This window comes from Nicotiana tabacum, chromosome 16 (assembly GCF_000715075.1).
Source record: "Nicotiana tabacum cultivar K326 chromosome 16, ASM71507v2, whole genome shotgun sequence".
NCBI lineage: Eukaryota > Viridiplantae > Streptophyta > Magnoliopsida > Solanales > Solanaceae > Nicotiana > Nicotiana tabacum.
Window position 1 is genome coordinate 2,189 of NC_134095.1, and position 72,089 is coordinate 74,277.

At 37.4% G+C, this 72,089-nt stretch overlaps 3 protein-coding genes across 8 annotated transcripts; 2 read left to right on the forward strand and 1 right to left on the reverse strand.

The window, feature by feature from the left end:
- Window positions 1–7,128: 7,128 nt before the first annotated feature.
- Window positions 7,129–25,770, forward strand: LOC107802636 (uncharacterized). Of its 6 annotated transcripts, XR_001651857.2 has the most exons (7): window positions 7,129–7,284; window positions 8,101–8,203; window positions 12,402–12,987; window positions 13,056–13,181; window positions 13,252–13,523; window positions 23,291–25,093; window positions 25,169–25,770. XR_001651857.2 is itself a non-coding variant. In XM_075232521.1 (6 exons), the coding sequence occupies exons 5-6, from the start codon at window positions 25,031–25,033 to the stop codon at window positions 25,649–25,651; spliced, it is 546 nt and encodes a 181-aa protein (XP_075088622.1). In that variant the 5' UTR covers window positions 7,132–7,284; window positions 8,101–8,203; window positions 12,402–12,987; window positions 13,056–13,523; window positions 23,291–25,030; the 3' UTR covers window positions 25,652–25,770. The 6 variants fall into 6 exon arrangements, 3 of the variants coding, with proteins under 3 accessions (XP_075088622.1, XP_075088625.1, XP_075088624.1); XM_075232521.1 differs by having other exon boundaries at window positions 7,132–7,284; window positions 13,056–13,523; XM_075232524.1 differs by having other exon boundaries at window positions 7,132–7,284; window positions 13,056–13,523; window positions 24,999–25,093.
- A 28,535-nt stretch (window positions 25,771–54,305) lies between these two features.
- LOC107799051 (S-type anion channel SLAH4-like) lies at window positions 54,306–57,131 on the reverse strand. The gene is made up of 2 exons (XM_016622121.2): window positions 56,119–57,131; window positions 54,306–54,949 (listed from the first exon to the last, which is right to left on the reverse strand). Exons 1-2 carry the CDS (start codon window positions 57,058–57,060, stop codon window positions 54,668–54,670), a joined length of 1,224 nt encoding a protein of 407 aa, XP_016477607.1. The 5' UTR covers window positions 57,061–57,131; the 3' UTR covers window positions 54,306–54,667.
- Window positions 57,132–57,455: 324 nt separating this feature from the next.
- Window positions 57,456–61,001, forward strand: LOC107799052 (uncharacterized). The gene is made up of 6 exons (XM_075232501.1): window positions 57,456–57,477; window positions 58,820–58,963; window positions 59,112–59,397; window positions 59,494–60,079; window positions 60,294–60,830; window positions 60,957–61,001. Exons 1-6 carry the CDS (start codon window positions 57,456–57,458, stop codon window positions 60,999–61,001), a joined length of 1,620 nt encoding a protein of 539 aa, XP_075088602.1.
- The last annotated feature ends 11,088 nt before the right edge of the window (window positions 61,002–72,089 follow it).

Sequence of the window (72,089 nt, forward strand, 5' to 3'; positions counted from 1 at the left end):
ATCAGGAATACCAAGTACCAAGAGGGTTTGAAGGTTTAGAAGCTAAACAAATTGAAGAAAATAAGTTTCGTAGAAAGTCGATAAGTTGGGAATGTTATAACATGTACTTTTGGGGTGATAATAGGGTGTTTAAAATTATAAGGAGATTATGTTATGAGTTATTTTGGTCGTATGATAGACGTGTGTTATGATTTGAAGTCAAGCGAGTTGAGAAACAAAAGTTGGAAAAGGTCATCACAAGTTATATTCATAAATGTGAAACTGAGGTCAAATGTAGCTGAGCTTTTCTCCCAATATACTTGGAAATAGGGTATGATACACCTACCAAATTGAATATCTACGAGTCTATTTTCTAACCACATTAAACTTTTCATCGATACGAAATAGGAGTAGAGAGAAATTTGTTGTTTTGCGAGACTGCGCAGACTGCATAGGTGACAAGTAGGTGTGTCACTAAAGCTTTTTTAGCAATACATTTCGTGTGATATATGAGGTTTTTTGGGACATATTATATACCAAATTGAATGTCTTAGAATTTAGTTTCCATCGCTCTTAACCGTTCATTCATACGATATCCGAATAAAAAGATATAAGCATCTGAAGATGGGCCAATGAGAGGGTGCCAAGCTAGCACCTTCTTGACTTTACAAAAGTTGGTATATAATCCCTATCTCGTTTTTTCTCTTCATTTATTCATTGAACACGACCAGAGAACACCCCTAAACTTAACTTAAGCTCTCTTCAAGGTTTTCAAAGAGGATTAGCATCCCGGGTACAAAATCAAGAAGTGATAATACTAGAACGATCCCTACGACGTAAGTATCATTATACTGCCTCTCTTTTTTCTTTGTAGTTTGAGTTTTGGAAGGTACTTTAAAGTTAATAAACGTCTAATATCTGTATTTAAGTATTTACATATCAAGGAATGTTAATAAATATGTTTCCTAATAGTTAGAACTCACGGGTCGGTGATCGGAAGCTATGAGTTCGAGTTATTTGACTTGTAGTGAATTATTTGTGGGTTGTTTCGTGTTGGCCTCTTGTGCTGAAGTTTTATGGTGTTTTGGAGGAGAAACTGTGTGGGGGTACAACACATAATAACGTAATGGTAGGTTGGTTGTTCGTCGTTATTTGTTTTTGTTGTTTGGCACTACTTTGGTTGTCGTTTTATGTATGAAGTGATTAGGGGTGTAGGCTATTTTGAGGTATATTGTGATGGAGATAAGGTTGGAACATGATGAATACATGTTGGTATTGTTGTGTTGTTGTTGTTGTTGTTGGTAAATGGTTTTGGAGGAGGGCCTTGTTACAGGGGAGATGCTGCCAAAATTTACGTAAACGAGGTACTAGTTTAAGTTCCGAACTTAGCCTTTACTCAACACTGATTTTGAATCTCCTTATGTTGTGGTAAATTGAGTTGAGTTGTGTGAAGAATTGCTTGGAAGGTATCAAGGACTCAACAGAGTTAAGGTATGTTAAGGCTAATCCTTTGCTTCATTTTGGCATGATCTAGTAACTACATGTGTTTGATAATGAGACATAAAGAGAAGTTCATATTCCTGAACATATCTACATTTTCCTAGTCTCATAAGTTACAATATTCTCCCTTATCGGGACTTCATATTCAGTTTAGTTTTGTATTCTTTCTTTCAAGAGAGCAGAGAGTCTATATATATACAGTATTACAATATTTTCACTACCATCGAGCTATAATCGATGGGTAGGCCCCTATTGGGAAACCTATGATCAGATGGTGAGTTATATACCGAGCCTCCTGTGGCCGAGCGCCTATGAGCGACCTATAATGGCCGAGATACGGAGCCTAGTATGGTCGAGCACCTATGAGTGAGCCTACTGTGGGAGAGCAGTTACACACACCAAGCCTTATAAGGTCAGACAACTATTTTACTTACTATATTGAGAGAGTTGACTCAGTATCAGCAAGTAAGAATATCTTCAGATTATCTTTGACTTCGAGCTACTTTCAGTTATTATATTATCAGTTTAGTTTCAGCTTTCAATTATTATGTTGCCTTACATACTTGGTATATTATTTCGTACTTACATCCCTTTTGCTGGGGATGCTGCATTTCATGCCTACAAGACCTAATTGACAGTTGGACAGACCCTCCCCGCAGATAGAGTCAAATATCAGCTTGGTTGGTAAGCTCCACTTCCTCGGAGTTACCATGTCTAAAACGTAGAGTCCATTTTATATATACTGGTTTTATGGGTAGGTCGAGGCCTTGTCCTGACCATGGTACAACTCAGTTATTTCTAGAGGCTTGTAGATGAGTCCTGTATATTTTTTATATTAGTAGATGTTCATGGCGGCTTCATCAGCCTGCACAGTTATATATATCAGCTTTTGGGCATGTTTACCCCACTGATAAGAGAGACATTATTTTGAAACGATTCAGAATATGGCTTTATTAGCATAAGTTGAGGGTTACCCCTCCAGAATTCACAATTACAGAGTGGTACGCTCAGTCCGAGTATGACACCGGGTGCCGGCCATGCCACCCAAGTTTGGGGCGTTACACCTCCTTGGCCCTATGTGGTCTGTCGAAACCATTCTGGCTCATGAGTCCCCGAATATTGTGGCCCCGATCATTCCTTTTTTCACTCCTCGCAGAGTTGCATCCAGATCCATTACCCATTCGATCTCCGTTATAGGGTTGATATCGATCTCTGTTCTATCTTGGTTTATGATCAAAAGGTCTTTTAGATCTGTCACTAGTTCTGACCGGTTATACGGATCCGGAAGGGGTCTCGAGTCGTCCTCGACTCTGATTTTCGACTGGTATCTGTTGTGGACGTCGGCCCAAGTTACTACCGGGTATTCTACCAAGTTTTATTTCAGCTGCTGCGAAGCCAAGGAGCTTCGAGGGTTAAGTCCCTGAGTGAATGGCTGAATGGACCAATCGTCCACGACCGAAGGCAGATCCATCCGTTCCATTTGAAACCTCGACACGAACTCCTTATGTATTTCATTATCTCTTTGCTTTACTTTGAAAATGTTGACTTTCGGGTCTCGTCCTTGATGGTCCCGGCGTTCGCCTTTACAAAGGCATCTGCAAGCATAGCAAATGAATCAATAGAATTAGGGGGTAAGTTGTGATACCATATCATAGCTCCTTTTGACAAGATTTCTGCGAACTTTTTTAGCAAAAACTGATTCGATTTCGTCATCTTCTAAGTCGTTCTCCTTGATAGCACACGTGTAGGATGTCACATATTTATTTGGATCAGTTTTTCCATTGTAGTTCGGAATTTCGGGCATACGGAACTTCTTAGGAATTGATTTCGGAGCTGCGCTTGGAGGGAAAGGCTTTTGGACCAATTTTTTGGAATTCAGGCCTTTCAATATCGGGGGTGCCCTTGGGATCTGATCAACCCTGGAGTTATAGGACTCCACTTTTTTATCGTTGGCTTTGATCTTTTTTTCCCCCGATTCCACTCACTTCGTCAGTTCCTTGAGCATCTTTATTATTTTCAGGTTGGCCCCAACTTCAGCTTTATCTAGCCTTTTCGGGTTCGTTCATTGATCCCACCGTCTTCACCATCGTGCGTCCCCCTAACTACCGACCTGGCTCCTCCACGAATATTATTTTCTTGGTCGGTGGGCAAGTTAGCATCGATGGCCACATGTTGGCATCGATTGGGTCTACAACGGGGGCTCCGTTGGGGTCAGTAGGGGGAACCTCGTTGATGGGCACTATATTGTTGTTCTCGCCATGGTGGCCAAGCTCAGCATCAACGCTCAAGTGAGCAGATTGAGAGTTTGACATTCTTAAATTTACCTGAAATTAAAATCTCAAATAACAAGAGTAAAAAAGAGTGTGTTATGGAAATTTGTATCAAATTGACACTATTATCATTAATTAGCCCCACGGTGGGCACCATACTGTTTGCCCTAAAAAAGGATAACAATTGAATTTATATATGGTTTTACTGATATGCAGATTAATTCAATACAAATAATTAATGGCGTTAGGTTAAATAAATAAAAGACGTAATAAATTGCCAAACCAATAATGGGAGTGATCCCGGACTCAATAATGGTTTAATGAAGTGTCTGCCTTCGATCCCGGGCTCACATTAATGGAGAACTGATGAGCAAAAGTAAGAACAGAGGAAAATAATAGTATATTACCTTGATATAAGTGTTACATTGTGTCCAATGAAAAGTTAGTTTCCCCTTTATATAGTAGGGGAGTTTTACCCTAAGTACAATTCTAAAAAAGGATAATCTTCTTCATGTTAATCACTGATTCATTGCTGATACAAGTTAAGATTTGTGTCGTGATATCCGGCTGGGCACGGATGCTATGGCCCTTCATTAGTCGTGTGCAGTCATTTGATAATGTTCTCCAAAGTCTCGAAATTTGAACCGGTCCCGGAGGACGTGGTTGTGGTGCCCCCGAGGAAAGGTGTCTTGCTCGAACCCCGATACGAGAGGCTCTCCGCCCAGATTCCGATTCCTAATGATCATATTCTTGCTCCGTTTGTCTTACCGGAAAACCAAAATGTTCAACGGACTCGATTTTACCCGTATATAACTTGTTTATGTTTTAACGAGTTGCAGGTTCGACAAGTTTGGATTTATGGATCAGTGGCGTCGATTGTGATACTGGATGCACAATGTGGGTGAAGACTTTTTCAAGGAAGGTCTCTTGGCGATCAATCTGGAGAGGCTGGATTTATAATGCTTGAAACGAAAGTTTAGAGAAAGACCCCCTACTGCTGATTATTAATTCTATAGATTATAGATGATCTTAGTTTAATATAAAGAAAATTTATATTTGCTGAGAACGATTATATATTTATTGTTACATTATTATGTATTGTTACGTTGCTCACAATATAATATCTTGATAATTACAGTTTGTAGTTATTCACAAAAGATTGCAAAAGTGACTAGTTGTTTCATATTTGTGGTGTGTGGTTTCTGAAGTATCAAATGGTTTTTTATCATGAAAATCTTTAAAAATTCATTATTCTTTTAATATGAAAAACCAAAAATAGAAAACTATTAACAAAATGCAATTTCCGACATTTCTGTTTTGTGTCGCAAACAAAATAAGTTGAAGGTAGAGCTTACTGACATTTGATAAAATGTTGTAAAACAATGTCACTAGATTTTCATCGATACTAATTTAAATATCGAAAAATTTCCGATATTGAAATTTCCGACACTCGTTTTAAATGTAAATTAAATATCGGTTGATGGTTTTGCGATATTTATGTGACCTATAACGACATTTATAAAATGTCGTCATCGCCTTATTTTCTTGTAGTGAATTAGGACTCGTTTGGCCATAGATTTTGTCAAAATTTATTTGGATTTTTTGGGCAAATTTTCAAAACCCAAGAGCTGGTTTTGGCCCAAAATATTACTATTATATTTTTTTAAAATTGTCCCAAACTTATGTATTTTATAAAAGAGCCCACCATTTATTATTTTGTAACAATGCTCCTTCGTCTTCTCGGTTATCTGATAGTGTATTATGTAGTTTATTATAAAAATAATAATTTTGTACCAAATTTATTTATGTTCAGGACAATGGTTTGTGATAATATAATAGATTTTATTGATGAAGGTATTGTTGGGTATTTGTGATAGTTTTTAGAACTTGTGGATATAAGTCATGTTTCATATTTTTTCAAAAAAAAAGTGAATATATTTTGAAAACTGATGTACCAACACATTTTCATCTTCAAATCAAAACTTCATTCAAATTAAATATTTCAAAACAAAATTGGGAATCTATGGCGAAACGCTAGAACTATTCTAATGACAAACCAATTTTACAAACATGGACATTTAATAAAACTGGTCTCACAATAAAATTACTCGGATTGACCATGAAAGCATCGCAAAGACGATTAGATAACTAAAAGGGGCAGAACACGAACCAACGGTTTAACAATAATCCCTAAAAAGTTACACTACTAAAGCCTAGAACTGTGTCTACTACAAGGAATTTGGAAATATTAACGTTGTTCATGTCCTTTCGAGTGGCCATGAAAAGACCATTCTCATATTCTTTTGCCACCTATTTTGGTAGGCACTCCATTAGATTCATTTGGTTTAGGAGATTTTGCCTGAACCCATGGGGTCTCTATTGACTAGTGGATCATTGTTTCCTTCTTCTTCTTTTAATTCTTTTCTGAATTAACGTAAAGTTTCAAGATGTGCAACTCTTTTGTAAAACGAGTACATGTCTCGTCGTAAATTCTTGTTACCAAAATTTTGATTAAATCATGAAATTGCTTACTATCATAACTCATAAGATTGTTAAATAAGTTATCAAAAGGTCAAAAAGAAAAAGAAAAGTTCTAATCCAATTTCATACCACCGTTTACTTCGCTAATTACATAATGCAGGTTTCTATTAAGTTTGAGTTTAATTTCTGCACATTAATATTTTAATTTTTTTTATACTATTAGGCCAACTAAAATATAATTACATGTAAGTCAAAAAGTGAGATTAGTAATATAAAAAATTAGACAAATTACTTGTACAACAAATAATATTATTGACAATGCATAATAGATTTTACATCATTAATTATTAATGTATATAAATTTAATGACGTGTGTTTATGCTTTTACCCTCTGGCTAATGCTAGGCCTTGTGGTTTTTTTGTGAATCAAAGAGGAACAACCGCATTGAGCAACGAGTTATGTAATTATGTTTTGGCCACCCGTCCCGATGCTAACGGCTAGAAAACTGCAAATTTTCCAGGGAAATTTCCCACAGATATATTATATTATCAGTGGCAGTTCCCACTGAAATATAAAAAAATCCAGTGGGAAATAAAAAAAATTTCTTTTACCTTTTTCTTAAAACGTTCTCACAAATTATAGGTGGGAACTAGTTAGCGCAAAAAAACACGTAATTTGTTTCCCACCGAATCAGTGAGAATGTCATTAAAAATAAATTTATTAAAATCTACCAGTGAAATAGTGGGAACCTAAAATAAAAAGTAATTTTAATATTCCCACTAATGCAGTGGGAAGCTCAAAATTTCGAGCTGTTGTATTTGGTTCAAAAACCCGCGAGCTTAAAATTATTTCACCAAAAAAATTGAATTTATAGAAGACAATTCCCACAAATTTCTCAGTGAATCAGTAGAAAAGTATTTTCTATTACATTAGGTATACCCTTTTTTTCTACTCTTTTTCAATTTCATTCTTCTCTTTCTCTCCATTCTCTTGGCATACTGATTTCCCCCCATTTTTAGAAATCAGAGCTTTCACTAAGCTCATGCAAAATCGGTAAGACCCTCCCCCTCTCTCGCTCCCCCCCCCCCTTCTTTCTCCCTTTTCTGATTTTACCTTAATTTGGATTTCTTTTAAGGGTGGTAGAGGCAGAAGCAAAGTCTCATTTTTTTTCTTCTTGTTTTGAGTTTTTAGTGAAGATTACATTGGAGTTTTTTTACAGTTAATGTTAGTGTGAACTGTGAAGTGCAGGAACACGGAGGAAAGAGTTGAGAAAAATTGTGTTATTTTCATTTTTGGATTCTTAAACATCATATGCTTTTTTCTATTCTTCTTGAATGTAATTAGGTCAACAGAGTCATAGACATGAATAAAAATGAGAACATTTATTTTATCTTCGACATTTTGTCTATTTAATTCGTCATCAGTGTATCTTATTATCAAGTTGTTCAACAAACACCTCTCCCTCACAATTAATTGATTAATTGAAGAACGAAAAGGAAAATAAAGCCGATGGAAAAGGGGGTGGGGGCGGACAACTACCTCTCCCTCACAAATTAATCTAGGGTTCCTCCATGCCTAGTAATAAATGTTTGTAATCTTTTCTAATTGATGTAATTTATGTTTTGGTTGCTAGATTTTGTTTTCCAGTTGCTCTTTTGATACGGACTAAAGTTTTTCGAAATTTTTCTTTAGTTTCTGTTTTTAGTTTTGAGTTGGTGGATGGATTGTTGATGATCTTTTTGAGTTCCCTCCACTGGAATAAGGAAATCAGATCTTTGATTGAAACTTCTCAGTTTATTATAGATGATTTATAATGGGATTGTCTCTTTATCCTTCTCCACTTAAATAATAGGTTGTTGTCTGTGGTAGGGTTTGAACCTATGGTGCGCATTTGATCTACTGAAAATCAAAGTCCTGGAGTCTACGGTGAAGCCATTTTTTCAGCTTCTCAAATCAGGTTATAAGTCTTGAGGTAACTTCATTTGCTAATCTCTAAGTTGGTTTCAGTTGTTAAATGTAAGTTAAGTTGTTAAATTGCTAGAACAACTACATAAATTTATATTGCTTTTACCTTGATATAAAAAATTCTTTATTGTGAATATTATATCTATCCTCCAAGTTTAAATTTATTTATGGATGATAACGAATGTGTTAGAATCTTGGTTTGACTTTTTAAACTGATTTCAAGAACTTAATTGGAGCATTTCTATGAAAAAGTACTTTTCATTCATAGTAACTTGATCTAGAACCATAGTTTTTTCTTGACTTATAAAAAGACGAATAAAAATTAGTTCTTTAAGGTATACATAATTAATTGTAAACTAAGTGAGTTCTTTAAGGTATACTATTCAAGATTAATTGTAAACTAACTTGAAACAAATAAATTGTTCTAAGTCTATTCATTTATTTGTGTGTATTTGTGTACTAGATGGAATGTGAACATCGTAGTTGGATGTACGATAAGAATCATCCTAATCGTTGTGGATTAAAGGAAGAATTTGTTGAAGGTGTTAAAGGATTTATTGCTCATGCAAAAATGCTGAATTTCGTAACGAAGGAATAATTAGGTGTCCTTGTGTGAAATGCAAGTGTAAAAAATTATTGCAACCGGAAAATGTTAAAGTTCATCTTTATAGCAAGGGGTTTAGGGAAAATTATTATGTGTGGATTGTTCATGGAGAGAACTATTGTAGTATTGGTGATGTTCATTTTCAAAATCTAGTTAGTGGTGGGAGAAGTACACAAATGGAGAATAATGTTGAGAATTCTCGATTACATGAAATGGTGTCAGATGCTTTTGGTTTTTACCCAAGGGTTCAATCCCAACAAAATATTGCTGAGCCTTCCAATGATGAGGCAAAGCACTTCTATGAATCATTAGAGTCGGCTAGTCGTCCACTCTATAAAGACTCAATGCACTCTGAGTTATCTGTTGCAGTTAGATTACTAACTATTAAATCAGATTGGAATATTTCTCAAGCGGGCATGAATGCTATAATTGGGCTCATGCGTGAAGTTAATCCGAGCATTAACTTACCCAATGATTACTATAAAGCAAAGAAATTGGTTGTCAAGTTAGGACTTTCCTCAATAAAAATTGATTGTTGTGAAAATGGTTGTATGTTATATTATAAAAATGATGCGGCTCTAGAAGCGTGCAAATTTTGTGTACTATCTCATTTTAAGGAAGTCACAAATGCCAAAGATAAGAAACTTGCAGTTAAGAAGATGCATTACTTACCAATTATACCTAAATTAAAGAGGATGTATGCATCAATGAGTTATGCTCCTCATATGAGATGGCACCATGAAAATAGAAGGCCGCCGGGTATTTTGTGTCATCCTTCGGATGGAGAAGCGTGGAAGCATTTTGATAGGATGTTTCCAGACTTCGCTAATGAACCAAGAAATGTTAGGTTGGGTTTGTGTGCAGATGGATTCACTCCATTTTCTGTCTCTGCTACACCATATTCATGTTGACCAGTCTTTGTTATGCCATATAATCTCCCACCTGAAATATGTATGACAAGTCCATATTTGTTCCTAACTTGCATAGTTCTGGGTCCAAGTAATCCAAAAGGTTTAACTGATGTATATTTGCAGTCGTTGATTGATGATCTAAAATTTTTGTGGCATGAAGGTGTTGAAACATACAACATATCAACTAAACAAAACTTTAGATTGCATGCTGCTTTGATATGGACTATTAATAATTTTCCTGCGTATGGAATGTTGTCTGGGTGGTCGACTACTGGAAAGTTAGCTTGCCCCTACTGTATGGAAGATACAAAAGCATTCACTTTGAGACATGGAGGTAAGAACACATGGTTTGACTGTCACCGGCCATTCTTGCCAATGGATCATGAGTTCAGGAAAAATACTAGTGTGTTTATGAAGAATCAAACAGATTATGATGAGCCACCACTAACCTTGTCAGGTGAGAAAAATTGGGAGAGATCTACCTAAGGTAACAGAGTCTCCATCTGCTAGAATACCTGGTTATGGCGTTGAGCATAATTGGACTAAACAAAGCATATTTTGGGAGTTACCTTATTGGAAGCATAATCTTCTTTGACATAATTTAGATGTCATGCATATTGAAAAGAATTTTTTTGATAACCTATTTAATATTGTTATAGATGACAAGAACAAGACAAAAGATAACTTGAAGGCCAGGATGGATTTACAGGAATACTGCAGGCGAAGAGAATTAGAACTAAAAGAAGGAAATAACATGATGGTGAAGCCTAAGGCTAGTTATACATACACTTTAGATGATAAACGAAAGATCTGTGACTGGGTTAGGAATTTAGAGATGCACGATGGGTATGCGTCAAACTTATCCAGGTGTGTTGACATGAAAGAAGGAAAGTTGATGTATATGAAAAGCCACGATTGTCACATTTTCTTGGAATCATCACTATTGAAACCCATCACAGAGATAAGCTTGTTTTTAAGGACTTGTGTTCCAACACATTAAGGGATGAAAACCTAATTTTCATGGAAAGTAATATTACTTTAATCATAAATAAACTAGGGAAAATTTTTCCATGTGGTTTCTTCAGTGTAATGGAATATCTCCTAATTCACCTTGCACAAGAGACACGACTTGGAGGACCGGTTCAATATAGATGGATGTATCCCTTCGAGAGGTAATGACCATTAACTATTTTCTATTTATGTATTTTGGTAAAAAGAATTATTATCTAAAAGTGTGCTATGCAGGATTATTGGCAAATGTAAACAGACCGTGAAACAAAAGGCCAAGATTGAGGGATCAATATGTGAAGCGTATCTAGTTAGAGAAACCTCTCATTTTTATTCGTATTATTTTGAGAATCATGTTCCATATATGAGAAATAGACCGAATCAGCATGATGAAGGTGATAATGATCCTTTGGAACTTCCTATATCCATATTCAATCAATTGGGTAGAGGTCCGAGAAAAAGTCAAAAAAGAAGTTGGACTGATAAGAAAAAAAAATCGGTTATAACACATGTATTACTGAATTGCCCCGAAGTTCAATAATTTTACAAGTAAGTTTGGAATTATATTATTAACCTAGTCTATTCTTCTTTTAACTAATAAACATTGTAAAATGCCTGACAATTACTTTGTGAGTCAGTCCGGCCATGCTAATGTTTATCTTAGATTTTCAGAGTGGTTTAGAGACTATATAAGTGTTAATTAATATGTAACAAATTTTTTATTATTTACACACTATATGATTTTCTAACTTCTCGATTTTCTTCAACTCTATATAGGTTCATAATCCAAAAAATGGTATATGTGATCCTTTTTTGCGTGATATAGCTTGGGGACCTACCCCACAAGTCAAAACCATGTCTATGTATTTTGTCAATGGATACAAGTTTCATACGGAAGAATGGTCTAAGAATAAAAAAATTATTAATAGCAGGGTATGGGTGAAAGGTGGTGATGGTGACCAAGGTGGGGATATTAATTATTATGGTGTGCTCCAGGAGATTTTAGAAATAAAGTATGTTGGTTGCCCAAATAAAAGGTTGGTACTTTTTCGATGCAAGTGGTTTGATCCCACACCAAATAGAGGTACAAAAGTACACCCACAATACAAAATAGTAGAAGTTAAGCACGCGAAGGAGTACGAACGCTATGATCCATTTGTTATAGCACAAAATGTGAAGCAAGTATATTACGCTCCTTATCCGTCGACGTATAAAAATAAGAATGAATGGTGGGTAGTTATTAAAACTAAGCCAGTTGGAAGAGTGGAAGTTGAGTATTCACTAGTTGTAGCGTACCAAAATGATATATCAAGTGTTCAACAAATTGTGGATAATGAATTAGAATATGAGCTGCATAGTGAAGGCATATACGAAGAAGTTGATCTGTCAGTTGACCAAATTTATGGAATTGGGACATCTATGGCCAATGCGGAGGAAGATTCAGGTGATGAAAATTAATTCATTGAGGAGGAAGAATTTTCTGATGAAAATGACACAAGCGAGGAGGATGAAATTGATGAAGAAAATATAGCAAGAGATGACGATGGAATGGATGATGAAATGAAACAAGCGATGATGATAATTGACATGTTTGTTTTTTCTAACTTATGTAGTAATTATGCTTTTAAATTTGTAGCTAAGAGAATTAATATGCTATTTTTTCTTATGCTTGTATTATTCAGATGGCTGCTGGAGGTAAATCAAAGAAGAAGAAACAAGTTTCACGTAACTTAGGCCGTCTCCCTACCTCTCTACCATCGGCACATTCTGGTCTGCATGTGCCTCCACCTATATGTCTGTCTTCAGTTCCACCTCCCTTATACTCTATACCACACCTAGGGTATACTGCTATGTCCTCGACCCCTTACTATTATCATATGTCTTTCCAAGACATAAATGGGACGTTTTCATCTAGATCTGCTTGCCCATCTATGCCTACACCTAGACCTGCCATACCCCCATCATCTACTCCAGTCATTCATCCCATGGCATTTAATCATTATCGTCTCCCGTTATTCCTTCATCATCTTCCCCTGTCATACCCCTTCATTCTACCCCTAGCATGCCCACATCTTCTAGTCGGCCTCCAAAGCATTCTGAATCTATACATGCTCAGGATCCTCCAAATATTGGAGTAGATAGCCCTCCGACGTCCCCATGCGTCGATAGTAATTCAGTTACACAGCCTCCTATACATGCTCAGGATCCTCCAAATGTTGGAAGGTTAGATGATCTCGGGAGGTTGATTATTGTTCCCGATAAAGTTGGGTAAGTATTATTTATTTATTTTCTAATTAATTATAAATATGGTTTCTAACATGTTTAATTTAATGCAGGTTTCTTCCTTGTACTCAAGCTACAAAAGCTATGGTTGAATCAATGTGTTCATTTTAGCATGGACCTTGGAGGTTCTGGTCAGATGTTCCATGGAACATTAGGGATAAGATGTTTGATGAATTAGGGTAAAATAAATTATTTCATTTTTCAACTCATATTTAACCAATCTAACAAATTAATTATTTGCATATGAAGTGTGCTTGGACAGTTGAACGTGAGGTAGAGGTATGAGGCGTCTTTTTAAAAAAATGTGTTGATAGGTTGACTGATATGTTTCGAGAAGCTCGAAATAAGAAAGAGATGCCAGGTTGGATTATTTAGGATATATGGACTAAACTAACTGAGTATTGGGCCTCTGGGGAATTTAAAAAGAAAGTGAATTGGCAAAGGCAACCCGTTTGTCCAACAAAGGTGGCTCCATGCACACAAGAGGTTCAATAAGTATTGGGGCTCATCGAAGAAGATTGGTATGTGTTTATTATACTAGTCTAGTCCTATACATTCTCACACTCTCTTGTAGTAAATAGTTTTTCAAGAAAAATACAATTTACTTTGATGGGTTGGGTTTGTTCTACTTAAATCTGCCAAAGTTTTGATCTTTTCAATATTTGGTTCATCCAACCTATCTAATTATTTGCATTGCCAAGACTAGATTAAACTTTTGGGTGTTGTTCTTCTTGGAATGGATTTATCTAATTTGAGGGAGTCAAGTTTGTCAATATTTTTCAATGAAAACTTTTAGACTTCTAAAAACTTTTGTGCTTCTGTCTTAATTTTACCTTTTGAACTGCATTTTGGCTGTGTAGATTTCGTTTTAATATTGTGTTAGATGTGGTTTGCCACTTTAAGGTCAAATGAAAATGTTCTTCTTGAAATATATACTAATAATTAAGCAAGACTAAAACAGTTACTGTAACTTGATTGTGATGCCTTAGTAAATGATACCCTTTTGTAGCTATGCTACTATCAGGAATAGGTGAAACTTCAAGACTTATCATTAACTCCACACTTCCCCATTAGTACGATTTCATGTAATTTATGCTATTTTCCTAGAGCATGAAGCACTCAGGTTATCAATAAAAGTACAAGAGGGGGTGAATTGTATAATTTTAAACTTAATCTCTATTAGTTGTCTGATTTGTCAATTAGTTGACTAGATGCAATAACCTAACAGTTATAATAGCAGAACGTAAAACACAAAAAGTAAGTGCAGGAATTAAAGACACCGGAATTTTATTCTGGTTCAGATTCAATGTGAATCTTAGTCCAGTCCCCTTGGGTTGCAAGGGAGTTCTCTTTAGTAAATGCGTTTCTGCCAGTACAATGGAAATGACGTGATGGCTCAGTTCCTATAACACTCATCTCTTTTGATACAATGCCTCACCAGTTTTGTACTCTCCTTTTTTCTCTGACTTGTTACACAATAGATCTTAGAGAACTACAATGTTTGTTTGCAGTAGAACAAAGAGAGGATTTTTGGTTCGATCAAAGTATATTTGTCTAAGGCTATATGTTGAGTACAAATACTTTGGTGAAGATCGTTTGCTGACGAGACTTGACAACCCAAGAGATTTGATCCTTGGAAATATATTGATTCTTTCCAAGAATAAGGTTGCTTGCCGTTGCTCTTCCTTGATGAGAGGAAATTGACAACTTTTCTTCTACAATTGTTAATGATGAGAGTTTACTCCTTGATTGTTGGTCCTCCCAAAATTAGCCGCTCATCTACTCTTCTCACAGAATCTTCGATCTTCCTGCTGGCCTTGATTAATGCCTTAAGTTTAGGCTTGCTTGATTCTTTCCATCACAAATGTCTGTATTCTTTGCTGACTGATTCGTAATCTACTCCTGATTGATTTCTTTCCTTAAGCATCCAGATTTTCTGGTTGATTTCTTTCCTTAAGCATCCAGATTGACTTCAGCAATCTTATAGTAGCTCCTTGATTCCTTGTTCTTCTGTAATTGATTTCCTGCACAGATATATTATTTTCATCATTAAAATTAGATCTGACAATCTCCCGCTTTTTGATGATGACAAAATAATATATATGTATAAATACCAGTTGACTTCTCTGTGTTTTACTCCCCCTCAATGTATGCAGTTGATTAGTTCATGGTACTCCCCCTCAATTCATGCAGTTGACTAGTCCATGGTTGGAGTCGACTCTTGCCATAAAGGATGCTGCTTTTGCCATAGTCAACTATACCTGTACAGATACAACATATACTTTTCTCACCCTTTTTGGCATCAGTAAAGAGGGAACAAACCAAGAACTAAACAGAATATATAACATTAAACAGTAGAGTTATAGTCCAAAAGAAGCAGGGGAAAATAGAAATTATCCAATGATTGAGATAATAACCCAAAAACAGCATAATAAAAAAATTGTCTTAAGCAACCACATTAACGACACAGAAAATAAGTAAGAGTGTTGCAGATGGCCTTCTTCAATTGTTCAAAGCTAGCATTAGCTGAGATGCTCACTCCATCCAACCTATCATGAATTTCTCTGAAGGCTTTAATAGCATTCTCCCTAACTCTAAGAACAACAACTCTAATCTTTGACACATCAGACCTAGTTTCCTTGGAGATGGCATGAATGTCACCAACAGTAGAATGAGTGGCTGTGAGGAGATTTTTGATTTCAGAGAGTTGAGTGTCAATTGCACGAAACTTTTCACCAAGATCAGGATCATCAGGGCTGGAATGAGAGACAAAGGGTTTAGGTTTGGTCTCTATAGGAGCATACTTTGTTTCACCTTCGTGCTTCTTAACCCAAGAGCCCTTCACACTCACATATCCCATACTAGCAAAGGCTCAAGAGTTGTAAGACTTTGAAACAGTGATGAAGGGATAGTTGGACAGGGAAATTTGATGAGCTTCCAGAATGTGAGTGATTGTCATGCCATATGGTAGACTAGTGGGATCTTCAGCACTCTCAATTATGAAATTAATGACCCATGAGATAACTTGATTTTGAGTTTGGTCACAAGGAATTATACTAAAAAAGTGTCTCTTTGAGAGAAGGTTGAAAAGGAACCAGTACGGGGAAGCAGATTAGTGCTACAACATGGGCCAAAACTCGAGTTTCGAAACTAAGATCATTGGGACCTAACTGGTTGGGAAGGAAGTTAGAGGTACACTCAGTAATACACTATTTGGCTTGGTCAAAAGAAATTTCAAAATCATTGGGCCAGGTGTTTTTGAAAAGCATAGGAAAACCAGAACATCGACACTGAAAGAGCGAATCAAACAGGGCACAATCAAGAACAATGCGCTTATCTAACACTAAGGATTCTAACCTGTTACGTTTACTAGAACAGAGATTAGCATAAAACATCTTTACCAGGGGTTCATAGAACTTAAGCGGAGGAATAGAGAGGAACTTAGCCCACCCTTGATGAACAAAGAGGTTTTTTGACCTTGCAATTTAGGGCTTCCATGTCGTCAAGGTCGACTACCCTTCCTTGAGCAACGGGCTTGTCCTTCAGAGTAATGAAGAAATCCCTATTTAGAGAATCCCAGAAATTTAGGTCAGATTCTAGGGAGCGAGAAAGATCAATCTTGGATTTCTTTGGGGTAGAAGAAACAGGGGGTCTTCCATAGGTCGTTTTTAGGGCTTTTTCTCCTAAGTGTTGAGAGTGATCAGAGAAATCTCCCTGAGAAGAGGTGAAACCCTCAGAGTTATCGGACCCTAGGTCTACTTGTTCTGGGGGCATAGAAGGGGGTTTTGCTTTGGAGAGGGTACTTTTTCTGGGGGAAGCAGAGGGGTTTCTGGGTTGTTTGGTCATTGAAGGAAAGTGGTTTGATCGTAGCTTTGGAGAAGCGTTTTCTAGATGATAGAGATGAAAGTGACTGAAAGGGTTCTCTGCCTTAAAAAGAGAGACTTCTGACGGTTGAGTACAGAAAAGGAAAAGGCGTTAGTTGAAGGGACGCGATGATTGGCTTTCCAACTTTAAATGACAAACTGATATGAAAGAAGAAAGAAAGAGAGGGAAAAACGGAGGCGTAATTAATGCATGAGTAAGGACAATAATTACACATGTAAAAGTATTTGCAGTACACATAGGTCCTATAGGTTATTAGTTAAGCAAGTAATGCCAAGTAATTTTCTTAAAGCACAAAATCTATCCTCTAATAATGGCTTAGTAAAAATATTTGCTAACTGATCAGTAGTTCCAACAAAAGATATTTCTATGTCTCCCTTAAGAACATGATCTCTAATAAAGTGATGCTTGATATCTATATGTTTTGCTCTAGAATGATGCACAAGATTTTTTGAAAGACAAATAACACTTGAATTATCACAAAAAATTTGTATAGGTTTAAAAGAAAGTTCATAGTCACCCTGGGACATTCATAGTAATTGTGTGCAGTATTATCCAATGGCAATGTATTCAGCTTCAGTAGTAGATAATACAACTGATGCTTTTTTTTTACTATTCCAGGATATCAATGCCTTTCCAAGTAATTGACATGTACCGCTTGTGCTTTTTCTATCTTTCTTATCACCTGCAAGGTCAGCATCTGAAAAACCTTCTAATTTCAAAGAGTTAGAGCCAGGATACCATAGTCCATGAGATACAGTCCCAATGAGATATCAAATGATTCTCTTTACTGCAGTCAGATAAGATTCCTTAGGAGGTGAATGAAACCTAGCATATTTACACATACTAAACATAATATCCGGTCGACTTACCATCAGATACAGTAATGATCCAATCATTGCACGATATTTAGTTTTATCAATAGGGATTCGCTATTCATCTTTGTCTTGATTTATGGAAGGACTCATTGGTGTGCCAATGGATTTTGCATTTCTCATGCCAAATTTTTGAATAAGTTCCTTTGTGTATTTGGTCCGACATATAAAGGTTCCTTCTTCAGATTGTTGAATTTGGAGTCCAAGGAAGAATTTTAGCTTTTCCATCATGCTCATTTCGAATTCGCTTTGCATAAAATTTGAAAATTCCTTGCACATAAGATGGTTAGCACTATCAAATATATTATCATCAACATAAATCTGAATAATGAGATTACCTTCTGATGATCTTTTAATAAACAAGATAGTGTCTATTTTACCTCTTGTGAATCTATGATCAACAAGAAAAGAACTAAGTCTATCATACCAAGCATGTGGAGCATGCTTTAGTCTATATAGTTCCTTAGTGAGCTTGCATGGTAGGGAAACTTTGAATCTACAAACCTAGGCGGTTGTTTCACGTATACTTCTTTCTCAACAAATTCGTTCAAAAAGGCACTTTTGACATCCATATGAAACAACCTAAATCCTTTAAATGATGCGTATGCCAGAAGAATTCGTATGGATTCCAAGCGAGCTACTAGAGCGAAGGTTTCATCATAGTCGACTCCTTCCTATTGTGAGTATCCCTGAGCAACTAGTCTGAAGACCCACTTTGTTACGACCTTTCCATCCTCGTTCAATTTGTTTCTAAAGACCCACTTTGTTATGATTATAGAAATATTTTCAGGTTTGGGTATCAGATTCCACACCTGATTTTTACCGAACTGATCTAATTCTTCCTGCATTGCTTGAACATAACTTGAATCTTTTAGAGCTTCCTTTATTTTCTTTGGTTCAACCTGAGAGATTAATGCAACATTTGCTTTCTTTTTGAGAGCTCCTCTGGTTTTCATTCCTTTATTTGGATCCCCTATGATAAACTTTTGAGGATATTCAGGCTCGCTTCTCCATTCATTTAGACGCACTGCATTAGTAGTCGACTCGATTGGAGGATCTGGTACACTGCTGCTGATTTCATTAATTGACTCTATCGTAGCAGATATATCAGTCGACTCTTGAGATTTGCTTGTCTCCTAAATTTCTTGAGCTTGATCTTCATCACCTTCAGTAATTCCTTTATCAACCAAGGGATTACTTTCATCGAATATAGCATGTACATATTCTTCCACACATAATGTGCATTTATTATAGACTCTAAAAGATCTACTATTTTATGAGTAGCCCAGAAAAATACCTTCATCACTTCTTGGATCGAATTTTCCAAGGTTATCCTTACCGTTATTGTGAATAAAACATTTACTTTCGAAGGGATGAAAATAATTGATATTGGGACGTTTACCTCTATAATTCATAGGGAGTCTTCTTCAGAATGGGCCTTATGCGACATCGGTTGAGAATGTGACATGTTGTACTTACACCTTCTGCCCAAAAATGATTTGGCAATGAATGATCTAGTAACATGGTTCTTGCCATATCTTGGAGGGTTCTGTTCTTTCTTTCTACAACCCCATTCTGTTGTGGTGATCGTGGTGTAGAGAAATTATGAGTGTATCCCTGATCATGACAGAAATCTTCAAATGCTCTACTTTCAAATTCTCCTCCATGATCACTCTGAATTGTTGAGATGAGATATCCCCTTTCTCTTTCAACCTTTTTGCAGAATAACTTCAAAATTTCTTAATGATTAATCCTTATGAGATAAGAAAATTACCCAAGTGAAACATGGATAATCATCAACAATAACAAAAGCAAACATCTTTCCTCCTATACTAGCAGTTTTGCTAGGCCCAGATAAATCCATATGAAGTAATTGCAAAGGTTTAGAAGTGGATACAATATCTTTATTTTTGAAAGAGTTTCTGGTCTGCGTACCAATTTGACATGCATCACAGATATGAGTTCTACAGAAATTCAGTTTGGGTAGGCCACCAACTAACTCATGTTTAGACAATTTTTTTATCAAATCCATGCTAGAATGACCAAGTTTTCTATGCTATAACCATGGATCATCAGACATAGACGTTAAGCAAATATGACCATCTATTTTTTCAAAACCATCAAGGATGTAAACATTTCCATATCTTTTTCCAGGAAGGACTATTTTACCTGATTTGTCTTCAATAGCATAACTTGTTTTCTTAAAATTTACCTCATATCCTGAGTCGCATAGTTGACTTATGCTTAGGAGGTTGTAGTTCCATCGACGAGATAAACTTCAGTGATGTCACAGTTGTTATTGAAGGGAATTGTTCCAGTACCAATCATTTTACATTTTGAGTCATCCCAAACTTAACGCTTCCTCCATCAATTTTTGTAACTTCAAACAGGTTTTTGTCACCTGTCATATGACTGGAACACGCACTGTATAAATACCATCTTTCTTTACGGCTTATTCTGTGGTATTCCTGCAAAACAAAGTGATTACTTTCTTTTAGGTACCCAAGCTTGCTTGGGTCTTGGAGGGTTAGTATTGCTAGATTCAGAATTGTTTTTTGGTTTCCAAACCCATCTTGAAACATTTGCTTACGAAAGCGACAAAAAGAATATTTGTGCCCATTTTTGTTATAGTAGTTACACATAACTTCTGACCCACCTTTAGGTTTTTTATTAGTGTTAGTACTAGTGGACTTAGTTCTGGCTGGTCCATTTTTAGTTGACTTGTAAGTCATCTGGTTTGACCTGACAAAACTGTGACTGGTGGATTTGCACATGCCATTAAGTTGCATTTGCAATTCCTTAAACTCTTCTTGAAGTACTTCCTTTTCAATTTCACATACTTCATGTTTGAGTTTCCACTCTTTAATCTCTTTGGTTAGTCTCTTAAGCTGATTTATCATTTTTTGAGACTCTTTCAAAGTTAAATCAAGAATATCCTGCAATTCATTGCATCTTCCACAGTTATAAGATCTTACCTCACTTGTTTCACCTCGTGCCATGAAACAGTTTTCATTTTCTTCATCTGAAGTGTCCTCATCTGTCCAGCATCCTGATGATTTGTCCATTTCATTTTCCAGAATTGTCATGAAGCAAAGATTTGCTATCTCTTCGTGGTCTGAACTGTCCTCATCACTCCAGCTTCCAAAAGATTTGTTCTTGTTAAAGCCTCTAGAAATTTTTCTTTTTAGTTTTGGGCACTCAACTTGAATGTGGCCAAATCTTCCACACTTATAGCATTTTCTATCATTCTTGTCTTGTTCATTGTATTGCTTGGATCGTCTTGGTGGAATTCTTCCTTTTTTTTGTATTTCTGAATCTTCTCATTAAGCCATCCATGTTTCTCGATAACATAGCAATCTCTTCTTGTAAAGCTTCAGGATCATCATCAATTTCGTTTTCAGCTATTTTAGTTGAAGCCTTGAATGCAACTATTTCTTTTTTTCTTCTTGACTAGTCTTCTTGAGATGCGTCTTTTCAAAGGCTATGAGTTCTCCTCGTAGTTCATCATATGATAATTTGTTTAGATCCTGAGATTCCAGTGTGACTACTTTGGTCTGCAAAGTAGTTGGCAGGCTTCTGAGAATTTTTCTAACTTGATCACCACTAGTATATGGCTTGCCAAATGCCTTTATATCGTTAATTATTTTGCTGAACCTGGCAAACGTCTCTTCATTAAATTCTCCTTCTTTCATTGAGAAGAGTTCGTAATCATGAACCAACATGTTAATATGTGTTTCCTTTACTTTGCTGGTTCCTTCGTATGTAACCTCAAGCTTGTCCCACATTTCTTTGACTGTTTTACAGCTAGAGATTTTCTCATATTCTTCACCACTTATAGCATTGTGAAGCAGATTTCTCGCTTTATTGTTAACTTGTACCACTTCCACTTGCTCTTTTGTATGTGAATCTATATCTTCAGGATCAACAAGTGGTGGAGTAGCAGCTGGTAGGGGATAGTTCCCCTTTTTGATGACTCTCCAAACTTTGGCGTCATAAGCCTTGGCAAAGATCTCCACACGCACTTTCCAATGAGAAAAATATTATCCATTGAAGTATGGTGGTCTAACTTGTGAAGTTCCTTCCAGAAAGAGAGCTCATATGATAACTTGATTTGCCATGATCTTTTCTCACAAGCTGTTAAGCAAAAAGTAGAATGTGAGCCTTGCTCAGATATCAATTGAAAGTACAAGAGGGGGGTGAATTGTTTTTTTTAAACTTAATCTCTATTAGTTGACTAATTTGTCAATTAGTCGACTAGATGCAATAACCTAACAGTTATAATAGCAGAATGTAAAACACAGAAAGTAAGTGCAGGAATTAAAGACATCGGAATTCTATACTGGTTCGGATTCAATGTGAATCCTAGTCCAGTCCCCTTAGGTTGCAAGGGAGTTCTCTTTAGTAAATGCGTCTCTCCGAGTACAATGGAAATGACGTGATAGATCAGTTCCTATAACACTCGTCTCTTTTTGATACATTGCCTCACCAGTGTTGCACTCTCCTTTTTTTCTGACTTGTTATACAACAGATCTTAGAGAACTACAATGTTTGTTTTGCAGTAGAACAAAGAGAGAATTTTTGGTTTGATCAAAGTATGTTTGTCTAAGGTTAAATGTTGAGTATAAATACTTTGGTGAAGATCGTTTGCTGACGAGACTTGACAATCCAAGAGATTTGATCCTTGGAAAGAGATTGATTCTTTCCAAGAACAAGGTTGCTTGCTGTTGCTCTTCCTTGATGAGAGGAAATTGACAGCTTTTCTTCTACAGTTGTTAATAATGAGGGTTTACTCCTTGATTGTTGGTCATTCCGAAATTAGCTGCTGAGCTACTCTTCTCACAGAATTTTCGATCTTCCTAGTGGCCTTGATTAATGCCTTAAGTTTAGGCTTGCTTGATTCTTTCCATCGCAGTTGTCTGTAATCTTTGGTGACTGATTCGTAATCTCTGTTGATTGATTTCTTTCCTTAAGCATCCAGATTTGCTGATTGATTCATAATCTTTGCTGATTGATTTCTTTCCTTAAGCATTCAGATTGACTTCAACAATCTTGTAGTAGCTCCTTGATTCCTTGTTCTTCTGTAATTGATTTCCTGCACAGATATATTATTTGCATCATTAAAATTAGATCTAACAATTAAGCACTTTAAATTGTTGTTGTTATTGTAACTAATTACACGGTTAACTAATCTTTTTGAAGTTTCATGGACATAGTGATATTGCTTAATATCTATGTCTGATGATTGGTGCTTCTTTAATTTTTCCTGCATATATACAAAGTGTTGGTTCAAACTGTACAAATGTTTATCAGATTACATGTTCTACGGAAAAATATAGCCTAAAAGATCACTACCAAGCTGTTATGTTATGGGCTAAGAACATTGAATATCTTTTATAGGAAAATACTATTAAGAGGATTATAATAGATTTAAGGTTGTCCTTCTTGCCTTGGATGCATGTGTACATAATATCCTAACTTTGGGAAAATATATAAAGCAAAACCTATTTTTTGATATTCGAATACGTTTGCAGCTGCATTGGAATGAAATATTGATTCAATAGTAACCTCCCTGGATGCCACATACCCCTGCAAAGTTTATGCATGTCCTAGTGTTTTCGATGCAATGAGAGGCATTTGAGGAACGTATTTATGTATAGAATCACAGTAAGAGCTTAAGGTAACAGATTTTCAGAAGCTTTTCTTCTTTTACTAGTTTGAAAATAGGCCTCTCAATCTTCTAGCATCCAGTTTCTAGATTTTGTTCCATAGTTAAAGTTTCTATGTTATATCTGCTCATTCAACCAAACTCCTAACTTGAGATAACCAATGTAGGTCATTGATATAGTTTCTTTTCTGTTAATTTTGTAGAACTTGCATCCTCTCCTTCTCTTGTCATTAAAATGTCAACAAATAAATGTAGATATTTATAGTGAAAGATATATTCCAGAAGCAATTGTGGGTTTCTAGGTTTGTATATGTGAGCTTAAAGGAAAGGGGCATCTACTTGTGATGTAATTCGAGGATAGGACTAGAGGAGAATAAATAGAAGAGTTAACTGTGTTTGTTGGAATTTGCGTAATATTAACCTTTTAAAGAGACTTGTATTTTCTCATAAACAATTTACCTTATTTGTGGGTCGTGAGGATGGCGAATTGAGCCTGTATTGTGGTGAATGCCTTTGATATCATAACAAGGTACAGATTAATCTAACTTTACAAGTTAGGTACATCTGCTTATAATCTAACATACTTCAAAAGAAGTGTTACACAAAAAACAAAAAAGTTTTACACAAAAAATAATATCTTTACATTATTCTACTTGTACAATGATGGAGAAAATGGTACTATATATATTTTCCAATGGAAAACATTTTCCTCCATAACAAACGGTTCAAAATTTGTTTTCCTTTGGTCATCTTGCTGATTTCTTGAAATTATTTTTCTGAATGAAAATTTGATGATCTTCTGTCATGTTTCAACATGGATTTTCTCATGTTCTGTGCGCTTTTCCAATTAGAATTCCTTATTTAACCCATTATCTACTGTGTATACTTGAAGTCATTAGCATGTAGGCTGAGACGATTTGTTATGTGTGATGTGTTATCCACCTGTGTGCAACTTGGCTCAATCTTGTAGAGGTGTTTATTGTGTGTATTTTGACCAATCAGAGGTTGTAAAATTGGAAAGTTGGGAGTTGCGGGGCCTGATTTAAAATCCAATGCAAGTATAGGTGTATTTTGATGCATTTCAACTGCTACACTAGTTGATTGATCGATTTTAACCACCAGATGACTTCTGTGCATGTTGTCTTAAGATATAACTTGCAGTCCGTCTTTAACTCTAAAGGAGTGATTCCTGTTTTTCTATTCTAAAAGAGTTAAATTGTAGCGGAGTTGAGTTGGATTTTGAAATTTACTGTCTTGTCTTCAATGATTTATTTAGTGCTTTATCTCTTGATGTTATCTGACTATTCTCTATTTTCAGTCCCAATATTAGAAAGAAATATTAAGGCACAGTTCATGTTTCAGCTTTATCATTAATTGATGTTTTTCTTGAAGTTGGAAAATCTAATTTGGACTAGAGCATGAAACACTCAGGTTGTCAAGCACTTGAAACTGTTGTTGTTGTTGTTGTAACTAATTACACGGTTAACTAATCTTTTTGAAGTTTCATGGGCATAGCACTTTAGTTTTGCTTTTTTCATGTTTAATTTAACCGGAAAAGTCTTTAAAAAGACCAGCTACTCAAGATGAGGTATTTGAGCATACGCATATGAAGAAGCTAAAGGATGGAATAAAGACAACTTGGATCGAGGCACGAGCCGAGACAACCTATGTAAGATTTCAAGTTAATTTTTAATACTTTTCATTAATTAAATATATTCATATAATAGTTGTAACTTTTTTGCAGAATACTTTCAAACAATCCTTGGAGGAGTTCATTCAAAGCCAACCAATTGATGATCAAGGAAAGACAATCCAACCATCCCAGGAGAATTATATAGACTTGTGGATTAAGGCGGCTGGTGGCGTACATAAGGGAAGAGTTTACGACATTGGATCAGAGTTTAGTTCTAGTTGTCGGTCTTTTGGATCTGGTGGCTCTTCTTCCTCAAGGTCCCCGATTAATCAGAATGAGTTTGAGCTATTGAATAGAAGAATAGCAGAGATCACTGAGTTGTATGCACAGAAAAGGGCTGCGCGGGAGGAGGAGGCAAAGCGAAGGGAGGAAGAAGATAGGCGGAGGGAGGAAGAAATGAGGCGAAAGGATGTTGCATTTACACGTGTCACTGGTGACGTTGAAAGCCTCAAGGCCCAGCTAAACTACCTCTTAGCATCTGGTGCATTTCATGTGCCACGTTCTCCATCACACTTTAACAAGACTAAGGAGTAGTTTCTTTTATTAATATGATTTTGGGTAGGACTATGATGTTGGATGTTATGTATCAATTCGATAAGATTGAATGCCGAATTTCTTATTTGAATGTTAAGTTGCATTATTGGTTTCTAGTATTTTCAGTTTTGGTTGGTTGTTAATTAACGAAATGGATCGAAAAATACTGATTTTTGTGTGTGAATATTTAATTGTATTTAGGTTGTTGGTGGTTGTATTTTTTTGTTTGGCAGGTGGTGCAATATATTTACAGCATTGTGCACAAAAATAATTTCCAAATTTCCCACGGAATTGCCACTGATTCCGTGTGAAAGTTCGTCACTTTAGTTGCAGAACTTGCATATTTCCCACTGATATCGGTGGAAAAGTTCATACATTTTTTCATAATTTGCATTTATCCCATTGATATCGGTGGGAAAGTTCACACTTTTATTTTCAGAATTAACACATTTCACACGGATATCGGTGGAAATGTTCATACTTTATTTTTTAGAACTTGCATATATCCCACGGTTATCAGTGAGAAAGTTCATACTTTATTTCCAGCTCCCCGTGCATTTTTCCCATCACTTCCCTGGCTAATGTATTAAAATTAATAAAAATTACTAATACTATTTCCCACCGATTGTTGGTGGGAAATTTCATTATTTTTCCTATTGAAGTTTCTCTAGGAAAATCGTAGAAAATTTTCCACCACTTCTGTGGGAAGATATTTTCCATCAAGCGTTTTCCTGATGACTCGTTTCGATGGGAATACGGTGTGAAAACTCAATTTTTCCATCAGTATTCCACTGATTTCGCCGTGCGAAATTCATGTGTTTCTAGTAGTATATAGCCCTAGGAAGAACTAATTAGTTGTATAAATAGAAGCAGATCTTGACTTTTTACTAATTTGTGTTACCGAGAGCGAAAATTGATTAACCATTCAAACTTATAACATGTAATTTTATATGATTTTTCAATTTGCCAATCGACCTCGTTTACCAGTCCTGCTTTTGGCATAAAATAACAAATGATAGGAGGCAATTTTTGAACTGAAACAAATTAAATTTAAAAAATATTACGAATAATGACGAGTGATGATAATTATTAAGCGGCTAAACGGTGCCTTGATTTCTACTAGTAGACAAAAGTAAAGTTAAATTAACCTAAATAATTGTCCACTCAATCATTAACTAAAGATAGTCAGTATATATAAAATATATATATACGTATAATTTCATGTATAATAAATGTATACCGACTAGAAAAAAGTAAATAGTGAATTCAGCTGACTATTTGTGTACAGATCCCAATATTGTTAAGCACTAATCAAATTGAAGAACTTTCTTCATCTTGTCCTATAATTGCTTAAACCCAAGCACTTCCTAAGCTTGCTTATAACAGCTTAATAGGGGGTTAGACACTTAAATTGGTCTTTCCAACATACTATATGCATACTCCACTATGCTATTTCGAGGCGTATTAACTCCTTTTTTTAAAGAAGAAATATTTTCTAGTTTAAAATTTTCCTTCACTTTAAAGTTCAGCAATTTATTTGCGCAATGCTCTTCTCACCTTGTTTTGTTTATTAACTGCTCTAACTACTAATTTAATGACGAGATCTAGTTGATTCTAAGTCTGAATTTAAAATCTTATTCGGATACCTCAATTGAATTGAGAGAATTTAATATTACATATCCATCAGTTGGTTAGTCAACAAGATGAGAAATTGACAGCTCGGGAGGTCTATATATTTGCCTGTAATAAGATTAAATTAAAGAGTGTAACTTATTTATTATTGATGGCATGGCTAGTAGCAGATCCAGCGGCATGGCCAGTGACGTACCTAGTAATGAAATGGCCAGAATGGGCATTGCAGCTGGGAGTTTTGAATTGAAGTTATATATAACGGAGGTAGAGCCGTCAATATGGGCTGGCCCAACTTATATATAGCGAAGGTAGAGCTGTCAATATGGGCTTGGCCCGTTGGGCCAGTCCAACCCAACCCGTAATTTGGTAGGGCTGAGTTAGAATTTTTGTAGCCCATTTATAAACGAGGCTTTTAAGCCCGACCTGAGTAAGCCCGTGGCCCGTAAGGCTTGATTGAGGTGGACTGGCCCGTGGGCCTAATAAAAATATGTATTTAAATTATATAAAATATATGACACAAAAAATATCAAGAAGAGTATCCCAAGCTTAAAGTTTATTAAGTTCATCATATTAAAAGATCAAAGTCTTAAAACATTAATTAGTTTTAAAAATTTAATTATTTTTAATACTTAACTAATTAATATTGCATCGAATTGTAGATGTAGATGAAAGTGAAGATGTTAAGACAACCTTCTCACAAGCGGATTCAAATGTGTTTGATGAAGATGATGTGTTGGATATCCCATAAGCGTCATGGACGTTCTCTAGAATAGTTTATTTTAAGTTTTGACTTTTAGTGAATGAAATATAGTCTTGTCTTTTACTTTTTTAGTGTTTATTGTGATATATTGGATCAGTATAAGTATAAAGTTTTGTGAAATTTTTCCAATAAGTTTTTTTTAAAGTTAGAAATTAAATATAAAATTATATTTTAAAAAATGATGAGTCGGCCCGTGGGGCCCGCAACCCAGATAGGGCTAGGGTGGATTGATCATTATAAGGCCCATCAAAATTGCGGGCTAGTCTAGCCCAGCCCGTCTATTGTTAAAGTCCATCTATAAATACTAAAAGATTGTAAAGCAATGAAAATACCCCGAAAGAATTGGGGCTCACCAAATAGCTGGTACGAGAATCCAAGCGCCATGAATCGTCAATCTGTAAATCATTACCTACATTGTGAGATGCAGGCCTCGAGCAAAAGAGATGTCAGTACATTTGAATTGCACTGGTATGTAAAGCAACTAAAAGAAAGAAATATAAATGTTAAAACTGACACGTAACTGATAATTAATAATTGATAAATGAAATGATAACTGTTGAAACAGAAACTGAAATGGTAACTGATAATTGATAACTGAAATGATACTGGTAACTGAACTGAACAAAGGAAGTAAGGATATGAATATTCCCTCTTCTAAATGATGAATAACCTGTTTATCTAAATAAACTATAGCCTCGGGCCCAATATATATGTGCACAAGCTACGACCTCAGGCCCAAGTATACATATACATAACTACGGCCTCAGGCCCAAAAATGCATAAATCATAAACTAAGGCCTCAAGCCCAAACATGCATAAAACATAAACTATGGCCTCAGGCCCAAATATGCATAAAGCATATAAACTACTGCTTCAGGCCCAAATACAGGTGTTCAACATTCAGGGATTTAAATTCAGGAGCTAAGAATCATATTGCAATATGTGATGCTAAAATACTAAATCATATTGAGTTACATGATACTGCAATACTAAATAGGACTAGACTGAGACATGTATTCTTGAACTGATTATGATATACTGAGAAATCTAGAGTGAGACTCATGGGCATCAAACCCAAGTCTAATTGATTACACACTAAGCTTATAACGTTCAGAATCAAAGTCGTGAACGAGTTATGAATCTATAGAATAGAAGTTGTGCAACTATTCAAGGAACTAGGCTTAACTATATTTTTAAAGCAATTAGTAACGTCGTAAAAGAAATGTTGTGTAGGGAGAATCATAAACATTCTCAAACTTAGAGAGTTAGTCTCACATACCTTAAATTCCTGCTCTTGAGTATAATACAACATTCGTCAACCCTCTCAACTTTAATCTATAACAATACAAGTCAAAGGGATTCCATATTAGCAATATATAATACTCATGTTTTGGCCACTTAAGTATTTTGTCAAATACTTGATGGGATAAAGCTTTATAGCCCTCATTAATGGTGTTACTACACCCAACAAACTCATTCTCTTGCTCCTAGATAAATTCTAAAATCTCAAATTTCTTATAATCAAAATCATTCTTCTTCATCTATAAGATAAACAACACCCTTAACCAATAATCAATAATCAACAACTCATACATATAATGGTTCATGCTTTTCAATCAATCCCATCAACTCATATCTCATGAATTTAGATTCTATAATCATTAATCAAATGCTATAATCATTTAGAGGGTGAAGATATTATCTTTTGACGTTCAATCCTCTTGAATTCGAGTTCTAGGGTTTCATCTCTCAAAACTGATGTCCCAATCAAATATCTAATGATTTGAAGGGTTACACATATTAATAAGTGTTGGGGAATTGAAATTAACTTGGAATTATCATTAGAACTTACCTTGGATAATGGAGGGACCTTTGAGGAGTTAGGTTCTTGAGAGCTTCCCTTTCTAGAGCAAGTTTTCGCATTTTGGGGTATGGGGGACGAAGTAAGGCTTTAAAAATGGCTTCCTGAGTGTTCCCCCACGCAACTGAAGGCCCAACCGTGCACCTGAACGTACAACAGGGCAGTAGCACTGCCACAAGTGTGCGGCCGTGCACGGGACCATCTAGGCGCGCACTTGGGTGCGCATACTGCACATTGTCCAGTAAAACATACATAACTATTTGCTGAGAATTCTGATTGGGTTCTACAATATATAGTTGGAAAGATATTTCAAAGAGCTACAATTCTCATGTTTTACGTTTTCCCAAATGCTCAACTGATTTTTACGAAATTCTAATATAAGAAAGACCTTCCATAAACTTAGTTGATTTTATCAAATCTTATGCACCACACTCTCTGTCGATTTTTGGAGTGTTACATTACCTCTCCCTTGGGATCATTCGTCCTCGAATGATTGTCCTGATTGTAACTTCGCTAACTTTGGACATTAAATGGGTCTGGTGGAAACATGAACTTTTATGAACACTTGCATACTAAACTAAATGAATACATGATTACTGAACTGATGAGATACTGAACTGAATGACTACTGAGATAACTGAATATTGAAGGATATGGACATTATAATATAAGGTCTGAGTATAAAGGTTAGTTACTGATAGCATCCTAGGAAGCTCAACTCTATTCAAGGACAGGGATGAAGCTTTTGAATCTCAAAGATGATCTTTAATAAGATGCCAAGCTAAAGAATTACAAAACAAGATCATTAGACTTCAAGTGCAAATGAAGAAGTTATTAATTGGGAGGAAGAGCTCAAGGATAAAGGATGTGAATTGGCTAGGTGATAGAATCAAGGACAAGGATAGAGTTTTGGAAGCTCCAAGGCCATATACAAAGAAACTTTTAATTGTAGAGGAAGAGCTCAAGCCCAAAGGAGATGAATTGTCCAATTTTTGCAATTATTTGGTAGTCCAAGAGGAGGAAGATTGGGTTACCAAATCAGCCCTTGAAGTCCACCAATATGGCTCAAAATGACCTTAAAAGAGGTCCAAAAGGGGGTGTTTCAAAAGGAGCCCAATTGGAGTCCAAACCAATGGCCCAAACTAATAGTTTTAAGGCCCAAATCTGCCCCAAAAGGATTTGCCCCCCCCCCATTTAATTTTGATGGCTTTTGTTACCCCTTAGGAGCCACCTACCTAAGTTTGATGGCTATTGTGACCCTAGCAGTCCCCTACCTAATTTAGATGACTTTTTAGCAACCCCCTACATTATTTTAAGTGCTTTTAACTCCTATAAATAAGGAGTTCTTCTCATTCATAAGACACAACATTTATTGATTAAGTATATCATACTTTGAGAGTTCTTTTGAACCTTTGTTACTTGTGCTTTGAGATTTATCTTTCAACCTTTACTAGTTCTTAGTTCAAGGTAGTAAGATTACTTCTCTTTTATGATATCTTTGATTCCTTTGTGGTATTCTTAGAATGCGATTAATACTAGTTATTAATTGTTGTTTCAAGTTACTCGTAAAGTGGTCAAGATCCGAATCTATTGTTTTGATTTGCTTTTTAAGTAAAGGCGTTTGATTTCTTCCATAAATCAAGACGTTGTTACTTTGATCTTGTCAAGGCTATAGAACTTGCGTTCTTGGAATTCTTTCCTTGAATTCTTCCCATATCCTTTATTTTCATCTCTTTAATTCTAGTTGTTCAATTCCTTATTGTTATTGCTTCCGCATTTACTTCTCAAATTCTTACTATAGTTTGGATTCCCGACCTAGTTGCTATCAAGTGGTATCAGAGTGGTTTTTATCAAGATTTCGTTCTTGGTAAGTCTTGGGATTTCTTGAATACTAAGAGCAAAGAAAAGAAAAGAAAAAAAACGAAAATCAGTTTTTAGAACAAAAAATAGAATTGCGTGCTCTCCGGGATATTTCTTTTGTATCTAATTTGTTACCAAATATTAACAAAGGAAACAAGAAGAGGGGATCCTAGATTTTCTTACTCTTTCTAATCTAAATCTAAATATATAATCCTTTCCTTTTTGTTCGCGTCATGTTTCAACCGAGCCTAATAGTTCTAGGATTTGGTTTTTCTTTCATTAGTTCCCCAAAAATCTGAATTTTTACTACTAAGAATTTCATACGAGTTGGGTTTAATTATAAATCTACAAAGTATTTTGTTCAAAGGTTATTTCGAGAAAAAAAAAGGTAAAGTGTGTGAGAGAACAATTGAAAAAAAAAATAAAGAAGCCAAATTTGAGAGATACATATTTCCTTTAATCTATGTCAAGATATCTCAAATAGGTAGTTGCAGTGGAAGGAGTAGATCTATCACTCAACAACTTGAAAGGTCGATATTACAATATATCGAATGGAAAGAAGACAACGGTAAAGTTATTTTTCAAACAAGAGCTAAAGTGATGTCTACAATTTTTACCCTTAGAATTGACAAACCATTTAACTATAACTTAATTAGCACTTATATGGTTGAAAAATTGAACTTGCCTTGTGTTGAACATATTGATCCCTACATGTTGAAAGGAGTAAAGGTAGATAAAAGAGTGTTATTACCATTCTCTATTGGAAGGTATAAGGATGTGATTTGGTGTGATGTCATTCCCTTGAATCGTTTTCATATCTTGTTGGGAAGGACATGGAATATCTATAGAAGTGCTTCATATAGTATCGAAAAAAATAGATACTCTTTTGAAGTTAATGGGAAGAAACTCAGTCTTGGACCTTTGACTCCCTCACAAATTTGTGCAGATGAAAAGATTGTTAAAGAGAATATGGAAAAATACGAGAGAGAAAAGAATGAGAGGAGTTAGGGAGTGCATGTTGACATTCCAAGAGAGGAAAAAGGAGAGGTTGTCTTGAGTAAAAAGAGTGCGATGTCAAGTGAGGTAAACAATGATCTTGAGAAAAAAGAAAAGAGAGAAAGCAATAAGAGAAACAAAGTCTGTGAGGTAGAGAGAGAAAAACAAGAGAGATTGAGTGAAGGAAAAGAACTCTTTAGTGAGAGAAAAGAGGCTAAGGGTGAGGAAAACCTTAGTCTTGCGATAAAAGCCAAAGAGAGTGTAAGCAAGAAAAAAGTTTCTTTACTTCCTAACCCATTAACTCTTTCTTATTTTAGTTCTTGTGATTTTATGCAGCCACGTGATGAAATGCCTTTTGAAAGGAGTGGTGAGGCGCAAGAGATGGTGGCAAAAGATCCAATTGGTTTCCAACATAAATTCGGCAATATCAGTTCTTGTTGGATGGTGGAAGACAAAAGCTTGATTAAATTCTTTGTTATTAAACCTTTTGACTATTTCGATTCTTATTTACAGGGTTATGACATGGAGTTGCCTAAAAGCATTGCTAAGGTGGAGCCATTGCATAAAAGAATACAAGGTGATGATGTTCCATTGGTAAATAAGTCCAAGTATTGTATGTATAATTGGTTTATTTGCATTCTTGGTCTTTCTAGAACACCTAAGGTATTTTTGGAGGTAATGAATTACACTCTTATGTCTTATATTGGTGACTTTATAATTTTTGTAGATGATGATATTTTGATGCACATCAAGTCATTAACTATAAAATCTAAGTTAATGTGTAAGAGTAATTCGCTTCCTTTTGAAATTGTGTATGACATAGATGATTACTTATTCCAACTTGGTGGAAAGAGGCATGGAATTTCTGAAAAGAGGCTTGCGAATGAGTTAAATATTTCTTCTTATCTTATTCAAGTGGATAATGAGTTTTCATGTGCTAAAGTGCTGGAATGTGATCTTTGTTATGTGATGGGGAGTCATTCTTCAAGTCATGTTCATTGTAAGCTTGTAAAAGTATTTGTTTCTAGTAAAGAGGATATGCATGATTGTTGTAATACTGGTGATCAAATACTCTTTCATGTAGAGGAATCCATGAGATTTGTAATTGTAGTTAGTAGTCTATATCATGAATGTATCTTGTTTGATAAATGTGGTAAAAGTACTTATATTAAATGGATGTGTAGTCACTCTTTTATAATTTCTTTGTCATGTATAATCATGGACTGCCGTACCGACAAGATCGAATTGCAAGTTCCATTGCATGGTGCATATAAGAGAGGTTTTTATTGTATTAATCTAGGTAGACATAAATTTTATTGGGATGATGATGTCCATATGCTTTATAAGGAAGTATTTATACCTATTAGGATTGATTGGGTTAAATGGACACATTGTCACTATCTTATTTTATTCCTACTATTTTTTTAGATTAGTGGATACCATTTACTAGGGCGTGTTTTCTTTTTCTTGCAAGGTTGAAATTCGAGGACGAATTTTCTTCAAGAAGAGGGGAATGATAGCATTCTAGGAAGCTCAACTCTATTCAAGGACATAGATGAAGCTTTTGAATCTCAAAGATGATCTTTAATAAGATGTCAAGCTAAAGAATTACAAAACAAGATCATTAGACTTCAAGTGCAAATAAAGAAGTTATTAATTGGGAGGAAGAGCTCAAGGATAAAGGATGTAAATTGGCTAGGTGATAGCATCAAGGACAAGGATGGAGTTTTGGAAGCTCCAAGTCCATATACAAGATCTCAAGCTAAAGAGTTGCAAGCTAAGGTTGCTAGACTTCAATGGCAAATAAAGAAGCTTTTAATTGTAGAGGAAGAGCTCAAGCTCAAAGGAGATGAATTGTCTAAGTTTTACAATTATTTGGTAGTCCAAGAGGAGGAAGATTGAGTTACCAAATCAGCCCTTGAAGTCCACCAATAGGGCTCAAAATGACCTTAAAAGAGGTCCAAAAGGGGGTGTTTCAAAAGGAGCCCAATTGGAGTCCAAACCAATGGCCCAAACTAATAGTTTTAAGGCCCAAATCTGCCCCAAAAGGATTTGGCCGCCCCCCACTTAATTTTGATGGCTTTTGTTACCCCTTAGGAGCCACCTACCTAAGTTTGATGGCTATTGTGACCCCTAGCAGCCCCCTACCTAATTTAGATGACTTTTTAGGCAACCCCCTACATTATTTTAAGTGCTTTTAACTCCTATAAATAAGGAATTCTTCTCATTCATAAGACACAACATTTATTGATTAAGTATATCATACTTTGAGAGTTTTTTTGAACCTTTGTTACTTGTGCTTTGAGATTTATCTTTCAACATTTACTAGTTCTTAGTTCAAGGTAGTAAGATTACTTCTCTTTTATGATATCTTTGATTCCTTTATGGTATTCTTAGAAGGCGATTAATACTAGTTATTAATTGTTGTCTCAAGTTACTCGTAAAGTGGTCAAGATCCGAATCTATTGTTTTGATTTGCTTTTTAAGTAAAGGCGTTTGATTTCTTCCATAAATCAAGACGTTGTTACTTTGATCTTGTCAAGGCTATAGAACTTGCGTTCTTGGAATTCTTTCCTTGAATTCTTCCCATATCCTTTATTTTCATCTCTTTAATTCTAGTTGTTCAATTCCTTGTTATTATTGCTTCTGCATTTACTTCTCAAATTCTTACTCTAATTTGGATTCCCGACCTAGTTGTTTTCAGTTACCTTCAACATTTCTCCAAAACACATGCTATCATAGCATAAGACAAGCCTTACAGGGTATCATAATGAACATAACATGAAATTTATACGTGAATAGTGGTCTACCATGGATATGTGAATACTGAACTAACAAGGATATATGAATATTGAACTGACACGAATATTTGAGTATTAAACTGACATCAATATCTGAGTACTAAGTTGGCATGAATATCTGAGTACTGAATTGACATAAGTATTTGAATATTGAAATGACATGAGTATCTGAGTACTGAACTAACATGGGTATCTGAGTAATTAACTGACATGAGTATCTGAGTACTGGAAACTTGAATATCATAACATGACACGTGAAGTACTGGGTGTACAACCGCTAATTCTGGTGGCAACTCCAACTCATAAGCTATTTATCCGATCTTTCACAAGATTCTATTTGGCCGAATATAGCGGGGACTAAGCTTCCCCTTCTTCCCAAATCTCATAACACCTTTCATAGGAGAAACTTTCAGAAATACCCAATCATCAACTTGGAACTCTAAGTCTCTACGCCACACGTCCGAATAGAACTTTTGGCAGCTCTAAGCCGTCTTCAAACGCTCTTGAAACTGAAATGATAATTGATAACTGAAATGATACTGATAACTGAACTGAACAAAGAAAGTAAGGATATGAATACTCCCTCTTCCGAATGACGAACAACCTATTTACCTGAATAAACTATGGCCTTGGGCCCAATATATATGTACACAAGCTACGACTTCAGGCCCAAGTATATATATACATAACTACGCCCTCAGGCCCAAAAATGCATAAAGCATAAACTACGGCCTCAGGCCCAAACATGCATAAAGCATAAACTATGGCCTCAGGCCCAAATATGCATAAAGCATATAAACTACTGCTTCAGGCCCAAATACAGGTGTTCAACATTCAGGGATTTAAATTCAGGAGCTAAGAATCATATTGCAATATGTGATGCTAAAATACTAAATCATATTGAGTTACATGATACTGCAATACTAAATAGGACTAGACTGAGACAAGTATTCTTGAACTGATTATGAAATCTGAAACTTCAATTGTTTATGATATGCTGAGAAATCTAGAGTGAGACTCATGGGCATCAAACCCAAGTCTATATTGATTACGCACTGAGCTTACAACGTTCAGAATGAAAGTCGTGAACGAGTTGTGATTCAATAGAATAGAAGTTGTGCAACTATTCAAGGAACTAGGCTTGACTATATTTATGAGGCAATTAGTAACATCATAAAAGAAACGTAGTATAGGCAGACTTATAAATAGTCCCAAACATAGAAAATTAGCCTCACATACCTTAGCTTCCTACTCTTGAGAGTAATACAACATTTTCCAACCCTCTCAATTTTAATGTATGTCAATACAAGTCAAAGGGATTTCATATTAGCAATATATAATACTCATGTTTGGGCCACTTAGGTATTTTTTCAAACACTTGGTGGGCATAAAGCTTCATAGCCCTCACTAATGGTGTTTCTACACCCAACAACCCATGCTCTTGCTCCTAGATAAATTCTAAAATTTCAAATTTCTTATAATCAAAATCATTCTTCTTTACTCATAAGATAAACAACACCCTTAATTAATAATCAACAATCAACAACCCATACATATAATCGTTCTCGCTTTTTAATAAAAACCATTAACTTATATCTCATGAATTTAGAGTATATAATCATTAATCCAATGCTATAATCATTTAGAGGGTGAAGATATTATATTTTAACGTTCAATCCTCTTGAATTCGAGTTCTAGGATTTCGTCTCTCAAAACCGATATCCCAATCGATTATCTAATAATTTGAAGGGTTACTCATGTTAGTAAGGAGTTGGAGAATTGAAATTAACTTAGAATCATCATTAAAACTTACCTTGGATGATGGAGGACCTTTGAGGAGTTAGGTTCTTGCGAGCTTTCCTTTTTAGAGCAAGTTTTTGTGTTTTTGGGTGTGGGGGACGAAGTAGGACTTTTAAAACGGCTTTTTGAGTGCGCCCTCACGCAGCTGAAGGCCCTAACGCGCACTTGAACACGCAGGGCAGAAGCACTGCCACAAGTGCGCAGCCGCGCATGGGACCATCTGAGTGCGCACCTGGGCGTGCATACTGCATATTGTCTAGTAAATCGCACATAACTATTTGCTCAGAAATCTTTTCGGGCTCCACAATATATCGTTGGAAATATATTTCAATGTGATGACCCAAAAGGTCATATCTTGTTTTAGAAGTCGAATCCATGTTCCGAGACCTTAAAAACCTCCTTTTGTCTCTCATCGATTTGCATGCACAGTCCGGGCGTGTATCCAGAAAGCATTTATGTGAAAAATTTAAGAAATGATAATTTTTGGATTAAAAAGATACTTTTTGTTGACTTTGGTCAATGTTTTGGGTAAACAGGCATGGACCCGTGTTCCGACGGTCCCTGAGGATCCGTAGTAAAATATAAAACTTGGGTGTATACCCGAAATCGAATTCCAAGGTCCCTAGCCCGAAAAATGAATTTTTGAAAGAAATTGATAAGACTAAAAATGTAATAATTTAAAAGATTTGATCTTGTTGGTATTGGGCCCGTATTTTGGTTTCGGAGATCGATACAGGTCCGTTATGATATTTAGACCTTATCTGTGAAATTTGGTAAAAAAATGGAAGTGATTTGATGTGATTCGGACCGTTAGTTGAGAAAACAGAAGTTTTGAAACTATCTTGAAAATTTCATGTGTTTTGATGTTGAATTCGTAGTTCTAGATGTTATTTTGGCGATTTGATTGCGCGAGCAAGTTCATATGATGTTTAAGACTTGTGTGCATGTTTGGTTTGGAGCCCTAAGGGCTCGAGTGAGTTTTGGATAGGCTACGGAATGATTTTGGACTTAAGGAAAATTTTCTGGTATGTTATAGGTCTGCAGACTTCGTATTTGCGAAGTCTGGCTCGCAAATGTGAGCATCGCATTTGCGAAGGTATTTCGCATTTGCGATCAGAAGGCTGGGAAGAGGACCTTCGCATTTGCGATTGGAACAGAGGCCGCATTTGTGAACACTTGTTTGCATTTGCGATGCCAGCAGGCCAGGACAAGCTTCGCATTTGCAAGTTCGTAATTGTGAAACTGTGATCGCAAATGCGATAACTACGACTATTGGAAACAATTTTTGGACGGGATTTTTCACTCATTCTCCCATTTTTCAAAACCTAAACTTCAAAAGGCGATTTTCCTAGGGCAAGTTCTTCCCCAAATCATAGGTAAATGATTCTTAACTTATTTCTTTCAATCTATTACATCTTTTTACAAGATTTCATCCTAGAATCTAGGGGTTTTCATGGTAGAATTGGGTGTTTTTGGGTAGAATTTAAGAATTTCTAAATTTGGGGATTTAGACCTCAAATTGAGGTCGGATTCCAAAACCAATTGTATATCCGGGCTCGGGGGTGAATGGGTAATCAATTTTGGTCTGAATTTCGAGTTTGGACCAAGCGAGCCCAGGGTCGATTTACGACTTTTCGGAAAAAATGTTAGAAAACCTATAATTATGCATTGGAATTAATTTCTTTAGCACTTATTGATGTTATTAAGTTAATTATGACGAGATACGAGTGAATTGGCGGTGGAATCAAGAGGTAAAATGGTGATTGAGCTTTGAAATACCCGTTGGCTTGAGGTAAGCGTTTGGTATAACCTTGACTTATGGGATTAGGGATCCCCGACTTAGTTGCTATGTGAAATTCCATGTGTGTGGCGTATAGGTGTGGTGACAGGTACCTATGCGCCACCAAATTATCATGTTAGCATGTTCCTTTCCCTGTTTCCTAATATATTGCTTCTTGTCTTAATTTCTACTGGCTCATAAATGTTTCCATGTCTAATTGCTTCATATTAACAGTTTTTTCTCTATTGAAGTGTTAATTATTTCATAGTTTTATTTTATTACCTTATTGGTTGAAGTTGGTTTGTTGGTGCTTCATGGTAAACTTTGGTTGGTCTCGCTGTGTAGTATTAACTATTGAAGTTTCGTAATGGCATAGACCTCTAGTTGTTATGATTTGAGGTAAGAATGTTGTGGAAGGTTTTACATTAAATTGCAGAATACCTGTTCTTGTGTTGTGATTCGTATTAAAATGTTGGGATCAGGTTGCACGCCGCAACAGGAGGAATAAGGGTGAAATGTGATTGTCTAGTGGGATCGGGTTGCACGCTGCAACAAGAGTAATAAGGGTGGACAGGTGGGATCGGGTTGCGTGCCGCAACATGAGGATTAATGGTGATATATATTGAGGAGTAATAAGGGTGGACTGGTGGGATCATGTTTCACGCCGCAACAAGGAGTAATAAGGGTGAATGTTTATATTGTTGTTGATTATATGGTGGGATCAGGATGCACGCTGCATCAAGTGTTATCAATGTATTCTTTTCTGCTTAAATTTATTATTGTAGCGTTGAAAATATCTTAAGGATTGGTTATAGTTGAGTACTGGTAGAAGGCCTGGTTTCTATATTTATTTAATGCATGTTACTCTCATATTTCATTATGCGGTTCCTTTATGTCTTGGTATAAACTATTGCAGGTTATATATATTGTTATGACCCGCCGTAGCCTCGTCACTACTTCGTCGAGGTTAGGCTCGACACTTACCAGTACATGGTGTCAGTTGTACTGATATTACACTCTGCACTTTCTCTGCAGATTTCGGAGCTGGTTGTGGCTGATCGAGAGGTCGGTTGCTGATTCTGCGTTCAGGAGACCCAAAGTAGTCATGTAGGCATCCGCAGGCCCTGGCGTCCCCTCCTATCTTTACTTCATTTTTGTTTTATTTACTTCTGAGATAGATGTATTCATTTCTTTTAGACCAGTATTTGTAGTAATCTATAGAAAGTTCGTAAGTTGTGACACCAGCTTCTGGGTGGTATCTATTTCGGCTTCCGTTAATAGTATATGAGTAATTAGTTAAATTTTGTACTTCTGCTTTTATTTTCGCTGATTTAGCTTTATTAAGCTTTAATTATAAAAGGATAAAGGAAAAATGTGTAATATTCTGCAATGTTGGCTTGCGTAGCGAGTACAATGTTAGGCGTCATCACGGTCCCGAAGGTGGGAAATTCAGGTTGTGACAAGTTGGTATCAGAGCACTAGGTTGCTTAGGTCTCACAATTCATGAACATGCTTAGTAGAGTCTAAGGGGTCGGTACAGAGACGTATGTGCTTATCGACTAGAGGCTACAAAATTAGGAATAATTTCACTTTTATTCATCTCTGTCGTGCGGTTTGATCTCTCAATGCTAATTGAACTCTCTACTCTATTCTTTCGCAGATGGCGAGAACACGTACCACTTCATCAGGTTATCAGCAGCCCAAGCCCCTAGTGGTAGCTCCTATGAGGGGCAGAGGATGAGGCCGAGGTCGTGCTAGAGGCCAAGGCAGGGACAGGGCTCAGCCTAGAGCTCGAGCAGCAGCACCAACGGCAGAGCCTCAGGTAGAATTTGATGATGAGGTTTCAGCCCAGACCGTTCCAGCAGTGTCAGCTCAAGTTTCAGAGGGGTTCATAGCTACCACATCACTTCAGGATACGTTGGTCCGTCTAGTGGGCCTTATGGAGAGTGTTACTCAGGCCAGTATACTTCCTCTAGCACTAGCCGTCTCTCAGGTTGCGGGAGGAGCACAGACTCCCACTACTCATACTCCGGAGCATATGGCTCCCCAGTTTCAGACTCCAGCAGCTCAGCCAGTTGGGGTAGTTCCGCCGGGTGTTGTACCACAGACCGGTGATGGATCAGCTATGTCTTCTGATGCCTTGTAGAGATTGGACAAGTTCACCAAGCTTTTCACTACTACCTATGGTAGTACATCTTCAGAGGATCCCCAGGACTATTTGGACAATTGTCACGAGGTTCTATGGAATGTGGGGATAGTGGAGACTAATGGGTCGACTTTGCTGCCTTTCGTCTGTCAGGTTCCGCCAAGAAATGGTGGAGGGATTATTGTTTGGCCAGACTAGCTGGGTCGCCAGCCCTCACTTGGGACCAGTTCTCGTAGCTATTCTTGGAGAAGTATCTTCCTATCACTCAAAGAGAGGACTATCGAAGGAAGTTTGAGCGCCTTTAGCAAGGTTCTATGACCGTCACTCAGTACGAGACCAGATTTATGGACTTGACCCGTCATGCTCTTCTTATACTTCCTACCGAGAGAGAGAGAGGGTAAGGAGGTTTATTGAGGACTTGCTCAGCCTATCAGATTGCAAATGGCTAAGGATACAAGTAGTGAGATTTCCTTCCAGGATGCAGCCAATGTTGCCAGACGAGTTGATATGGTTTTAGCTCAGGGGAGTGGTCAGGGGTCTGACAAGAGGCCTCGTCACTCCGGTGGATTTAGTGGGACCTTATCGGGAGGTCGAGGTACTTTTGGTAGAGGCCATCCTCCCAGGTCGTTTCATTCAGCACTTCAGACATCCCATAGAGCTTCAAACGGTCGTGGTCCTTATGTACCTCCTTCAGGGCAGCCAGCTTATAGTGCACCACGAGCTCCTATCAGAGCACCCCTTCTTTAGAGCTATTATTGTAGTCAGCCGACCCATCAGGGTCAGCCTCAATTTTCTTAGCCGTAGTATTCAGATGGATGTTTTGAGTGTAGTGAGTATGGGCATGTCCGGAGGACCTGTCCGAGATTAGTGAGTGTTTAGTCACAACAGCAGAGTTCTCGTGCCATAGTTTCGGCACCGCTTGCCCAGCCAGCTAGAAGTAGGGGTCAGGGAACCAAATGTAGGGGTCAGCCCGCTGGAGGTGGAGATTAGGCCGTTAGAAGTGAAGGCTAGGCCGCTAGAGGTGGAGGCCAGCCAGCATGAGGCCGTACCAAAGATATGGTTCAGAGTGGTGGGGCCCAGCCCCGATATTATGCTTTCCCAGCCAGGCCTGAGGCTGAGTCCTCCAATGTTGTTACCACATGTACTGTTTCGTTTTATAGTAGAGATGCTTCAATTCTATTTGATCCAGGGTCTACATACTCCTATGTCTTTTTTTTTTTTTGCTTCACATTTGGTGGAGCCTCGTGATTCCTTGAGTGTTCCCGTATATGTGTCCACACCGGTGGGTGATTATATTGTTGTAAATCGTGTTTATCGCTCGTGTGTGGATGTTATTGGGGTCTTGAGACTAGTGTAGATCTCCTACTTATCGATATGGTTGATTTTGATGTCAATTTGGGGATGGATTTGTTGTCACCTTATCATGCTATATTGGATTGTCACACCAAGACCGTGACCTTAGCTTTGTCGGGGTTGCCATGATTGGAATAGAGGGGGACTCCTAGTCATTTTACCAGTAAGTTTATCTCCTATATGAAGGCTCGGCATATGGTCGAGAAGGGGTATTTGGCTTATTTGGCTTATGTTCGTGATTCTAGTGTTGAGGTTCTTATGGATTCTATGCCAGTTGTTCGAGAGTTTCCAGAGGTATTTCCTGCAAACCTACCGGGGATGCCACCCGACAAGGATATCAACTTTTGCATTGATTTTGCTTCGGGCACTCAGCCTATTTCTATCCCGACATACCGTATGGCCCTGCCAAGGTTGAAGGAATTGAAGGAGCAGTTGCAAGACTTGCTTGATAAGGTATTTATTAGACCTAGTGCCTCCCCTTGGGGTGCGCCGGTATTGTTTGTTAAGAAGAAGGATGGATCGATGAGGATGTGCATAAATTATCGACAGTTGAACAAAGTCATCATCAAGAACAAGTATCCATTGCCGAGGATTAATGATTTATTTGATCAGCTTCAGGGTGCCAAAGTATTTTCGAAGATTGATCTGAGATTTGGCTACCATTAGTTAAGGATTAGGGCATCTGATGTCCCTAAGACAACTTTTCGCACTCGGTATGGGCATTATGAGTTTCTAGTGATGTCATTTGGGTTGACAAATGCCCCAACAGCATTTATGGATTTGATGAACCGGGTGTTCAAGCCCTATATGGATTCCTTTGTGATTGTTTTTATTGACGATATCTTGATCTACTCCCGCAGCTAGGAAGAGCATGAGCAGCATCTTCGAGTTGTTCTCTAGACTCTGAGAGACAGCCAGTTATATGTTAAGTTTTCAAAATGTGAGTTTTGGTTGAGTTCAGTTGCATTCTTGGGTCACGTTGTATCAACAGAGGGTATTCAGGTGGATCTTAAGAAGATTGAGGCAGTCAAAGACTGGCCTAGACCTACATCAGCTACAAAGATCAGGAGTTTCTTAGGTTTGGCGGGTGATTACCGTCGGTTTGTGGAGGGATTTTCATCCATAGCAGCCCCGATGACCAGACTGACCTAGAAAGGTGCCCTGTTCAGGTGATCGGATGAGTGTAAGGCGAGCTTTCAGAAGCTCAAGACACCTTTGACTACGCACCGGTGTTGGTATTGCCCACAGGTTCAGTGACCTATACAGTATATTGTGACGCATCTTATATTAGACTTGGTGCGGTGTTGATGCAGAATGGCAAGGTTATTGCATATGCTTCACAGCAGTTGAAGATCCACAAGAAGAACTATCCAGTTCAAGACTTGGAGCTAGAATCCATTGTTCACGTGCTAAAGATTTGGAGGCATTATTTGTATGGCATGTCGTGTGAGGAGTTCATAGATCATAAGAGTTTGCAGTATTTGTTCAAGCAGCAGAAGCTCAATTTGAGGCAGCGAAGGTGGTTGTAGCTATTGAAAGACTATGATATCACCATTTTGTATCATCCCGAGAAGGCCAATGTAGTGGCCGATGCTTTGAGTAGGAAGTCGGCTAGTATGGGTAGCCTTGCGTATATTCTAGTTGGTAAGAGACCGCTTGCTTTGGATGTTTAGGCTTTGGCCAATCAGTTCGTAAGGTTGGATGTTTCGGAGCCCAGCCGTGTTCTAGCTTGTACAGTCGCTCGGTCTTCATTATTTAAGTGTATCGGAGATCGGCAGTATGATGACCCTCATTTCCTTGTCCTTAGGGACACAGTACGCACAGAGATTCCAAGCAGGTTACAGTAGGAGATAATGGAGTTTTGGGGATGCAGGGTCGTGTTTGTGTGCCTAATGTGGATGGGTTTCGTGAGTTGATTCTAGAGGAGGCACATAGTTCCCAGTATTCTATTCATCCAGGCACCGCTAAACTGTATCAGGACTTGCGGTAGCATTACTGGTGGAGGAGGATGAAGAAGGATATTGTTGCATATGTAGCTCGGTGTTTGAATTGTCAGCAAGTAAAGTACGAGCATCAGAGACCTGGTGGTTTGCTTCAATAGATTAAGATTTCTAAGTGGAAGTGGGAGTGTATCACTATAGACTTCGTTGTTGGACTCCCATAGACTCAGAGAAAGTTTGATTCATTATGGGTTATTGTTGATAGGTTGACTAAGTCAGTGCATTTCATTCCTGTGGAAATTTCCTATTCTTCGGAGCGGTTGGCAGAGATTTATATTCGTGAGATCGTTCGTCTTCATGGTGTGCCCGTGTTTATCATTTCTGACCGAGGTCATAGTTTACCTTGCATTTCTAGAGAGTAGTACAGCGTGAGTTGGGTACACAAGTCGAGTTGAGCACAACATTTCATCGTCAAATGGACGGACACTCCGAGCATACTATTCAGATTTTGGAGGATATGCTACACGCCTGTGTTATTATCTTTGGAGGTTCATGGGACCAGTTTTTGCCGTTAGCGGAGTTTGCCTACAATAACAGCTATCAATCGAGCATCCAGACGGCTCCCTATGAGGCATTATATAGTTGACGGTGTCGATTGCCGGTTAGGTGGTTTAAGTCGGGAGAGGCTCGGTTGCTGGGTACAAATTTAGTATAGGATGCCTTGGATAAGGTTAAGATCATTCAGGATAGACTTCGTACAGCTCAGTCCAGGTAGAAGAGTTATGCCGACCGTAAGGTTCGTGATGTGGCATTCATGGTCAGAGAGCGAGTGTTGCTTTGAGTGTCGCCCGTGAAGGACGTGATGAGATTTGGGAAGAAGGTCAAGCTAAGCCCTAGGTCATCGAGCATTTTGAGATACTTGATCGAGTGGGTGAGGTGGCTTACAAACTTGCGTTGCCGCCAGGTTTATTAGTTGTGCATCCAGTGTTTCATGTGTCCATGCTTCGGAAGTATCACGGCGATCCATCCCACGTGTTAGATTTCAGCACTATCCAGCTGGACAAGGATTCGACCTACGAGGAGGAGCCGGTAGCTATTCTAGACTGGCAGGTTTGTTAGTTGAGATCGAAGAGTTATCCTTCGGTTCGTGTGCAGTGGAGAGGTCAGCCTGTTGATGTAGCTACCTAGGAGTCCGAGTCCGAAATGCGGAGCCGATATCCCCATCTTTTCACCAACTCAGGTACTTTTCTATGTCCGTTCGAGGACGAATGGTTGTTCTAGAGGTGGAGAATGTGATGACCCAAAATGTCATATCTTATTTTTGAAGTCAAATCCGTATTCTGAGGCCTTAAAAACCTCTTTTTATCTCTTCTCGATTTGCATGTGCAGTCCGAGCGTGTATCTGGAAAGCCCTTATGTGAAAAATTTTAAAAATGATGATTTTGGCTAAAAAATAATTTTTGTTGACTTCGATCAATATTTTGGATAAACAGACCCGAACCCGTGTTCCGACGGTCCTGGAGGATCTGTAGTAAAATATGAGACTTGAGCGTATGCCCGGAATCGAATTTCGAGATCCCTAGCCTGAGAAATGAATATTTGAAAGAAATTGATAAGATTGAAAATATAATAATTTACAATATTTGATCTTGTTGGTATCGGGTCCGTATCTTAGTTACGGAGCCCGGTACTAGTTCGTTATGATATTTAGACCTTATTTGTAAAATTTGGTGAAAACGAAAGTGATTTGATGTGATTCGAACTATTGGTTGAGAAAATAGAAGTTTTGAAACTATCTTAAAAATTTCATGTGTTTTGGTGTTGAATTCGTAGTTCTAAGAATTATTTTGGCGATTTGATCGCACGAGCAAGTTCATATAATATTTTAAGACTTGTGTGCATGGTTGGTTTGGATCTCCGAGGGCTCGGGGTGAGTTTTAGATAGGCTACAGAATGATTTTGGACTTAAGGAAAATTTTCTGGTATGTTGCAGGTCTGCAGACTTCGTATTTGCGAAGTGTGGCTCGCATCGCATTTGCGATCAGAAGGCTGGGAAGGGGACTTTCTCATTTACGAAGCTCATTGTCGCAATTGTGATTGGAACAGAGGCCGCATTTGCGATGCCAGCAGGCCAGGCCAAGCTTCTCATTTGCAAAGTAATGTTCGCATTTGTGAGTTCGCAATTGCGAACCTGTGATTACAAATGCGATAATTGCGACTATTCAAAATAATTTTTTGACGGGATTTTTCATTCGTTCTCCCATTTTTCAAAACCTAAACTTTAAGAGGCGATTTTCCTAGGGCAAGTTCTTCCCCAAATCATAGGTAAATAATTCTTAACTTATTTCTTTCTATCTATTTCATCTTTTTACAAGATTTCATCCTAGAATTTAGGGTTTTCATGGTGGAATTGGGTGTTTTTGGGTAGAATTTAGGAATTTTAAAATTTGGGGATTTAGACCTCAAATTGAGGTCGGATTCCAAAATCAATTGTATATCCGGGCTCGGGGGTGAATGGGTAATCGAGTTTTGGTCCGAATTTCCAGTTTGGACTAAGCAGGCCCTGAGTCGATTTTTGACTTTTCGAAAAAAAATAATTAGAAAACCTATAATTATGCATTGGAATTGATTTCTTTAGCATTTATTAATGTTATTAAGCTAATTATGACTCGATGCTAATGAATTAGTGGTGGAATCGAGAGGTGAAGCGGTGATTGAACTTTGAAATACCCGTTGGCTTGAGGTAAGTGTTTAGTCTAACCTTGACTTGAGGGATTATGGATCCCCGACTTATTTGCTATGTGAAATTCCATGTGTGTGGCGTATAGACGCGGTGACGAGTACCTATGCACCATCAAATTATCATATTAGCATGTTCCCTTTCCCGTTTCCTAATATATTGCTTCTTGTCTTAATTGCTACTTGCTCATAAATGTTTCCATGTCTAATTACTTCATATTAATTGTTGTTTTCTCTGTTGAAGTATTAATTGTTTTATAATTTTATTTTATTACCTTATTGGTTGAAGTTGGTTGGTTGGTGCTTCATGGTATACTTTGGTTGGTCTCACTATGTAGTATTAACTGTTGAAATTTTGTAATGGCATAGACCTCTCGTTGTTATAATTTGAGGTATAAATGTTGTGGAAGATTTTACGTTAAATTTTGGAATACATGTTCTTGTGTTGTGCTTGGTACTAAAATGTTGCGATCGGATTGCACGTCGCAACAAGAAGAATAAGGGTGAAATGTGATTGTGTGGTAGGATCGGGTTGCACGCCACAACAAGGAGTAATAAGGGTGGACAGGTGGAATTGGATTGCGCGCCGCAACAGAAGGAATAAGGATGATATTTATTGAGGAGTAATAAGGGTGGACTGATGTGATAGGGTTGCACGCTGCAACAAGGAGTAATAAGGGTGAATGTTTATACTGTTATTGATTATATGGTGGGATCGGGATGCGCGCCGCATCAAGTGTTATCTATGTATTCTTTTCTGCTGAAATTCATTATTGTAGTATTGAAAAATATCTTAAGGATTGGTTATAGCCGAGTACCGGTTGAAGGCCTGGTTTCCATATTTATTTAATGCAAGTTACTGTCATATTTCATTCTGCGGTTCATGTCTGTCTTGGTATAAACTATTGCAGGTTATATATTTTGTTATGTCCCACCGTAGTCTCATCACTACTTTGTCGAGGTTAGGCTCGCACTTACCAGTACATGTGGCCGGTTGTACTGATACTACACTCTGAACTTTTTGTGCAGATTTCGGAGCTGGTAGTGGCTGATCGAGAGGACGGTTGCTGATTCTGCATTCAGGAGACCCAAGGTAATCCTACAGGCATCCGCATACCCTGACGTCCCCTCCTATATTTACTTCATTTCTATTTTATTTACTTTCGAGACAGATGTATTCATTTCTTTCAGACCAGTATTTGTAGTAATCTATAGAAAGTTCGTGAGTTGTGACACCAGTTTCTAGGTGGTATCTATTTCGGCTTCCGTTAATAGTATATGAGTAATTAGTTAAATTTTGTACTTCTGCTTTTATTTCCGCTGATTTAGCTTTATTAAACTTTAATTATAAAAGGATAAAGGAAAAAAGTGTAATATTCTATAATGTTGGCTTGCCTAGCGAGTACAATATTAGGCGTCATCCCGGTCCCGAAGGTGAAAAATTCGGGTCGTGACAATCAAAGGGCTACAACTTTCATGTTTTACATTTTCCCAAATTCTCAACAGGTTTTCACGAAATTATAATATAAGACATGTATCACGGGCCTAACTCTTTACCGAACGCTAGCGACACCAAAATGCCCGTGTATGCCTGTAGTCACCCCGCACTACAGGCCAACCTTTCATTATCCTAGGTTTTCTAGCACGATCATGTGCCTGTGGTGGAGCTTGCTCAAAAAGGCTCGCTCCAACTATGCCGCCCATATGATGTCCAGGCTCGTAGCCTTGACTAGCTGTGGCGCTTCTCGTCTGCTGGATCATCATCCATACGCACACCCGGGGTTGGCTAGGAACACGTACGTCCTTCGCCTAGCACTGAGCATCGCTCTCGCGTGCATAGCATAATCCTCAAGCTTGACACTCACCTCGTGCATCCGCACCCGGCTTGTGCTTCGCCCGAGTAGGGCAACCTTTAGTCCTTGGACTCTGTCATGTGCGTCTTTCGTAGCATGCATATCCTTGTCTTATGGCATAGCCAAACATAGCCCTCGCAACATACTTGCATCCTACATAGTGCAGTGTTGCCCCAAAACTGCACGCCTAGGCCAACGGACCCTTGCTCGCCTAGCTGAACCCAAGCTAAGCTCACAAGTCCACACCTGAGGCCCCTAAGAAAGGTACTTCAAGTATCCAATCGGCACGGAGGTCTTCATCCATCATTTCGGTAGCCCGCAGGGCATAATCGTCCCTCATGTCAAGCCTCCAGTGCCGGTTTGGTGCCCAACGCTAGCCCTAAGGTGTTGCGCCGTCCATAGAGTTCCCAAACTCGTATGGATTCCTTAGACACTCCTTTGAGATGTCCAGGCAGGCCCTTGAGGTCCTCCCCCAAGGTAGCTCACTTGGTGCGGCTTGATGGCAGCACGCACGGGGGAGGCTGGCTGAGCTTCAACACCTATACCCCCTTATATATGCTTAAAATTAAAAAGCCCAAGATTCAGCAATCGTCTAGTTCTGGTCAGAGAATCAGAATGGCCTTCCTTCGCGCATATATAAGGGCATATTAGGAACAAGGCCTACGGCCGAGATCTCTAGATTCCCACTAAGTTCTCTTGGCACACTTAGGACATGCAACACAACATATCTTGATGGTTGTTACCTCATACATAGTCCCTCTGCCGGATGTTCCTTCACAATACTTTGTTAGCACACGCCGCCTACACGACTGACATTCGTCCTGGCGCACTGTAGTACGCAGAACTCATGGATGACTTGACCCTCAAAATATAGGGTGTGACATCCTCCCACACTTAATCTGTCATCGTCCCCGATAACACAACAATGCCTACGATAACCCGGAGTCTGCCCCCTCAGGGATGTGCACTGGCTCCCTTAATCCTTGTGGGTCAAACTTTCTCAAAGTCCAGCTCAAAATGGAGTCGTGCCCCTTGCACTTCTCCTCCCAAGTATCTTCCAAGCGTGCCTTCTGCACTGCACCTCCTATCGGTGTTCGCTCGGAAAGTGCCTCCGCACTTGCACCCTCTGGTGTCTAACTTTGTGGCGACCCACACTAGTCGACCACACCATGACCCTCACGGCCTTCATATGTCCGAAGCTCTTCCCTCAATGGTAAAGCACCTCAGTGTGCTTAGGCGTAGCTCACACAGTTCAGCAACTCGCGTAGCCCTTTACTCGCCCTCATTGCCTTGGAAAGTTTAGCTCACTTCAGGACACACAATTCTGTACCAGCGCCTTTGCATAGGTAGATCCTCCCACACTCAATGTGGAGGATACTTCTCAATGTACCTGTCCCTTATTGGCAACCATTTCGCTCTTTGGGACGTACCCTCAGTGAGTATTGCTTTCTCAAAGTTATAGCTTCACCGCATTCAAGAACAAAACTCTTTGTTTTCCAACTGTCACTTCCTCAGCAAGTACCCAATACTCCCGGTAGTAACTTTTTACTCGCCCTATAGACAAGAACCCTCTTGGTTCTGCTAGCATGGCTTCCCGGTTCGGTGTGCCTCACACATGGCCCCATCTCAATGGTCCCCGATCACTTGGCGTATCCCTTTCCAGAACGACACCTTCTAACTTAGAATCCCGCTCACTTCTGGAGCTTCGTATTTCCTTCGAATTTGTCTCCTTACCTTAGCAATTCAGCACAATGCTTCCCCATCAAATGGTTCGGCTCTTTTTCATAATCTTGGTGGCTGACTCCACCCCATTGTGACACTCATGCACTCCCGCTAAGAAGCCTGACATAGGTCCTTCTTTGCTGTTGTCGAGGGACTCTCCTGCCATTCATCGCAACCCTTGAGATGGCTAGGTACATCTCAATGCCCTTAGGCAGTCTATAAGTCTATCCCGCAGGAAAGACACTCAACTGATGCGCTTCTCGCATCCTCAGCAGGATCTCTTCACGGTCATGCCCTTTGTTTATAGTCCATGGCTCACACTCTTGGTAATATGGCTACACGACCTGGCAAACATGGCCTTTTTTTGACCACCCGACTCATCGGTATATCATCACATTCAACTGGAGCACAGACTTACGAAAGAAACTAGGGTTGTCCATTTCCTTTGTCAAAACGGCCCACAGCTCCAACTTGCTGCTTAACATGAACAAAATGCCTCAACCTGACGAGCTCCCAAATGCTACTGAACCCTCATGGTTCAAACGGTATTCAACCCGCGCAAGGAACACACGCTCAGTCCATTCGACATTCCTTACCATGCTTTGCTTAGCAAAGCTGCTAACTAACTGTTGACAGAGTTTCTGACACACTGTCGGATCATCACAATTAAGACAATTGAGCTTCTGCTAACCGTCTGTCCCTTCTTGTGGAACTATCCCAACAGCATCGCACAATGGCTCTCTTTGCAAACCAACTGTGCCTATATAGCATCCCTCTTAAAACAGTACCCACTGCATGGAAGACATCCCTTACGATATCTCAATCAAACTAAGATGCCCCAAAATCACCTTTCAAGACACAGACGATGGCAGAAACAACGACTGTGAAAGGGTCTGATTCTGTAGGTTGAAGTTCATGGCTGACAAAGCACATTCTAGCCGTAACTCACGCAACCAATCCCCTCTTTTTAGACCAGTAGTATCAGGTTCTCGATCTCTGGTGGCATATGAACATCAATCTCTGCTTTGATGTGATCTCCACACTGATATCCAAAATGCACTCGCCATCTCAACTTCTACTTAGATATCATTTGTCATGGCAAAATATGGCCTAACCTGGCTCTGATACCACATGTCACAGTCCTAACTCTTTACTGAACGCTAGCGGCACAAAAATGCCCGTGCGGCGCCTGTAGTCACCCCGCACTACAGGACAACCCTTCCTTATCCCAGGTTTTCTAGCACGATCCTGTGCCTGTGGTGGAGCTTGCTCAAAAAGGCTCGCTCCAACTGTGCCACCCGTATGATGTCTAGGCTCGTAGCCTTGACTAGCTGTGGCGCTTCTTATCTGACGGATCATCATCCATGCGCACACCCGGGGTTGGCTAGGGACACATACGTCCTTCGCCTAGCACTGAGCATCGCTCTCGCGTGCACAACCTAATCCTCAAGCTTGACACTCGCCTCGTGCATCCGCACCCGGCTTGTGCTTCGCCCGAGTAGGGCAACCTTTAGTCCTTGGCCTCTGTCATGTGCGTCTTTCGTAGCATGCCTATCCTTGTCTTATGGCATAGCCAAACATAGCCCTCGCGATATACTTCCATCCTACATAGTGCAGTGTCGCCCCACAACTGCACGTCTAGGCCAACAGACCCTTGCTCGCCTAGCTGAACCCAAGCTAAGCTCACAAGTCGACACATGAGGCCCCTACGAAAGGTGCTTCAAGTATCCAATCGGCATAGAGGTCTTCATCCATCATTTCGGTAGCCCGCAGGGCATAACCGTCCCTCATGTCAAGCCTCCAGTGCCGGTTTGGTGCCCAACGCTAGTCCTAAGGCGTCGCGCCGTCCATAGAGTTCCCAAACCCATATGGATATCTTAGACACTCCTTTGAGATGTCCAGGCAGGCCCTTGAGGTCCTCCCCCAAGGTAGCTCACTTGGTGCGGCTTGATGGCAGCACGCGCGTGGGAGGCTGGCTGAGCTTCAACACCTATACCCCCCTTATATATGCTTAAAATTAAAAAGCCCAAGATTCAGCAATCGTCTAGTTCTGGTCAGAGAATCAGAATGGCCTTCCTTCGCGCATATATAAGGGCATACTAGGAATAAGGCCTACAGCCGAGATCTCTAGATTCCCATTAAGTTCTCTTGGCACACTTAGGACATGCAACACAACATATCTTGATGGTTGTTGCCTCATACATAGTCCCTCTGCCGGATGTTCCTTCACAATACTTTGTCAGCACACGCCGCCTACGCGACTGACATTCGTCCTGGCGCACTGTAATACGCAGAACTCATGGATGACTTGACCCTCAAAATGTAGGGTGTGACACATGCCTTCCATAAACTTAGTCGATTTTATCGAATCTTATGTACCACTCTCCGCCTTGATTCCAAAATAACTATTTCCACATACTCAACTCGATGAGACTTCACATGTCTAAAATATCACATTAATACCCATTTAACATATTCACACCTGGTCCGAATTTTTAGAGTATTATAGCTCGCTTGGTTAGCCAAGGTCTTAAGTTCGGCTCTCAACAATAACATTCTGTTTTTCTGTATTTTGTCTTAGTTGTATTCATTGCGTAAACAAATATAATTAATACTTACGCGAATAAAACTATAGTGGTTTATGAAAATTTGAGTTAAAGTAATAAAAATTATACGTTACCGTCCTTGAAATAATTAAGGAACGTAGCAAATGATAATTATAATCAACTAAAACATGTTTGTGCATTCCTCTTTTCCAACTGCTATGATATTAACGATGGGAGAAACTTCACCTGTCATCTTCATAAAGTTTTTATATTTGCTAGTTGATAACACCGTTTTTTATCTTTCCATATCTGTAGATAGATGCGGATCTCATATTTCTAGTACAGGTGTACTATTAAATAAAGAAGGAAAAAATGTATTAAGCGGGAAGTGATCCTTATTCCTCTCGTTAAATATCCAACCTTCAATCAAGTGCATCATTTAACATTTACGGAAAGACCATGGATTCACGTGCCGCATAATTTTACCAAATTCCGCCCATGTCCGTAGAAGATCATAGATGTGTACTACGTACTATTTATAAACCAACGTTGACTACATTTGATGCTCTTACCCATCAAACCTCTTTTATGTTTTGGTTGAGTTATTTATTTATTTATTTACTATCTGCCTCGTTCAACAATATTACAGGTAATATCTACGACAAACAAATTAGGTCCTTAATTTCAACAGAGGAAAAAAATATAAATAACTAAAATATCAAACTCAGGTACCTAATAGTTGGCTATAACGATAGTGATTTGTTATATATCTTTAGACAAAATTAGTTGGTCACTGAAAACATGGACATATCTCATACGTCACACATATGTTAATTATCGCTAGATCTTAGACAAAGATGAGAACTAACCAAAAATTAAAATACAATATAAACTTTATTAATTAAAAATCACTATAAAGTAGTACATGGAAACCCAAATAATATTTGAATACAATGTCTAAACTCGACAGATATAGACTAGTTATGGCAAATTGGCAAGTAAACAATATAATGACTGCTAGCTACCAGCCTTAAGCTTATTCAGTTAATATAATACATAGGATAGACTCATATATATAAAGACTCCTGCTGGCCCTGTGCTGGAGACCATTAAATTAACTCTGTAACAGTCTGATAGCGAATGGGACGCGCTCATTGTCTTTCACAATACATATTTTGCTAATATCTACTTTACTGTATTAATTTAAAATTTTGAATACGCCTTTGATCAAACAATTCGTGAAGATTGTTTGGGTAGCTTAGCAGTGAGAGAAGGATCTTCATCAGGTAAGAGCATTTTAGAGTAGAGAGCAGTGGATAACAAGAGGGCAATAATAACAAGAACAGAGAGGGATGAAAGAATGAGCATTATGGTGTGTGGCACTTTTCCTTTGACCTCTTTTGCATATCTTGTGGAAGCCAAAGCTAATAGTGTTACTGGATATGAGTATGCCCACCATGCTACGTTGAATTTTCTCATTGATTTCTTGAAGAGAGTTGGCCTGCATATCTAAAAATTCAAAGGAAAAACAACAACAAAATAAGTCAATTTCCTAATTGGAAGATTGAAGAATTATACTCTATATAGATGTCTTTCAACCGCTTAAACTAAAAATAATCTGGAAACGTATAATATATGTATAAGACGTGTAAAAATATATATATATTTAGTGTATAATTTATGTATACCGATAAAAAAAATTCATCTAGTTACTTTGTGTAAAAATTCCAAAAAAGAGATTTATTGAAAGTAAAAAAGGAGAAATTATGGGCTGGTCGATCTAGTAGAGTGACAAGTGAGAGTCGTCTTGATCACGGCATGTATACGGCTCGTACAAGAAGACAATAGTTAAATAGCAGCCAATAACATGAATTTTTCTATATATAAAAAGACAAAAACTTTGAAAGAAACATGAATAGCAAGTTGAATCTATCATAAAACAATAGGATGTAGCGAAACAATATTAAATTCTACGCTACACATACGTAGACTTGAAGACAAAGTTGTTGTGAGGTCAATTTCATCTATTGCACATGCAACATAACAGAAAATTCCTAAACTTAGGTTTAGGTTTTGTAGAGGAAATCTTGAAATAATAGAAAGAAAAAAAGACAAAGTCGATATTCATCAACTTTCCAAGATTATTGTAAGTTGAGGATGACTCTTCTAATCTTATATTTAATTATATATTGGTAATGTAAAAATATAATGTCGTCATTGTAATTTAACATATATTATAATAGGTTATATGCTATATTTTTAAGTAACTAAGTTTCACTTATTAGAGTTTAACTTTTGTATTCCAATAAATTTTTACACTATCAAATCATTTTTATGATAACAAGTAAAGATACTTTTATTCATAATAGGTAAGATTTAACTTTTAGTATGTGCTAAAAATCATTGTATTTAACATGTCGTATCAGCTAATCTATCTTTTTTTTTTAGGACCAAATACCTTCAAGTTACTTTTTAAATATTTTGATAATATAAAAACAATTTTGTGCTGTCGATCTAAAGTAGTTACGTATATTTTAATTACTCTTGCGGGAAAAGGGGCTTATCTTGGGACCTAAGCACTAGACTCAAGACCCCAGTTAAACCGTACCTAAATACTCCCAAAAAAAAAGAAAAAAGAAACACTAATTTCTAAGCCATATTTTCAAATGCAACGTTACCAGTGACGTAAAGAGGAATAACGAGAGAAAGAAGAGCATCTTTGACGCAGTATCGAAGCTTCCAGTAATTGATGCCCAAGCCAAGCTAGCCATACTTGGAGCTGCAAAAAATAAGAAGAAAACTGGTCGCAACATAGCTGGAAGCCGATCACTTCCTGATAATCGTTGATATAACGTCACAAAAAGCACCAAATAATGAACCATCCCTAATGAAAATAAGCAAACAGAAACCTCTTGCCAGCCCATTTTAGCCGCGGCTCGAGCCCCGACTAAGTTCCCAATGACCGATAAGTGGCTCGTAGGGTTAGCCACGGCTGTTAAAAGCCTCTTTCCCTTAGTGAACCATTGTCCATAAATTTTCACGTCTAAAACTATGACCGGAACTGCAAAAACCCACCAAAGAGCTTTAAAACCAACGTGTTTTGGTGCTATAAAAGGGTGGGATTCAAGTAATATAAGCCAAGAAATCCAAGGGGCAAAAAGGTAATTGACTCCAACATGGTGCACGAACTCTCCCTTAACCAAATTAAATCGAAAGAAGCACCTCAAGAGATAGAGTAAAGAAAGCAAAACTAGAACCAATAGTGCAAATGACCATAGGAAAATTAGAATGGGACGATAGATCATTTGAGGCACATGACGTAAGAATTTTGTTTCATTATTGGTTGGGTCAAGTAGTGTTTTCCATAATAAAGTTTCCCAACATAAAGATAAGCTTATTCTGAAATAGCCTGCATGAATCCTCGTTAGCATTGAGGATAATATGAATCTTAGTCCAATGAAAGCGAGAAGAGCATGACTATGGTCTTCTCGCTTTTCTGAAGAGGAAGATCGAGGCAACTCGATCATAATATCAGTATCTGGTATTATAGCGTTTTGATTTTCCTTGTCAGTATTAGGTGTGTGAAAATCATCTAATGCAGGAATGATTCTCATCGACATATTTTTAGGAGTTATGGTGTTTAATCTCCAGTGAGAAATTTTTATAGCAGAGAGGGTGAGAATGGGACAAATGAAGGAGGATTAAAGAATGTGCAAATTGGGTTAGATGCGAAACGGAGACAAAGGAATTAATTAAAAGAATACCAAATCAAATTTTCCGCCTAATTCGTTGGAAGACGCATGCAACAAGGTACAAACAACGACAATAATATTTGAGTGGCAAGATTTATGTTGACTAAAAGAGAAGTGGTAAGAGTTATGACTTATGAGTTTACTTTCTATCTCAATGGTAAAAATCTTTTGCGTTGTTAGATTATTAAAAAAATAACTTTTTATAATAGAATTTTACTTATATACATGGACAATTAAGATGTATATACATAACTGATTGGTATATGTTTCAATCAGTAATAGCAGGTAACCAGATGCGGACTCATGATTTGAAGGTGACGGGACACATGAGCAAACAGTTCAACCAGTGCCCCTATCGGACTTTTGATGTTAAAGATTCCAAGCGAAATATATGACCATATGCACTTATATATTCAAACCTTTTGCCGAAGTTAATTAATGGGTCCAGTGATCCGTCTTCTTCAAGCATAAGTCCATCTTTGCATGTAACTAATGTGTTTTAACTTCTTATAGCAGGTTAAAATTAGTGACGGATATAACGGTATGGTTACGGGTTCAATTGAACCCATAACTTTCAAGACAAACATAAATTTACGTGCAAATTCATTAAAACTGTAAGAAAATAGTAAATATGAACTCATAACTGTAAAATTAAGATGGGTTCAATTCTAACAACCTTAAATATTGATCCATCCATAAAATTGAAGTCCTGAATCCGCCTTGATTAAAACAACTTGTGTATGTTATGTAATATTGTAATATTTGTAGCAGGTAAAATACACTATTTTTCAGGCCAATAATTTCACTTTTTATGGTGATTGCCTATAATTTCGTTTCGGTAACTTTATACAGTAAAAGTTCTGTTACATTGTATGTGTATATAGAAGTTAAACTTTTCATAATTATAAGGTAATTTGAGAATGTTGAAAAGAAGATATATAACCAGTTAATTAGCATTTGTGTTTTATACAATGCATAATAATGTAAACATTCTTTAGGTTATCGATATATGTAAATATTTTGCATGAACATATAATGCATCACGTAACCTTCGAGCTACTACGTGAAATGTTGTTAGCTAAGAGTGGCAGTAAAAAGTAGTTTAATGCATTATCTTATTCATTGAAAGCGGCATATATATCTTTGCATGCAACTATTTTAATATTAATTCCTTCCGTCTTACAGATTTTATATTGTAGTTTTGCCTTTTGAAAATCAAATATATCCTAATCATCTTCAACACTTATGCTTTTTTAAAGGGGAAAATTTCATATTAAAATAACTGGACTGCTTGCTTTTCAACTTTATAGCTCATATTTCAATTTATAATTGAGTAGCCTAAAAATAAGAGGCCCATATCCAAAAAAAGGGGCGTTATTTTCGTTTTTTGGGAGTCAGAAGCGGGATTTTGTATCTTTCAGCGGGATTTTCTCTCATTCTTTCCATTCTTCTTCCCCAAATCTACAAAAACGAGATCTTGCGGTCAATGCATCTCCAAAAATCCTAGAAATTCTTCTTCATCTCGAATTAACAACAAATCAAACACGAAAAGTGAAATTTGTTTTCCTGCAAATCAGCGCAATTTTCATTCTTGCTGTAATTTTGATTTCAATTTTTTGTTCGATAGAGCTTTTTCCAGTTTACGTTCTTCATAGTGGTGAATGGGAAGAAAACAAGTTTATCAATTTCGTCAGCGATTGTGTAATAGTCGAGTCGGCATTCAGTTACAACAATTTAGTTGCAGCTATTTCAGAACAGATTAGGATCGATGGTGAGTTAAACACAATAGAGATTAACTTTCTCCCAAATGATGATTTTCTGCCGGTCCTGATTTACAACGATACAGGTGTTAAGGTGTATATTGAATTAAAGAAGAAAAACTTGAATTTCACTAAATACCCCTTGTTTGTGAGTAAAAGAGATTTATGATAATCTTTTGGTTGCTACAAGTTCCAGTTGTTTGGTTGCCACAAGTTCCAATTTTATAGATGTATCCACAATTGATAGCACTGAGATTATGGCTGATATCGAATTGATTGAAAATACGAAACTTAGTGAAAATACGGGTATAATAGATAATATGTTGAACGAATTTATTGAGGAGGATCAAGTTTATAAAGATAAAGAGACAGTTATAAATGTGATGAAGAACTTGGCTGTATACGAGAGGTTCCAATTCAAGGTGAAGAGATCAAGCGCAACAAGGTATGTCAATATTTATATAGGTATTAAAATTAGTATATATCTAGTTATGTTTTTGTATACAAATGTATTTAGAAGTTGAATGATCTTTAATCCTAGGTATCACCTTATGTGTGTGGATGACAATTGTGCTTGGAGTTTCAAATCTTCTATCGTTTTCAAGGCAAACATATTCAAAGTGAAAAGTTACAATAATAATCACACATACGGCTATGGTGAAAGATATTTAACACAACGTCAAGCTACTTCAGGTGTAATTGCTAGTATAGTCAAGGACAAGTATGTTAATCCAAAAAAACTTTACACCGCAAATAATATAATAGAGGACATACAAAAGCAACGCGGGATTGAAGTGAGCTACATGAAAGCATGGAGAGCTAAAAAGATAGCAATGGCAATGATAAGAGGGAGTCCGAGTGATTCATATAAGGAGTTGCCGAAGTATTTTTATATGTTGGAGCATACAAATCCAGGAACGGTTACAAAGTTGCACAAATCAAAAGATGGATGCTTTCTTTATGCATATGTTTTGCTATATGCATCTATCAAGGGTTGGGAACACTGCAGACCGATAATGGTTGTTGATCAAAGTTTCCTTAAAGCAGCATATAAGGGTACCATATTGACTGCTTGCACACAGGATGGAGCTGGTGAGTTGACTGCACCTACCTTGTTTCTGCAGTTTGTATAATGTTTTAGTTTCATGTATAAAAGTGTATAGGATTTCACATCTACTGTTTTTATAAAATTTGCATATAAAGTTGTATAATTGTGTATAAGATTTGTATAATTGTTTGAATCCTAATATCTATTTTGTATAAACAGGAAAAATCCTTCCACTTAGATATCCAATTGTAGATTCAGAGAATAATAAATCTTGGGAGTAGTTCTTTGTCCAGATAAAGGGTACTTTTGGTGTTAGGGAAGGGATGTGTATAGTATCAGATAGAAACGAAAGCATCTTCAATGCCACAAAAGTTGTGTACCCAGAAGTACCACATTGTATTTGCATGTTTCACTTGTGGCAGAATGTAAAGCGCACATTCAAGAAACATCACAAACAATTGAAGGATATCTTCTTTGCTTTGGCTAGAGCTTACACGATAGAGAAGTTTGAGTACCATATGACAGAGATGTGCAAAATTGATCCGAGGGTGCAACCTTACTTGTTCGAAGTTGGCTACGAAAGGTGGTCTAGGGCATATTCCAAAGTAAAAAGGTCGATGGTAATGACTTCCAATATTGCAGAGTCAATTAATGCAGCAAACAAGGATGCTAGAGAGTTACCAGTAATGCAATTGCCGGAGTATATGACAAATTTGCTACAACAATGGAACAACAAAAACAGAAAAAGTGCAATGGAGACATCTACAGAGCTTGGCAAAAAGTACGACAAACTCCTTCGGGAAAATCTGATTGCATCGGAGCAAATGATGGTAAAATAAATCAAATATAATGATGTTGGACACTGCTGACTTGCATTTTACTGCTTGTATAAGTATGTATAACTCTGTATAATAATGTATAATGTTCTTTAACTTTTTTAAAAAAAACGTTTGCAGGTGAGGCCTGCTACGGAGCAGTTATATACTGTGTTTGAAGGGTAAGGTGAAACATAGTGTGCCTTGAAGAGGGAACATGCAGTTACGGAAAATTTCAAATGGATGAACTTCCATGTCCGCATGCTTGGGCAATTTTGAAGAACCAGCAACTGAAACCTGGCCAGTATTGCTCTTTTTACTACAAGAAGCATAAATCCTTAGAACTTATAAATTTCCAGTGAATTCGATGCCACATGAGAGTTTATGGGTAATCCCAACAGAGGTGCTGGAAGATGTGGTCCTACCACCTAAAGGGAGAAAGAATACATGAAGGCCAAGAAAGGAAAGACTCAAACCTGCTTCAGAGAAAGAATCTAAGAGGGCGTTTTCATGTTCTGTGTGTGGACAAGGTCGTCACAATAGAAAAACATGTAGGAATCGACCAAAATAAATAGTTGGAAACATAACACTTCCTATTACATTTCTTGTCATGTTGAGTAGTTAAGTTTCACAAACAATAGAGTTACAAATGTTGAGTAGTTAAGTTTCACAAGTAATTGAGATGTTTCATTATACATGTTTTGATTATCCAATAATAGTGTCTTGCTATTTTTAATGGTGCTAAATATATTGATAGATTGTACAAATACAAAAGGAACTGCAAACAATCAATGGTATTATATGTATACAGATGTATAAATAAGAGTATAAGTTTGTATAAATTTGTATAACTATGTATATCATTGTATACATATGTATAAACGCTGCTACATTAACAAAATTGCAACCATAATGAAAATACATACTTTGTTAAAGGACAAAAGTAACTGAATATTCATTAAAATATAATTCATTCACAGCCACAATGTGTAATGACTACCACAAATTATACAAAATATCCTTTAAGGTTATCTCACAAGTAGCAGAATAGTACTTAGACAAAACTAGGCAATAACTCCTGATACATAGCAAAACTATAGTAAAATGGAAAAAACAGAACTACTTTCTCGGTTGTCCCCTCTTCCTCTTCCTGAAAAGTCTCCCTGTGATTTCATCACCACTAATTGCACCGGACTGTTGTTTTTTCCTTCCATAATCCCACAATAAAGATCCCCACCTGGTGCGAAGTGTCTCAATGTCAAAATTATCTTTTCGAATTTCCTTACCAAAGATGAAATACTCAGCAAAGACAACAACAAAAGCACCACAATCACTATAATTAAAAAGAAACAAAACAGATTCAAATAGGTACACTAATAGTAAAATAGTAAAACAATTGAGATTAACCTACCATGATCTGTTAGGGCACATTATTAACCAGATTAATCTGCAAAGCATCAGAATGGGATTTATTGGTATATGCACTATTGTTCCAATAAATGCCCTTCTTCTCGACATAAAAATTAAAACTCTTCAAGAAGTAAGGTATCAGAATTGCATAAGGTAATGCAGCATCCAAAGCAAGTCTATCATTAATAGCTCCACGGTTAGAGTCATATATGTGGATGCACCTATCTATGAATGTAAACAACCCCAAAACCCAATGACCCAATTTTGCTCTTCCGCGCTTCACATAGATAGGGAATAAGACGTGGTCAACAATGTGCCACGGTACATTTGCATCACAATAATATCCGCTAATGTACTCTTCTATCTCATGTCCTTCAGGAATCACTAAAGGATCTTGATTCACTTTGAAATCTTTATACAGGGAGTTGATTTTGTTACCAAAAGCAAAGTCAGTTGTAGTAAATCGCATGGAAACATTCGGCCCATATTTTCCCCTCTTCCTCAAATAATAAAAGAGGACATTTAAGTGCTGAGACAAGAAATAAAACAGAACAACCATCACTACTAGATTTTTTAAATATAGAAATTTATACACTATTATACAGAGGTATACATATTTATACAAGGTTATACAATCTTATACTGTGATTATACAAAGCTATGTATACAGTATAGGGGTCTCAAACAATAAAGATATGCAACAACTAAAAAAAGGCATTAGAACAGGAAGTTATTAAATATCGTGCCAATCAAAGGTCGACCACAATACGCAAGTGAGTGGAACCAATCCTTCGTGGTCACATGACACGAGCCAAAAGTAAAAGCTTCTGCAAGCTTATTTACTTCATCGGTATATATATTTTGGCACTTCAAATCACAAAAAATAAAAAGTAATCATAACTACCTTCATTGACAAGTATAAAATCAGAATATGAGAGATTAAAGAAAGTGAAGATACCTTCGCCTCGTATCCATCCCATTATCAACAAATGCACAAAACTCTTTAGCCAATGTCGACAATGGATCAAAATCATCAATTTCGATCGTGAAAGGATTCTTGATATAAACAATGAGCTTGTGCGCCGATCCTGATGCCCCCGAATCAAAAATTGGCAAATATGGAGATTTGGCATATTTTTTTGGTACTATCTGTCGAACTGACTGTTTAGGAGAAATGTAATCATCTTCTACGTCTATGATCGATGGTTTGTGAAGAACAATTTGGGATATCTGTAGCACAGCTGAATCTTCATCGCCAATGTCATCCCAAAATGTATCACCCTTGACATCACCTGCTGCCCCTTAGACAGAGAAAATCAATAACAAAAAACTTTCAAAATGAAGAAAAGATAAATCAGCCCAAAAAAGATAAAATGCAGAAGAAATACCTTGATCAACACCATCAGTAACTCCCTTGTTAGCTAGCACGTTATCTTGATTCACTTGATCGAAAAAGTCAAGAACAACATCATATTGATAGCCATCAAATTCACCGAGACCAGATGTATTGGCATCAGGCATGCGCTGATAAATATAATAAAAACAATAGAAAGAGAAGGCATAACTATTGAGTGATGATTCAAAGAAGGCATAACTGTTGAGTGATTTGGTTTTATCAGTAAAATTACCTTAGAATCAGTAACAACCTCCCTCGTTTGCTTGGTTTCCTTCATATTCAGAAAATTGAATACTCTTTCAAAAGAAGAAACTACATAATAACTACAAAAAAAATAGAAAAAAAATCAACAACCATGTTTATAATCAAAAAATCATGTATATACAAAAAGTACTGATAAACTACAGAAAAACTAAAGCTCTAGTATCTTTCCAACAACACTCCTCAACTTCTCAACTTCAGCATTCAACAGATCAATGCGCACCAAAGGATCATAACTCGGGTTAGGCTGTCATCCATATTCTGAGGAAAAGGTCGTTTAGTCTGTTGCTCCGTATTCTGAGGATAAGGTCGTTTAGACTGTTGCTCCATATTCTGAGGACAAGGTGGCGATGTAGCGACATAACCATTAGTGTGAAAGGTAGGCACCTCCCCTGATGCAATATCATCGGCATTAACTTCAAAAAATATGTCGATGTTCAAAGTTGACATCTCTTCACAAGTAGGGGAATTGTTCCTATAGTTTAACTACAAGAAGAAAACTGGAACAATAGTAGAAAAAGGAAATTGTGACATATTCATAAATATACATACTTACAGAAAAATTGAAATCATATATGAAGAAGTATTATGGTACAAAATGTTTACCTTGTCGATACTAGACATGATCACCCCACCAGTCAAATCTGCATATGTTGGAGTTTTAGTGACTTTCCAATTAAGAATGCGTGGCACATTTATGCCAACGCAAACAACTAGATGCTTGTCAACCATAGAGCAACACTCAAAAAATCATATTTGTAATATAAGTGTCAAACCTCCAAGCCTATACATTGTCAAATAGTCACACTGTCTGTCCCTCAATGTCTTTAAAATATCTTCAAATGACTTTTTTCCCCAAGCATACGTCTGATATTGACCACTTTCAATGATATCAAAATCATATTTATTGATACCATGATCATTGGCATCTGAGAATATGAAATGATGGACAAACACAATCAAGGTCATCTTGAACGCATCTTCGTCCGATTCCAGTCCTTTCTTGAAGTGATCAAGAAGTTGCCCCCTTGTTATAGCCTTTTTTCCATCTCCTATAAAATACAATTTTAGCAACCTATTAATATCTGGTTTGTCATAGAAAGTGGTGTCGTCTTCTACACACATCAAACTAGTGATAACAATAAACTTTCCAATGCCAAAACGCAGTAAACAACCATTAATTTTCACCCACAACTCCCTTTCCCATCCTAGTATGACTTCCCTCAATAGTATACAATGAATAAGTTGATTTTGAATTTTAAATTGAGGGAGGTCCAAGAAGTACCCAAAACAACTAGCACGGAACATTTGAAGTTGTGTGTCAATCAAACATTACTTCAAAATGCTCACAATATCAGTCTCGGTATGGGAACTAATCCTATTATGGAAATGATCAACTGGTTGTATATAGAAGTCCCCAACCTTGCATATGAAAAAATAACAAGAAATAGATCAGGAACAAAAACTACACTAAAATATTGTTTAAACATGTATAAATCAGTGTAGCAGTACTTGTATAAAGATGTATAAACACCTGTATAACTTTGTATGAAATTGTATAAACATGTATAAAATTAATAGCAACACAGGGAATACCTTCATCTTAGCTTTTCTCTCATTCAATTTGCAGCTAATAGCAAACCTTTGTTCTTTCGATATGCAATCAAAACCACTCTCACCATCGTCCTTGATCTTTCTCCTTTTCGGTTTAACACTTGGGCCTACATTATCTTCATTAACCAAATGTGATGACCCAAGAGGTCATCACTTGTTTTTAAATAAAATTCTGCATTCTGAGGCCTTAAAAACCTCTTTTAGCATCACCTCGATTTGCGTGCATAGTCCTGGCGCGTAGTCGAAATGCTTATATGTGAAAATCTATGAAAAATGATAAATTTTTTACTATAAAAATAAATTAATTTGACTTCGGTCAATATTTTGGGTAAACGGACCGGGACCCATGATTTGACGATCCCGGAGGGTCCGTAGGAAAATATGGGACTTTGGTATATGCCCGGAATCGAATTCCGAGATCCCAAGCCCGAGAAATGAATTTTTGAAAAAAATTGTTTAAAGGAATTGGAAATGAATTTTGATTAGAACATGTTGGTATCGGGCCCGTATTTTGATTCTGGTGCCCGATATAGGTCTTATATGTGATTTAAGATAATTCTGTGAAGTTTGGTAAGAAATGGAATCCGTTTGACGGGATTCGGACCTTAAAAGCAAAATTTGATGTTTTAAGAAGTTTTGAAATAATTCATTGATTTTGAGGTTTAATGCGATGTTAATGATGTTATTTTGACGATTTGATCGTACGGATAAGTTCATATGATGTTCTTGAGTTAGTATGTATGTTTGGTTTGGAGCCCCGAGGGCTCGGGTGAGTTTCAGATGTGTTTCGGAAGGTTTTAATCTCTTAAAAAGTTGCAGGTTTTCAGTTGCTGGTATTCTGGTATTTTCTTGTTCGTTCGCGGGAGGACCCTCGCGAACGCGATGAGTTAATTGTGCTGAAGGAAAATTCCTTCTACGTGAACGCGAGACCCAGATTGCGAATGCGAAGCTTTGGGGGGTTTTCCCTTCGCGAACGCGGGCCTGGTATCGCAAATGCGAAGGCTTATGGCCTGGTCAGGGGGAGGGAAACTTATACCTACGCGAACGCGAACGCGACCACCTGGGCGTGAATGCGAAGGCTCGAGGAGTTACTTCTCCACGAACGCGAGCCGATTATCGCGAACGCGAGCTGATTATCACGAACGCGAAGGTTTGTCATGCCTAACGCATCGCGAATGCATTGAGCTATCGCGAACGCGAAGACCAATTTTGCCCAGTTATTTTAAAAGTCTAGAAACAGAATGCATTACGGGATTTAACCCATTTTTCACAAACTTCTTCTTCTCCACACCTCTTGGGCGATTTTTGAAAAATGTCTTCACCATAACCTCTTGGGTAAGTAGCTTTGACTTGTTTTCTTCCATTTTTATCAACACCCATTATATTTCTAGGCTTAAATCATGTTCTTAAGGGTAGAAAATTAAAGATTTGGGTAGAGTTAGGGCTTTTGTATAATTGTGATTTAGAATTGGTTTTGGGGTCGAATTTTGAAACTAATTATATATTCGGTCTCGTGGGTGAATGGGTGAATGGGTTTTGGTCTGAACCTCATGTTTTGACCAAGCGAGCCCGGGGTCAATTTTTGACTTTTTGAAAAGAATGATGGGAAAACTATAATTAAGCATTGGAATTTGATTGTTTAGCGTTTATTGATGTTATTAAGTCGATTATGTCTAGATACAATTGATTTGGAGCCGAATTCAAAAGGGAAAGTGGTGTTTGAGGCTTGAGTTGGCCGTGGAAGTTTGAGGTAAGTGTTTGGTCTAACCTTAGCTTGAGGGATTAGGAGTTGTGTCTTATTTGCTACATGTTAATTATGGAGTACAACGTATAGTCATGGTGACGAGTATCTATACATTGGTGTCAAGCATGCCCATGAGTCTTGTATTATAATTGTTATGACTCCATTGTGGTTTATTGCACTTCATATGTTATTATCATTATTTTTCCCTTGCTGGGATGTTTGTTTGATATTATTGTTCCCTTGCCAGGATATTGTTGAGATATTATTGTTCCCTTGTCGGGATATTATTGAGATATCATTGTTCCCTTGCTGGGATGTTTGTTTGATACTATTGTTCCCTAGTCGGGATATTGTTGAGATATTATTGTTCCCTTACCGGGATGTTTGTTTGATATTATTGTTCCCTTGCTGGGATTCCTTGTGATTATTGTTGGCTTATAAATGGGAGCGGGTGGTACGCCCACCATAAGATATAATGAAATGGGAGCGGGTGGTACGCCTACCACAAGATAAAATGAAATGGGAGCGGGTGGTACGCCTACCACGAGATAAATGAAATGGGAGCGGGTGGTACGCCTACCACGAGGTAAATGAAATGGGAGCGGGTGGCACGCCTGCCACGAGATACATGAAATGGGAGCAGGTGGCATGCCTGCCACGAGACACAGAAAATGGGATCGGGTTGCACGCTTGCAATAAGATGTGAAAAGAAAGTGAAATCTGCCTTTGTTTTCCATATTCTTGTTAGTGGTTGATTTTGACTCCTTTATAATTCTCTTGATATTCTGTTTTACCCATTATTCCCCGAAGCATGTTTTCCCCTCCTATCTTTATTTGTTTATTTCTCTATTTCTTTTGCGCTGTATATATTTGAACTGCACATGTTTATTTGGTAGTCTGGTCCTAGCCTCATCACTATTTTGCCGGGGTTAGGCTAGACATTTACCAGCACATGGGGTCGGTTGTGCTGATACTACACTCTGCACTATGTGCAGATCTCGGAGTAGCTTTTGGACACTAGCTTGGAAGCTTCTTTCAGTCCATCCGAAGACCCAAGATAGACCTACAGGCGTCCGCAGGCCGTAGCGTCTCCCTCAATCCCTATTTCCTGTTTCATTTTCCTTTTATTTAGAAATAGTGTACTGTTATTTCTTCAGACTTTGTATGTAGCAATCTTAGACAATCTGTGACACCGTGACACCAGGTTTTGGGTGGTTAAGGCTTAAGTATTTGTAATAGATGCAGTTTTCATAAATCTTATTGTTGTCTTTCGCTTAAATTTAAATTTTCTTTGTTACCACGTTATCGTCTTATATTTGTTAAAAAAAATTGGTTAATGAAGTAATTAGATTAGAGGTTTGGCTTGCCTAGCTCACATTAGTATGCGCCATCACGACTCCCGAGGGTGGAAAATTGGGGTCGTGACACCAAATCAACTTTTAGCTTTTCTTTTGATTTTTCAGGTCTCCCACATTTACTCCTTATTCTAACGATGTTAACTAGAGTAAGAGTATTACTCGTTTGTGAACGAGTCATTTGACTGCTCTCTTGTTGCAACTTTTTTGTAGGAGCAGGAGACTCAAAATCATCATCATCAAGAGCCTGGACATGCATATTTGCTGCAGAAGCATGGGTTGAGGGCAAATCCCTCGATGATTTAACTGGAGTGGGAGTATTCCTTGTTTGCAAACGAGTCATTCGACTGCTCTCTTGTTGCGAGTTTTTAGGAGGAGCAAGAGACTCAAAATCATCATTATCTGGGGCCTGGACATGCACATTAGGTTCAGAATCAGGGCTTGAGGGTAAGTCCCTCAATCTTTTCGCATAATCGAACTTAACGCCTTTTCCAGCAACCTTTATTTTTCTTTTAGAAGCATGTATTTTTGAACACATTTTCTACAATAAAACAAACAAATAAAGATTTAACAAAAGTGAAGACAAGTGAAGGAAGACACAAAAATCAAACCAAAAATAAATGCCATGAACACAAAGCACAGGCCAATTTTTCCAAATTGTAACAAAACTCAAAAAATAAAAAGTTCTACCCTAAAAGTCGAAATAACAAAGCATGCAAACTGAAACATCAAGTTTAAGCCCAGAACAAAGATAGAAGGGACACAAAATCAAACAAAAAATACAACATTGTAAAGAAAATAGGCATAATCAGAAAAGCAAAAGAAATTAAAAATAAAACAAAATTCAAAACCAAAATTGTGGTAAAAGCATAAAATGAAACAAAAATTTCCTGAAAATAAGAGTAAAAGCTCAATTGAGCAACAAATAAGTATGATGATCGCCACAGTTCAATTGAAAATAGGAAGGGAAAATCATGATGAGGGGTACAACAAGTTTCAACAGGAAATCAACAATAAAGTGTAGAGAAACCGTAACACAGTTATCAATAAAAATTAGAAAATTAAAGATAAGTGCGCGACATCACCCTTCGTGCTTTTAATTTCTCGCACCAAAACAATACATGACATCACCCTTCGTGCTTTAACGATCTCTCACCAAAATAATACACAGCATCACCTTTCGTGCTTTAACACTCTCTCACCAAAACAATATACGACATCATCATTCATGCTTTACGCTCTTCCTCACCCAAACAACAATCACAAGGCAAATAGGGTAAGGGAATCTATAACAGCGAAATAAAATCAAGTAACAACAAAAAAATAGTAAATAAACGTAAAGGACAACATAACTCAATTATTAGTAAGAATCAGGTAAATCAAAGACAAGTGCACGGCATCACCCTTCGTGCTTTTACTCTCGTCCTCACCATAAGAATCAATATAAATTGCACGACATCACCCTTCGTGCTTTTACTCTCATCCTCACCATGAAATCAATATAATAGGCACGGAATGGTACATCGTGCGGCAAGGCATCATTCTTCGTGCTTTACACTATTTCCTCACAAAACAAACAATGCACGACATCACCCTTCGTGCTTTAACTCTCTTCCTCACCCAAGCAACAATCACAAACAATAGGGCAAGGAAATAAGGGAAATTTACAATAAGAATCCCGGCAAGGGAGCAACAAGTCAACAATTAAATCCTGACAAGGGAACAACATCAATAATATCCATATCTCGGCAAAGGTGATAACAAATAAATCAACAATAGTCCGGCAAGGGTGACAACATAATGATACCTTTTCTTTCTCACTTTTACTTCACAATTCACTTCACAACTCGAGCCAATGCTCTAGAGGTTCAATTATCACTTATACCTTCACAAATCATTTCATAACTCGAGCCAATGCTCTAAAAGTTCAATTGTAACTTACACTATCACAATTCGTTATACAACTTGAGCCAACGCTCCTCAATGATCATGGTTCACAATTCTTTCCACAAACTTTATACAACAATTAGAAATCTTCACCAAGGCATGAATAATACAAAGAAATCACGAAAATCACAATATAAGACTCACGGTCATGCTTGACACCAACGTATAGATACTCCTCACCATGCCTATACGTCGTACTCAACAATTACCACATAGCAAATAGGACTCAACTCCTAATCTCTCAAGCTAAGGTTAGACCAAACACTTACCTCGATGCCACGAACACAATTCACGATTCAATTATAGCTTTACCCCTCGATTCCACCACCAATTCACTCGTATCTAGTCACAAGTTACTTAATTATATCAATAAACGCTAAATGAATCAATTTGAATGCATGAAAATGAGTTTTCTAAAGTTTTGCCTAAAAAGTCAAAAATCGCTTCTGGGCTCACATGGTCAAAACCCGAGGTTCAAACCAAAACCCAATTACCCATTCCCCCACGAACCCAAATATATAATTTGTTTTGAAATCGGACCTCAAATCGAGGTCCAAATCCTCAATTTTCAAAAAACCTAGGTTCTACCCAAAATATCCAATTTCCCCCATGAAAATCTTTGATTTTAAGTTGAAATCATGTTAAAAGATGTTAATGATTGAAGAAAACTAGTTAGAAATGACTTACAATTGATTTGGAGAAGAAGAAATTCTTGGAAAATCGCCTAAGTGTGTTTATGTTTTGAAAGGATGTGAAAATGGGTTTAAAATCGGCTAAGTATAAAAGTTGCAGGTCTCAGTTATGGGAATTGCGAACCAACCTCTGTTGGCTTGGGAATTGCGAAAAAAAGTTTGGTAAATGCGAACCTGGGAAATGTGAAAAAAGTTTAGGAAATGCGAAGCCTGCAGGCCTGCAATTCCTTAAGTCCAAAATTTCACCTCGTGGCCTATCCAAAACTCACCCGAGCCCTCGGGGCTCCAAACCAAATATACACACAACCTCAAAAATATCCTACGGACTTATTCGTGTACTCAAATCACCAAAATAACATCATAAACATCGAATTAAACCTCAAGATCAATGAAATTTCTCAAAACTTCTTTAAACATCAAATTTGCATTTAAGGTCCAAATCATGTCAAATGAATTTCGTTTCTTACCAAATTTCATAGAATTATCTTAAATAATATATAAGACCTGTACCGGACGCCGAAATCAAAATACGGGCCCGATACCAACGTGTTCTAATTAAAATTCATTTCCAAACCTTATAAACAATTTCAGAAAATAATTTCTTTCAAAAATTCGTTTCTCGGGCTTGGGACCTCGGAATTAGATTCCGGGCATATGGCTAAGACCCGTATTTTCCTACGAACCCTCTGGAATCGTCAAATTACGGGTCCGGGTCTGTTTAATTCATTTTATAGTCAAAACTTATCATTTTTCACAAATTTTCACATTAAAGCTTTTCGGCTACTCGCCCAGACTATGCACGCAAATCGAGGTGATGCTAAGAGAGGTTTTTAAGGCCTCAGAACGTAGAATTTC

What these genes read in the sequence shown, in the direction of transcription:
- LOC107802636 (XM_075232521.1), top strand. Translation starts at nt 25,031, where the DNA reads ATGAAGAAGCTAAAGGATGGAATAAAGACAACTTGGATCGAGGCACGA. An exon ending in CACGAGCCGAGACAACCTAT is followed by an intron (nt 25,094 to 25,168) that starts GTAAGATTTCAA and finishes ACTTTTTTGCAG; the next exon opens with AATACTTTCAAACAATCCTT.
- LOC107799052 (XM_075232501.1), top strand. Translation starts at nt 57,456, where the DNA reads ATGTTTCAATCAGTAATAGCAG. An exon ending in AAGAGATCAAGCGCAACAAG is followed by an intron (nt 59,398 to 59,493) that starts GTATGTCAATAT and finishes CTTTAATCCTAG; the next exon opens with GTATCACCTTATGTGTGTGG. An exon ending in CTACCTTGTTTCTGCAGTTT is followed by an intron (nt 60,080 to 60,293) that starts GTATAATGTTTT and finishes TTCTTTGTCCAG; the next exon opens with ATAAAGGGTACTTTTGGTGT.
- LOC107799051 (XM_016622121.2), bottom strand. Translation starts at nt 57,060, where the DNA reads ATGTCGATGAGAATCATTCCTGCATTAGATGATTTTCACACACCTAAT. An exon ending in TATTCCTCTTTACGTCACTG is followed by an intron (nt 54,950 to 56,118) that starts GTAACGTTGCAT and finishes TTGAATTTTTAG; the next exon opens with ATATGCAGGCCAACTCTCTT.